At 31.1% G+C, this 72,089-nt stretch overlaps 1 protein-coding gene and 1 long non-coding RNA gene across 2 annotated transcripts; one reads left to right on the top strand and one right to left on the bottom strand.

The window, feature by feature from the left end:
• Positions 1-21,445: 21,445 nt before the first annotated feature.
• On the bottom strand, positions 21,446-60,697 carry LOC135125452 (probable ATP-dependent RNA helicase CG8611). The gene is made up of 7 exons (XM_064051089.1): positions 59,959-60,697; positions 59,707-59,877; positions 58,806-59,654; positions 51,218-51,408; positions 41,033-41,181; positions 32,084-32,282; positions 21,446-21,582 (listed from the first exon to the last, which is right to left on the bottom strand). The coding sequence occupies exons 1-7, from the start codon at positions 60,496-60,498 to the stop codon at positions 21,462-21,464; spliced, it is 2,220 nt and encodes a 739-aa protein (XP_063907159.1). The 5' UTR covers positions 60,499-60,697; the 3' UTR covers positions 21,446-21,461.
• LOC135125462 (uncharacterized) lies at positions 41,493-42,319 on the top strand. Its single transcript, XR_010279883.1, has 3 exons — positions 41,493-41,592; positions 41,643-42,058; positions 42,112-42,319. It is a non-coding gene; the product is annotated as an uncharacterized LOC135125462 (long non-coding RNA).
• Positions 60,698-72,089: the final 11,392 nt, after the last annotated feature.

Below are 72,089 nucleotides of genomic sequence, written 5' to 3'. Positions count from 1 at the left end.
TTGGCGCATCGGACGCACACATACGGGTTAATTTCGTGTGTGCAGTCAAATAACATCCGTGGGGGTTTGGTTCGATGGTTTACCTAGAAAAGCTGCGATTAGAGGTGGTTGTGGGGGGGTGTGGAACGCAAACCGGGGAAGTTTTTAGTTCGAGGAATTAGGGCGCATGTTTCTTGAGGTTGTGATGGGTTGTTGATGGTGAGAGGCGGCGATTGTGGTTTGATTTGGTTGTTATCACCGGAGATGCACTGCGACTGATGCACTGGTTATTGATTATCAAAACAGCGTTGAAAGTAATCTACAATACATGCGCGCTGTAGATGCATTTTGTTTTGGTTTTGTTGACGGGTTCAAATTTGGTTCGCTGTTTATTCCATCCAAAAATTTGTTGAAGTTAGCAAATTTGAAAGAAGTTTGGGATAAAATGATAATCCATTGGACGACTGGCTACTTTTATGTTTTTTCGACGTTTCATGTCTGGATTTTTATTACCTACGGTTTATGAATCAGTTCAGTTTTTATTCTAGACATCCACGTTTTTGGAAAAAAATCAAAATTGTATAACAACATTTTGCAATTTGATTTAGAATCATGGTAAATCGTTAATCAAAATTTATTCGGTCATCCCCTCCCAAAAAATTGACGACGTTACTTCAAAATTTTGCCGAATAAATCCTCTCTGAAATATGCAGTATATTATATTATTACTCTATAATAATTGTCGTTTATTAATGCACTCATACATTTGAGAATTACTTATACAGGGTGACTCAAAAAACTGATTGATTAAAGTCAAATCTTATAATTTTTCGAAAAATTTGAATTTATTTACCTTCGACCTATTTTTTGGTACCACGATTTTTAATTTTAATTTTTTTTTCCTCAATATTTCAAGTTTTTGATTTTTATTTTTCGTTTTCATAATTTTCCATTTATTCAATTTTTAAAATTTTTAATCTTTGATTTTTAAGTTCCTCGGTTTTCCAAATTTAAAATTTTTCAATTTTGCATTTTTTGGATTTCTTAATTATCAGATTTTCCGATTTCTTTAATTTTCGATATTTTGATTTTACAATATATCGTTTTTTAGATTTTTTACTTTTGCGATTTTTAAGTTTCTCGATTAAAATTTTTAATCATTCGATTTTTCAAGTTTTCGTTGCTTCAATTTTTCAAGTTTTCAAGTTCTTGATTTCCAATTTTTAGATTTTTCGAAGATTTCATTTCATACTTATTCGTTTTTATTTTATTTTTCAATCTTACAATTTCAGAATTTTTTATTTTATTTTTTTTATTCCAAAAGTTAATCGAAAAATCCAAAAATGAAAAATCGAAGAACTAAAAAATCGGAAAAAATTGAAAAAATTAAAAATTTCAAATTCAAAAAAGTGGAAAATTGAAAAATTGCAAATCACAGCGCTGAAATATCGAAAAATTAGAAAATCTACAAAACGAGAGGTCGAAAAATCGTCAAATCGAAAAATGGAAAAACCGAAAATTTAAAAAAATCAAAAACGTTAGGAATAAAAAAATAGAAGAGTTGCAAAAACTAAAAAAGTGAGAACTCGAGAAGTCGAAAAATTGAAAAATTCAAAAATAGAGAAATCGAAAAATAGAAAAACCGATTAATCGGGAAATAGAAGAATCGTAAATTTATAAATAACAAAAACTGAAATATCGAGAAATCGAAAAACCGAAAATCAAAAAAAAAAGAAAAATCAGGAACCGGAAAAATCGAAAAACTGAAACATTGAAGAATTGAAACTGGGACATAGATAAATAAAAAAATTGAAAAATCTATAATTTAAAAAAACGAAAAATTGAAAAATCGAAAATTGAAAAAGTCAAAAGACGAAAAATGGAAGCGAAAAACAGGAAAATCTAGAAATCGAAAAATCGTCAAATCGAAAATCGCAAAATCGAAAATTTAAAAAACTGAAAAATCAAAAATCTGAGAAATCAAAAAACTGAAGAGTTGCAAAAGCTGAAAAAATGAGAAACTGAGAAGTCGAAAATCCGAGAAATGGGAACACTAAAAAATGAAAAATATAAAAATCGACAAATCGAAAAGTAGAATAATCGATTAATGGAGAAATCGAAAAAACGAAAATTTAAAAAATTGAAAAATCAAAAAATTAAAAAAGTAAAAAAAAAATATGGAAACGAAAAATTGAAAACTTGTAGAATTGAAATATTGAAAAATCCCAAAAGTGAAATATCGAAAAATTAGAAAATCTACAAATCGAAAGGTCGAAAAATCGTCAAATCGAAAAATAGAAAAAGTAAAAACTTAAAAACTGAAGGATTAAAAACCTAGGCTATCAAAAAATTGAGGAGATGCAAAAATGAGAAATCGAGAAGTCGAAAAATTGAGAAACAAGGAAACCAAAAAAACTGAAAAATCTAAAAATCAATCGAAAAGTAGAAAAATCGAATAATCGAGAAATCGAAGATTCGTAAATTTAGAAATACCAAAAATTGAAAAATTGAAAAATCCAGAAATCGCAAAACTGAAACATTGAAGAATTGAAAACCTGAAATATCGAGAAATAGATAAATCGAAAAATTGAAAAAGTAAAGACGAAAAATTCAAAAAACGAAATATTGAAAAATTCTAAAACTGAAATATCGAAAAATTGGAAAATCTAGAAATCGAACAACCGAAAATTAAAAAAAATTAAAAATCAGAAACCGGAAAAATCTAAAAACTGAAACATTGAAGAAATGAAAAACTGAAACATTGGGACATAGATAAATAAAAAAATTGAAAAATCTAAAATTGAAAAAGTCAAAAGACGAAAAATGGAAACGAAAAAATGAAAAATTGAGAAGTGGAAAAAAACGAGAAATGGGAATACCAAAAAATTGAAAAATATAAAAAATTCACAAATCGACAAGTAGAATAATCGCTTAATCGAGAAATCGAAAAAATGAAAAATCGAAAAATTGAAAAATCGAAAAATTAAAAATCAATAAACTAAAAAATTGGAAAACATTGAAATAACGAAAAATTTCAAAATCGAAAAAGTGGAAAATCGGAAAATTGCAAATGGAAGGTTGAAACACTGAAAAACTAAAAATCGAAAAAATTGATGTCAGTCTAAAATCCGTAAAATTGCAAAATCGAAAAATAAAATATTCGAAAATTAGAAAAAAGAAAAATGGAGGAATAGAAAAATTGAGAAGTCGAAAAATCCAAAATTTAAAAAATCAAAAAATTGAAAAAGTAAAACAAAAAATGAAAACGAAAAATTGGAAACTTGAATCGAAATATTGAAAAATCTACAAATCTAAAGGTTGAAAATCGTCAAATCGAAAAGTCGAAAAACCGAAAATTTAAAAATTTGAAAAATCAAAAACCCGCCAAATAAAAAAATTGAAGAGTTGCAAAAATGAGAAATCGACATGTCGAAAAATTGAGAAATGGGAAGACCAAAAAAATGGAATAATCTAAAAATTGAGAAATCGAAAATAGAAAAATCGATTAATCGAAAAATTGAAAGATCGAAAATTTTAAAAATCGAAAAATTGAAAGATTGGAGAATTGAAAAACTGAAACATTCGAGAATTGAAAAATTGAAACATCGAAAAATAGGTAAATCGAAACATAGAAAAATCGATAAATTGAAATATCAAAAAGTGGAAAAATTGAAAAATCTAAAATTTTAAAAATCGAAATATTGAAAAAGTAAAAAGACGAAAAATGGAAAGGAAACATTGAAGAAACGAAATATTGAAAAATTCCAAAACTGAAATATCGTGGAATCGAAAAATCACAAAACCGAGAAGTAAAACAAAATATGGAAACAAAAGATTGTAAACTTGAAGAATTGAAATATTGAAAAATCCCAAAACTGAAATATCGAAAAATTAGAAAATCTACAAATCGAAAAATAGGAAAACCAAACATTTAAAAACTGAAAAATCAAAAACCTGGGAAATCAAAGAATAGAAGTCTTGCAAAAGTAAAAAATCGAGTCCAAAAATTGAGAAATGGGAAAACCAAAAAAACTGAAGAAACTAAAAATCGAAAAGTAGAAAAATCGATTAATCGAGAAATCGAAGATTCGTAAATTTAGAAATACCAAAAATTGAAAAATCGAGAAATCGAAAAACTGAAACATTGAAGAATTGGAAAACTGAAATATCGAAAAATTGGAATATCTAGAAATTGAAAAATCAGAAACCTGAAAAATCGAAAAACCGAAAATTTCAAAAACGGAAAAATCAAAAACTTCAGAAATCAAAAAATTAAAGAGTTGCAAAAACTAAAAAAAATGAGAAATTGAGAAGTGGAAAAAAACGAGAAATGGGAGCACCAAAAATAAAAATCCACAAATCGAAAAGTAGAATAGTCTATTAATCGAGAAATCGAAAAAACGAAAATTTAGAAATAATACCAAAAATTGAAAAATCGAAAATTGAAAAAATTGAACAATCAAAAACCTGATAAATCGAAAAACTGATAGATTGAAGAAATGAAAATTTGAAAAATCCAAAAATTTAAAATCGATAAACTAAAAAATTGGAAAACATTGAAATAACGAAAAATTTCAAAATCGAAAACGTGGAAAATCGGAAAATTGCAAATGGAAAATCGAAACACTGGAAAACTAAAAATCAAAAAAATTAATATGTCAATGTAAAAACCGTAAAATTGCAAAATCGATAAATACAATATTCGAAAATTAGAAAAAAGAAAAATTGAGGAACAGAAAAATCGAGAAATCGAAAAATCTAAAATTTAAAAAATCAAAACATTGAAAAAGTAAAACAAAAATTAGGAACGAAAAATTGGAAACTTGAATCGAAATATTGAAAAATCTACAAATCTAAAGATTGCAAATTGTCAAATCGAAAAACCGAAAATTTAAAAAACTGAAAAATCAAAAACCCGACAAAGAGTTGGAAAAATGAGAAATCGAGAAGTCGAAAAATTGAGAAATGGGAAAACCAAAAAAATGGAAAAATCTAAAAATCGGGAAATCTAAAATAGAAAAACCGAAAATTTAAAAAATTGAAAAATCAGAAACCTGAAAAATCGAAAAACTGAACCATTGGAGAATTGAAAAACTGAAACATCGAAAAATAGGTAAATCGAAACATGGAAAAATCGATAAATTGAAATATCAAAAAATGGAAAAATTGAAAAATCTAAAATTTAAAAAATCGAAAAATTGAAGAAGTAAAAAGACGAAAAATTGAAACGAAAAACCGAAGAAACGAAATATTGAAAAATCCTAAAACTGAAATGTCGAAAAATTGGAAAATCTAGAAATCGAAAAGTCAAAAAATCACAAAACTGACAAATCAAAAAATTGTAGAGTTGCACAAACTAAAAAAATGAGAAACTGAGAAGTGAAAAAATCGAGAAATTGGAACACCAAAAAAATTGAAAAATATAAAGACCGACAAATCGAAAAGTAGATTAATCGATTAATCGAGAAATCGAAAATTGAAAAATCGAAAAAGTGGAAAATCGGAAAATTGCAAATCAAAGCATTGAAGAACTGAAAGATTGAAACATTGAAAAACTAAAAATTGAGAAACTTAAAAATCGGAAAAATTAATGATTCGAAAAACTGGAAAGAAGAAAAAACACTATCTAGAAATTGAAATATCCAAAAGCTGGAAAATCGAAAAACTGTATATAATTTAAAAATGAACAAAAAAATTGAACTGAAAAATTGCTAAACGAAAAATGACACAAAATTGAAATTGAAAAAAAATTAGAAAATCGGAACATTGAAAAATCGCCAAATTATAAAAATAAAGAAAATAAAAAACCGAAACGAAAAAATGCAGATCGAGAATTTGAAGAAATTACAAATCAAAGAAAAATTTAAACATTGAAGAAACAATAAAGAATGAAAAATTCAACTCAAAAAAGCTGCAGAAGTGTTATGTACGCCACTGGTTTACTTTATATAGAGGTTATCAGAAAACAAAAATCGAAAATCTTTTAAATAATTTTTCAAAAAAGGGGGATTTTTTCAGAGGCGAGGGCGAATCCTATCGAAATAACCTTGGAATAATTTTTTTTCAATGGATTTAAAATCATCTTCGTATTTTGTTTTAGAACTAATTCTATTAATACATATTAGTACTATTAATTGCTACAACTGAAAGTACTGCTACCGTACCTATCCTTACGGAGCAAAATCCCACAATAGAACCATCACCAGCGAATTACTTCTTTCACAGGACCTCATTTTCCCCTCCTCTCTCAATTACGTCTTTCCTGTAATTAAAGCCTCAAAAACGAATGTTAACATCCACCGTTAACATAAATTAGAACCAACGCTTCTTCTGTAGTCCGCCTTTGTGGAAATTAAGACATCAATAACACACCCAAGACAAAGTACCCGAAATTCATCACCCGACTCACAAAAACGAACAATTAATACCCATAACACTTCTCGTGGTAGTCGGAACATTAAAACATAAACGATGATTTGACGGCTTTTCGCCTTTAACACAACACAATTACAAATGTGGGGGCGGTACTTTCATCAGAACCTGGCGAAATTGCGCCGTCTGGCCGTACTCAGATTAATTCCTGCCGTGACAATAATTCAACCGAACTATCGAACCGACTTCTTCATTATCATTACACACACAGAAATACCCACGTGTAACTAGTACGTGGGCGGCGCGATATTCCGAAATCGCAAATTTGAATCGACTGCCTCGACGTACGTAATTTAAAATCAAAGTCTTTTATAAAAAAGTAATCAGCTTTCGTTGAACCGGAAAAAAAATTCAAATTAACTTTAAATCACGTTTTTATAAAAAGTCATCCGGTACAAAGACATAAACACTTTTAATCTGTTTTTACGTAATTTGAAATTCTCTTTGTGGGGAAATAAAATAAGCTGCGCGGCCCTAAAGCGATCAAAGCGCAGAGGCGATAAAGGGCGGATTTTTAACGGGAATATTTTCTTCCTTTCGAACACACCGCAGTTCGTAATATCTAGCGTCTAAAGCAACATTTATCTCCGAAAAAATACGCTACATAATACGTACTTGTTTTATGATTTATACACGAATATTAATTCTCACCAATTAGATTTAGTTTAGAATGCGGTAACCAGCTAGTGAGAAGTTCTCCATCGTTACGCCATCCCGCTAAATCCGATTAAAATTTTCTTGTTTCCCGAGCAGCAAATGAACCTGATTATTCCGACTTAATGGATGAGCATAATAACGTGGTTAGTAGTCCACAAAGCACCCTTATGGAGCAAGGGCGGTCTTGTTTTCGTCGTAGACATGTTACCGCTTTGATGTGATATTTCGGTTAGTTAGTCCGCATCTTAGACCGCCCGGCGTGTGTGTGCCTTCCAATAATCTGATTACCAAGCCATATAGCCGACATTCTAATAGGGTAAGCACAGCGCCCCAAATTAGGTTATGCCTAACTGAGAGACAATACCTCTGCATTTATATAAGCAAAATCAAAGTGGATGGCTCTTTATTTAGTTATTGGAATGCGTACGGCGTTAGATTACTAACCGAGGGGGTCGTGATACAGTTACGTCATCACAGAGGGAATCGTTCCATTAAAAAAACTTTATATCACAAAAATTGTACCAACACAGCCCATTGAGACTGTCACAAGTGTTAATTTTTGTCAAAAATTCCAAAAACGGCGACAGAGTTGGCAGCGCAGATGACGGTCGCGCGGGTCGGGTTTGCGGAAACGCACACTACACCTTAAATTATCGATTTACTTATCGAAATTTCCAAAAATCGAATATCTTTTAAGTGAGAAGTATGTTCGCTTCATCATCACGTACGACCGCCTTCGTTTTCTCGTCCGGTCTGCGTACTATGCCACGGGTTATTGGACATTAATAGTTAATAATGTGAGTGTAATTACTTGTTCGTTCATCAATCAGGCGCTTGTCACCCGATCACAACTTGAAACTCATTACAGAGAGAAAATCGCCTGTGGGAGAAATATTAACTCTCACTAGTCCGTATATGATGTATGTGAGTCCAACAAACCACTTAATTCCGAAAAAGATCCGACCGCATACAGGGTGTTTCACGTATTTTCCGCTAACATAATTTCTGGCGAACTTAATTAACGCGAAGCAATTACGTTTTTGTCGAAATAATTAGTCAGGTGGAGGGCCACATTTGGACAATGCAGGCTGCATCTGAGTCGACGTGGGGGCCGGCCGCACCCCAATTAGAGTAATATGTTTCATTAGCGCTCCGGTTGTATGCGGCTACTACCTGTGTTCATTGTACTTCACACAATGCCACCTCTATTATGGCCTTAATTGCATATTAAAAATCTCATCCCCTGCATACACTCGCCGCCGGTAATTGACACGTTGATTATTAGCTCACGCCAGTGGAGGCCTTGAGATGACGGTCAAGTGTCATTGTGGGTGACGTCGCGGTCGTTGAAACGGAAAACATATCGTCGCCGTTTTGGAATGGCTAACAGAAGCTATAATGAAATAGCAATTTCAGACACATTTAATAATTATTTTCGATCATAAGATAGATCAATACGTATTCAGATAGATCACAAACTTAGCTTATATAATACAGGGGCGGCTTGTCCTATGAGGCAGGTGAGGCAGTGCCTCACCAATGAATTTTACGCCTTATTAGGATTTTTACTATTTTTTAACGACACATTTCGTCCAATAATTTGTGTCTTTTTTCTAAAATTTTAAAAATAAATATGGAAAATTATATTCTTATTTTTATCTCAGTGGGTACTCGTTGCTCCCTTAATTAAACAGCGCGCTGAAACACTCGACACAACATGTATTTTGTGACGCGAATGAGACAAACTCGTAGCTTGCCTCTACAGCAGATATAGAAATCATATCATTAATAGGCAAGCAACCTGCAATACACTCATAAGCGGTATGAGTTGAAAAAAGACAAAATTGAGGCTAGCCTCATTTCCGTGCTTGCAAAAGAGATGGACAACAATATTTGCGCGCGGAGAACGTGCGATTACAATGCAGTCTGCATTTGCAGAAGTATTCAAAATTAGGCCGTTGATTGTTTTGCCACAGATCTGTGTGTGTATAAATTGATTCAAAATTTCGGTAACAGAATTTTGTCTTAAAAGTGCCTACGTTTGCGTGTGTCGCGTTAGTGCTTTGTGGTTGTCATAATTTGATTTCGGTAATCGTTATTTAAGATTACGAGTAAATCGGAATATTTCTCTACTAACGTTAAATGACAATAGCAGTTCTGTTTTTTTTTACTTTCACGTATGATGATAAATTATATGTAGTTAAGGAATTAAAGCGGCCAGTTCCTGATTTGAGTAAATCGTTAATTGATCTATAAAAAAGTTTAAAATAAATCCAGAGTATTTATGTTTTATATGTTTTTCGTTTTGTTTTTTGTTATAAATCAAATTAGGTTTATTTTATGTTGTATTTGATTTTTTTCGATATGTTTTCTTTAAAGTTTATTTTAATTTTGTTTTTTTTAAGTTATATTAGTTTTTTCTGACCACGTTTCCCTTTCCTTTTGTCCTGTCATTCCCATCCTTTCCTTACAAGAGTTCCTTACACCTTCACGTTGGTTCTTGGTGGACAGTTAAATGAGTTTACAAATTTGTTTATTTGACCAAGTAGAAAATATTTAAGTAATCTTGATTTATTTATATTTTGGAGCGTATTGTGCTTTGCCTCATCAACTTTTCAAGTCATGAGCCGCCCCTGATATAATACTTTAAGACAAATGGAGTCCTTGAGATTCTTTCTTCTGCTAAACTAAGCAGAAATTCCAAAGAAACTGTATATTCCTGGAATTTATTATTATAAACATTCTCTTTAATCCTAGAAATAGTAAAAATCCTACACATCTGTCCTCATACAGATTTTTGAAATTTTAAAAATCCTTTAAATTCTCGAGATTCTAAAGTTCCCAGAAATCCTAGAATTTTAAAGGTTGCAGTGACACTAGATTCTAGAGGTTATAAATATTTTAAGTAGAGATTCTAACCACATTTGTCGTTGCGGAGATCTTTAAGGTTTCAGAGATCCTAAAAATCCTATAAATTCTCAAGATTCTAAAGATCGTACAGACTCCAGGGGCACTATATCACAGACATAATATAGATATCATAGTGAACTTAGAGATTATATACATATTTTAGAATTCTAGGTAGATATTTCAGAAAAGCTGTATTTTTCAGTGTTCCAAAGGCTCATAAATTATAGAGATTGCAGAAATTTTGATGATTTTGATGTTAAGATTTCAGATATCCTAAGAATTTTACAAATTTTTGAGGTTTTAAAGATTCCAAAAATCCTTTACATTAAATTAATTAAATTTACAATCCTAGAGACCCCCGTGACACTGTAGATAGATATATAGAAAGATAGAAACCATAGAGATCTTAGAGATTATATATTTTTGAAGATTCCAGCTAGATATAAAAAAAACTGTAGACTCCGCAGCAAATTTTACTATTCCTAAGATTCAGAGGTTCTAAATCGTAGAAATTTTTATGAGTACAGAAATCCTTTAATTTTAGACATAATATTTGATATAAATATAATATCCTATAGAAGTCTTCCACAAGGGGTCCCCGAGATTCTTTCAAATTACTGCAAAAACAAAACAACAGGTGATCATGATATTCTTTCAAACTATTTAAAAACAAGACAAGAAATCTGCTAAATTTTTTCAAACTACTTCAAAAAGAAAGGAGAAGGCGTCCCCAAGATTCTTTCAAATTACTTCAAAAACCAGGCACAAGCGGTCCCCGAGATTCTTTCTATTTACTTCAAAAACAAAATAAGGGACCCTCAAGATTCTTTCAAACTGCTGCAAAAACGAAACAAAAGGGGTCTCCGAGATTCTTTCAAATTACTTCAAAAACCAGGCACAAGAGGTTCCCGAGATCCTTTAAAATTAGTTCAAAACAAAACAAAAAGGGTCTCCGAAGTTCTTACAAACTACTTCAAAAACCAGGCACAAACGGTTCCTGAGATTCTTTAAAATTACTTCAAAAACAAAAAAAAAAGAGCCCCAAAGAATATTTCCAAATTGCTTTAAAAATAATACACAGCAAGATCCCAGAGATTCTTTCAAATTACTTCAAAAACCAGACTCAAAGGATCTCCGAAAGTCTTTCAAACTACTTTAAAAACCAGGCAATAGAGGTTCCCGAGATTCTTTAAAATTACTTGAACAAAACAAAAGGGGTCCCCAAGACTGTTTCAAACTACTTCAAAAACCACGCACAAGAAGTTCCCAAAATCCTTTATAATTACTTCAAAAATAAAACAAAAAGGGTCTACCAGACACAAGTGGTATCCGAAATTCTTCCAAGTTTGCAAAACAAAACAAAAGGTGTCCCTGATATTCTTACAAACTACTTCAAAAATCAGGCACAAAAGGTACCCGGGATTCTTTAAAATTACTTCAAAAATAAAACAAACTGGTCCCGGAAATTCTTTCAAATGACTTCCAAAACAAAATGAGGGATCCTCAAGATTCTTTCAAACTGCTGCAAAAATGAAACAAAAGGGGTCTCTGAGATTCTTTCAAACTACTCAAAAACCAGGCAGAAGATTTGAGGATTCTGGTGTTCTGAGGGTTTGAGGATTCTGGTGTTCTGAGAATTTGAGGATTATGGTGTTCTGAGGATTTGAGGATTTTGGTGTTCTGAAGATTTGAGGATTTTGATGCTCTGAGGATTTGAATATTATGATCTTCTGAGGATTTGAGGATTCTGGTGATCTGAGGATTTGAGGATTATGGTTTTCTGAGGATTTGAGGATTACGATGTTCTGAGGATTTGAGGATTCTGGTGTTCTGAGAATTTGGGGATTATGATGTTCTGAGGATTTGAGGCTCAAAGGATCCCCGAGATTCTTTAAAATTACTTCAAAAACAAAAAAAAGTCCCAAAGAATCTTTCCAATCGCTTTAAAAATAATACACAGAAAGATCCCAGAGATTCTTTCAAATTACTTCAAAAACTAGGCTCAAAGGATCCCCGAAATTCTTTCAAACTACTTTAAAAACCGAGATTTTTTAAAATTACTTGAAGAATAAAACAAAAGCGGTCCCCGAGAGTGTTTTTCAACTACTTCAAAAACCAGACACGTGGTCCCCGATATTCTTCCAAGTTTCTTCAAAAACAAGAAAAGAGATTCCCAGAAATCTTTCAAACTACTGCAAAAACAAAACAAAAGGGGTCGCTGAGATTCTTAAATTACTTCAAAAACCAGGCAGAGGATTTGACGATTCTGGTGTTCTGAGGATTTGAAGATTAGGGTGTTTTGACGATTTGAGGAATATGATGTTCTGAGGATTTGAGGATTATGGTGTTCTGAGGATTTGGGCATTATGATGTTCTGAGGATTTGAGGATTATGGTGTTCTGAGGATTTGAGACTCAAAGGATCCCCGAGATTCTTTCAAACTACTTCAAAAATCAGGCACAAGAGGTTCCCGAGATTCTTTAAAATTAGTTCAAGAACAAAACAAAAGGGGTCTCCAAGATTTTTTCAAATTACTTCAAAAACCAGGCAGAGGATTTGAGGATTCTGGTGTTCTGAGAATTTGAAGATTATGCTGTTCTGAGGATTTGAGGCTCACAGGATCCCCGAGATTCTTTCAAACTACATCAAAAATCGGGCACAAGGGGTTCCCGAGATTCTTTAAAATTACTTTAAGAACAAAACAAAAGGCGTCCCTCAGACTGTTTCAAACTACTTCAAAAACCAGACATAAGAGGTTCCCGAGATTCTTTAAAATTACTTCAAAAATAAAACAAAAGTTGTCCCACAGATTCTTTTAAATTACTTCAAAAACGAAACAAAAGAGATTTCCAAGATTCTTTCAAACTACTTCAAAAATCAGGCACAAGGGGTTCCCGAGATTCTTTAAAATTAGTTCAAGAACAAAACAAAAAGCGTCCCGCAGACTGTTTCAAACTACTTCAAAAACCAGACACAAGAGGTTCCCGAGATCCTTTAAAATTACTTCAAAAACAAAACAAAAAGGGTCCCCGAGATTCTTTAAAATTATTTTAAGAATAAAACAAAAGTGGTCCCCGAGATTCTTTCAAATACTTGAAAAACAAAAAAATAGTCCCGGAGATTCTTTCAAATTGCTTTAAAAATAATACACGAATCTAAATTTTATATACTTTAAAATGAAGTAAAATTTCGACCTTTACAGCGCCGGTTTCCCATGCTGTTTCAGGAAGTCCTTGTTAGTTACCTACAAAGACATTTCCTTATGATTTTCGCCAAAGTTTTTGAAAAAAAAAATAAATTGCGTATATGTTTTTATTAGCCTATTTAACATGTGTTCTAGTGTATGTGTCGTGTGTATTTTTTCAGTGTTGGATAGATTTAACCAATGATTTGATGACGTCATCTCAAAATTTTGCTTAGTACAGCCACATAAATTTTATAAAATAATACATAGTTTATGAATTTGCCTTGATTTTCTTTGTTATTACATATTATAATTTCTATTATTCAATATTTCTCGTAATAAAGCTGGTCTTTACATACATAATACCAACTATACGAAACACGGGCTCAGTGGCACATATCTCTACTTTAAATTATAAGGGTTATTTTAATTTTGTAATTCTTGGAGGGAGCTGAATTTGCCGGACTGTACTTCAGGGGGTGTAAATAACGTTATCAAACAAGAAAAAGCAGTGGTAAATTGTGACCACTGGCCGTCTTCACTTCCTGTTCTGAGTTTAGGTTTCTTAGAATAATGCGTTAACAATAATATAAAAATAAATAAACTTTGCTGGAACAGACTGCAATTAATTAATTCTGCACGTCAGATAAATTTGACTTTGGTTAATAGAAATTCCACTGTTTACATACAATGCGTTTTCTGCATAGATTTGCAACAACTGAAGACATTGATTAAGTATATTGTATATGTGTTTAATCAATGCTTAAGGTCAATAGAGTTAACTAGTTTCCATTTCACGTAGGTACGTAATTTTTGACGTAAAAAAATCTTGTAGTACGTGCACTCTCATTTAACAAACTAAATCCAAAAAACTACGAAAGCAGTGACCTGTTGATTCTATACAAGCATATATTTAAATAGAGAGCTTCGTTAGTTCATGCGATCGATGTGAAAGGATTGGCTACGATTATATCATTATTATAATAATTATTATTAATTAGTTATTATTCTAACGCAGAGCGCTCGTTTGGCTCTTGAACGCATTCCTTCTCCCGGGGTGCGACCCCTCCTTGCGTCTTCGACTTATGCTCGGTCTGTATCCTCTATGTCGGCGGTGCTATGACTGTTTTGTGCGTCGACATTAATTAATTACAGTTGCGGTGAGTGGCCATTGTGGCTTGATGGGGGCCTAATAGCCCGGCTGCCGTACATCGCGAAGTAGCCAACTCCGAACATCATTAGTTACCCATTGTCTCAGTTAATCTTAAAAGGACCCCGCTAACTTTCGAATCATCCGCCGAAAAAATTACAAACCTGAGTCACCAAAAATACGCACTTTTTCTGTATTGTATAGTAGAGTTCCGCATTTTTTTCCGTGGGTCTATCTCGCAGAAAAAGCGGGCCGGCCTCGCTGATCGCGCTTTTATTAAAGCGTTTCTGCCATTGGCCCATTTTTAATAAATTATAATTAAGTAAATCAAAAGTTTGTTTTTTGTTGTCGAGGATTGAATCGGCAAAATTGGTAGTTAATTAAACGCGGCAAGTCGTAATGGGGGTCAAGTCGCGACTTTTTGTTCGCCGGTTTATTGTTAAATGGATTTGAAAGAAAGAATAATCATAGAGTGCTCGTGATTTCTATCGATTGTGATGGTTAGAGTCAATTAGTCTTTATGTTTTGATTTTTTTCTCGATTTTGATTCTCCAGATTATATTTGTTAGTGTACAATCGATTTGAAATTCATTTCCTTTAACAATGCCTAATTATGTAGTATTATTTCAATTTGTTCATATTTGGCGGCGGGTTTTTGTCGGGTGGCTGCGAATGGAGTGGGCGGCGTGCCTTTCACTACGAGAAAAAATAGGCGCCAAAATAAGCCCAAATTTATTATTTAACTTATTACTAAATAAGGATGTCTTTAAAATAAATAGGTCGTTTGCTGGTTTGGTGACTGCGGGAGTTGGTCAAGGGACTTTCATAGGACTCATGATATTTCTTATTTACAGCTTTGACTTTCACAGTTTAATTATTGAATTTTTAAAGGCAACTTAAACTAGATATTTAAATTTGAAGGTATTCTATTGCAATAATTTTAGTACGTATGAGAAATAACATCCTAGTGAGTCAAGCCAGGTTTATTTTTCGTAAGAAATAAAGAATCACAAGGGTTTAAAAATTGGTCTAATGTTATTTCGACAGAACTTCCCTCGCCTTTGAACTACGGTCCAACAAATCTTGTTTCCATGAGAAATTATGAAATTTTACTTTTTTGCGATAACCTCTATGGAATGAGAGAGAGAGAAAAAAGTCTCATTTTCTTAAAAACTGTAAAAAAAAAGAAACTTGGGAACCCCGAGAAGATTTCACATTATTAAAAAAAGACAGTTGGGACCCCCGAGAAGGTTTCATTTTCTTAAAAAAAAGACAGATGGGGCCGCCGAGAAGGTTTCAACTTGTTCAAAAAAAAAACACTCGCGGGCCCAGAGAAGTTTTAACCTTCTTAAAAAAAAGCAACTTGGGAACCCTGAGAAGGTTTCACATTAATAAAAAGGACAGTTGGGACCCAGATGGGAATTTTTGGATTCTCTGGAAGATCTAGAATTTAGATTTCTAAGGATCTGAACAAATTCGTACATTTTGAATCTCTTAAAATATCTTTCCTATTTTTGGAGTTTCTAAAATCTGTTAATTCTGCGAAATCTTTGCAACTGTTGAAAATCTTAGAATTTCTATAACCCATAGAATCTCGCAGCGAATATTTAGAGGCTTTAAAATATATTTAACTTTGCTGAAAACATGGAAATCTATGAAATTTGCAGTTTCTGTGAAATCTCTAGCTCGAATTGCAAAAGATGGATTATCTCTAGAATCTATATGACATAATATTCTAGAGCCTCTAGGATTTCTAGAAACTCTAAAATTTCTGAAGATAAGAATCTCTGGAATCCTGAGTTTTCGAGTTTCTAAAATCTCAATCTGTGAAAGCTTTGACGAATTGGAAATTCTTGAAATCTCTATAATTCTTAGAACCTCAAAGTTGATATTGATCTCTGGAATTTCTGTTATCTCGTAAATTCTAGCAGCCTTGAAAGCTTTGCACATTCTGATCCCCAGAGAATATTAGATCCTTTAAAATAGATTTGACTGTCCTGAAAACATTGAAATCTCTGTCTCAAATCGCAAAACATTGATAATAATCTCTAGAATTTCCATGATATAGTATTCTAGAGCCTCTAGGATTTCTAGAGACTCGATTATTTGTTGATATATCTAGGACCTCTAACATTTCTGAACATAAGAATCTGTGAGTTTCTAGAATCTCTTATGACGTGAAAGCTTTGACAACTCGAAATTCTTGGAATCTCTATAATCCTTGGAATCAAAAGTTGATATTGATCTCTAGAATCTCAGTCATTTCCTAAATTCTAGCAGCCTGGAATGTTTTGGACTTTCTGATTTTCAGAGTACATTTAGAGTCTTTAAAAGATATTGGATCTGTGACTTTGTTGAAAACATAGATATCTGTGAAATCGCTGGCTAGAATTGCAAAATATTGAAAATTTCTAGGATCCCTGGATCTGGAATTTTTGGATTCTCTGGAAGATCTAGAATCTAGATTTCTAAGGAACTGAAGAAAATCGTACCTTTTGAATCTCTAAAATATCTTTCCTATTTTTGGAGTTTCTAAAATCTCTTAATTCTGCGAAATCTTTGCAATTGTTGAAAATCTTAGAATTTCTATAACCCATAGAATCTCGTAGCGAATATTTAAAGGCTTTAAAATATATGTAACTTTACTGAAAACATGGAAATCTATGAAATTTACAGTTTCTGTGAAATCTCTGGCTCGAATTGCAAAACACGGATTATCTCTAGAATCTATATAACATAATATTCTAGAGCCTCTAGGATTTCTAGAAAATAACATTTCTGAACATAAGAATCTCTGGAATCCGAAGTTTTCCAGTTTCTAGAATCTCATCCTGTGAAAGCTTTGACGAATTGGAAATTCTTGAAATCTCTATAATTCTTAGAACCTCAAAGTTGATATTGATCTCTGGAATTTCTGTTATCTCGTAAATTCTAGAAAAAATTGAAAGCTTTGCACATTCTGATCCCCAGAGAATATTAGATCCTTTAAAATAGATTTGACTGTCCTGAAAACATTGAAATCTCTGTCTCAAATCGCAAAACATTGATAATAATCTCTAGAATTTCCATGACATAATATTCTAGAACCTCGATTCTTTGTTGATATATCTAGGACCTCTAACATTTCTGAACATAAGAATCTCTGAGTTTCTAGAATCTCTTATTACGTGAAAGCTTTGACAACTTGAAATTCTTGGAATATCTATAATCCTTGGAATCAAAAGTTGACATTGATCTCTACAATCTCAGTCATTTTCTAAATTCTAGCAGCCTTGAAAGTTTTGGACTTTCTGATTTCCAGAGTACATTTAGAGTCTTTAAAAGATGTTGGATCTGTGACTTTGTTGAAAACATAGATATCTGTGAAATCGCTGGCTAGAATTGCAAAATATTGATAATTTCTAGGATCCCTGGATCTGGAATTTTTGGATTCTCTGGAAGATCTAGAATCCAGATTTCTAAGGATCTGAAGAAATTCGTACCTTTTGAATCTCTAAAATGTATTTCCTATTTTTGGAGTTTCTAAAATCTCTTAATCTGCGAAATCTTTGCAATTGTTGAAAATCTTAGAATTTATATAACCCATAGAATCTCGCAGCGAATATTTAGAGGCTTTAAAATATATTTAACTTTGCTGAAAACATGGAAATCTATGAAATTTACAGTTTCTGTGAAATCTCTGGCTCGAATTGCAAAAGACGGATTATCTCTAGAATCTATATAACATAATATTCTAGAGCCTCTAGGATTTCTAGAAACTAACATTTCTGAAGATAAGAATCTCTGGAATCCTGAGTTTTCGAGTTTCTAAAATCTCAATCTGTGAAAGCTTTGACGAATTGGAAATTCTTGAAATCTCTATAATTCTTAGAACCTCAAAGTTGATATTGATCTCTGGAATTTCTGTTATCTCGTAAATTCTAGCAGCCTTGAAAGCTTTGCACATTCTGATCCCCAGAGAATATTAGATCCTTTAAAATAGATTTGACTGTCCTGAAAACATTGAAATCTCTGTCTCAAATCGCAAAACATTGATAATAATCTCTAGAATTTCCATGACATAATATTCTAGAACCTCGATTCTTTGTTGATATATCTAGGACCTCTAACATTTCTGAACATAAGAATCTCTGAGTTTCTAGAATCTCTTATTACGTGAAAGCTTTGACAACTTGAAATTCTTGGAATCTCTATAATCCTTGGAATCAAAAGTTGACATTGATCTCTACAATCTCAGTCATTTTCTAAATTCTAGCAGCCTTGAAAGTTTTGGACTTTCTGATTTCCAGAGTACATTTAGAGTCTTTAAAAGATGTTGGATCTGTGACTTTGTCGAAAACATAGATATCTGTGAAATCGCTGGCTAGAATTGCAAAATATTGATAATTTCTAGGATCCCTGGATCTGGAATTTTTGGATTCTCTGGAAGATCTAGAATCCAGATTTCGAAGGATCTGAAGAAATTCGTACCTTTTGAATCTCTAAAATGTATTTCCTATTTTTGGAGTTTCTAAAATCTCTTAATCTGCGAAATCTTTGCAATTGTTGAAAATCTTAGAATTTATATAACCCATAAAATCTCGCAGCGAATATTTAGAGGCTTTAAAATATATTTAACTTTGCTGAAAACATGGAAATCTATGAAATTTACAGTTTCTGTGAAATCTCTGGCTCGAATTGCAAAAGACGGATTATCTCTAGAATCTATATAACATAATATGCTAGAGCCTCTAGGATTTCTAGAAACTAAAACATTTCTGAACATAAGAATCTCTGGAATCCTAAGTTTTCGAGTTTCTAGAATCTCATTCTGTGAAAGCTTTGACGAATTGGAACTTCTTGAAATCTCTATAATTCTCAGAACCTCAAAGTTGATATTGATCTCTGGAATTTCTGTTATCTCGTAAATTCTAGCAGCCTTGAAAGATTTGGACATTCTGATCCCCAGAGAATATTAGATCCTTTAAAATAGATTTGACTGTCCTGAAAACATTGAAATCTCTGTCTCAAATCGCAAAACATTGATAATAATCTCTAGAATTTCCATGATATAGTATTCTAGAGCCTCTAGGATTTCTAGAAACTCGATTATTTCTTGATATACCTAGGACCTCTAACATTTCTGAACATAAGAATCTCTGAGTTTTGAAGTTTCTAGAATTTCTTATGACGTGAAAGCTTTGACAACTTGAAATTCTTGGAATCTCTATAATCCTTGGAATCAAAAGTTGATATTGATCTCTAGAATCTCACTCATTTCCTAAATTCTAGATATTGGATCTGTGACTTTGCTGAAAACAAAGATATCTCTGAAATTACAGTTTCTGTGAAATCGCTGGCTAGAATCGCAAAATATTGATAATCTATAGGATCTTTATGGCAAATTACTTCTAGAGTCTCTAGAATTTTTAGAAACTCGAGAATTTACAAAAATGTCTACAATCTTTAATAATTTCGAACACAAAAATCTCTGGAATCCCTTAATCTTTACAATTTTTGGATTCTATGGATGTTCTACATCTACACCTGAAAATAATTCTTCACAATTTTTTTGCCAAACATCTGTATATGAAGAGTAAAACTCAACCCGGATTCCTTATCCACAAGTGCAAGGGTATGTTATTTATTAAATTTTAATTATAATATTTGCCACTGTAAATATACTTTAGTGGGCAATTATTATCTTAATCGTCTGCAATTCAGTTTTAAATTCGGGATTACTTATTTAAAAAAAAAATGTTACGGTCAAAGAAAAAAGTACCTATGATTTTGAAAATTCTGAAATTAAGTGGATTATTATTGAAAAAAAGACAAGAATCAGTGAATTCATTCATAACTTTTATATTTCGAGAATATTTTTATTTGTGATAACCTTTATACGTTAAAACAAATATAGATAAGTAATACCAATAACAGTGTAAGAAGCTAAATGACATCCTAGAAGTGTGTTTTGACGTTCTATATTTTTTTTTGTTTGTCTACGACATCCCACTTTTTTTAACGACACCGTATACATTTTTTTAGAGAAAATAGAAACGGATTAACAAATGGCAAGTAATAACCTTGTACGAACTCTGCATATACTTATAGTATAAATGGTTGCTGTACAATTTCGATTTTTTTGCGAAAAATTTAAAGACGGATTCATAAACAACAAGTACAGAAGAAAACATAAAAGTGGTCCTAGACTTTATTCAACGGAATTTTATAATTTTTTAATGATTAACTTTTCGAAAAGTCATCTTGGTTATCGAAAATTGACAGCCAACCCTCAAAAAAAAATTATAAATCACTTTGTACTCAAATAAAACTCCCAAGATAATGACCACAAAGTTCCATCGATTTCTCGAAGCGCGTGATTAATAGAGAAAAATAACAGGCATTCAAATGCATACGCGTTCATTTTCCATACTTACCACAAATCATAAAAGCAATTGTTCGCCGTATAGATTTTCACATTGTTATAGTCGTTTTAATTTTACATTTCATTCGTTAATTAGTTCTAATGAAGAAATAGCGTGCTTCCACAACCCGAACCCATTTGTTCCACCAACCCTCTACCTGCGAATACGCCAGATTTTTTCCAATTAAACCATCAATTTCCCCGAAACAGGTGCCCGTATTTATTTTCCGTGATTAGTACGATGATCCTCGAAATTTCTACGCCGTCACTAATCACCCAGATTTCTCCGATTTCTCAACCCGCATCAAAAACACACAAATCCGTGATTAAACATCGCAAAAAGTCCGGTTATTAATTACCTCTCGAGCGACCTTCGCATGATCGGTTCGATTTAAGTTCGACTAAAAAAATAAATAAACAGCCATCTGGGTTTATAAGAGAAATCGCTCCAGCACTTTGTCGGTTATTAATTGAACCTTTCATAAAAAGTAACAAATTAATATTTTGAGGAACAAAACCGCGCCCCGAAAAAACCGCTAATGATTGCATGTAATCATTAAAAAAATTCCGAAGACTTCGGGCGGTTCACAAAAGCTCGGGCTTTGCCTCTATTGTATCGACGATGGATTACCGCTATTGTGATGGCAATCGCCTTTAATTAGTTTAGTCGGGAAACGACTGCTGAGCTCGACGAAATGCCACAGGAAAAGTCGGGGAAATCACGCACCACTTAAAAATATATATCTTTATTTTTTTACGGTCTTCTTTTTCTTCTTCTTGGAGGGCTGCAGGCCGCTGGCGTACTCCGACGTGGTCAAACTCACCGAATTAATTTTCCTCTTCACGGGTTTTGCCTCCTTTTGCTCTCTGTAACAAAGTAATAATAATAATAATAATGTTTGAAGCTGCTATGTGACTTAAGTCTGCTTAAATTCGGCGCGAATCCACGTTCACCGCTAATTACTTTCCTAATGACCATCTCCTATCGCTCTTCTCCGTCGCGCCGGCTCCATTATTTCCACCATTAATATCAGAATTACTTGAAAGCGGAAAAACAAAAACCACCTGCCATTAAGCGCAGCGCGAAAAAAGCCCGCCTCGGTAATTTATAATTCATTGTTTTCAAACCTAAATTGGACGCGAACGCAATAACGTATAAAAATGTAAAAAGTAATAAATCTAATAAAGCCGGTGGTGCGTTTTTTACCTAACAACTTAACGATTAATCACGCGGATTCATTAATTACATTTATACATGATTATGAGTCGGCTGAGAGTAAAGCAGTGCCGACAACCTACCGGATGAAAAACACCGACGGTAAGTGGGAAGGACTGCCGTTTATGGCAGCGACGCTACCGACGTAAAAATAATTAATATCTAATCTGGACCGTAATTAGCGGCTACATCCATCAAGCCGCTGCGGCTTCTAGGCCGAAGATGTGTGCCAAAGTCGAGAATTTGAATGCCGGTGGCGGGGAAAAACGTGGAAGGATTGTTTGTTGGGGAATTTATGTGCGCCCCAGGGGATTTTGTCGAATTAAGTGTTGGCAGGATGGTAGGCCTGGAGGAGGCGATCGTAACAGATGTTTAATAAATAAGATCCGTTTTGGGTATTGACAGTGATATTATTAGGTAATAACTCTATTTGAGAGGCGTTGGGTAATCGCGGGCTGCGGACAGGAAAGAGGTTTCTGAACTGAATGCACATAGAACGTTTTAGAATGAAAAATTTCAAGAACGGTACTGCTGACTCAGCAAAATTCCAAATACTTCATTTTTCGCAAGTTCTAGACCACTTTTATACAATAGTAAATTTATTTTTATTTTTATACAATAAGATATAGTGGTTCCGGTGACAGATTGGGATTTCTTGACAGTTGACATGTAAGTTGGCAGCAACCTAACACTGTCTCTGTTACAAATGTAAAACTACTGAAAGTTCCATTACTAAGGTTAGGCCACATTTCTAACTCTCATCTCCAGTGCTTCTTTTAAAGATGAATGTTCTAGTAGATATTTCAAACAATTTTCAGGAGAATACAGAGGTATAATGATAATAGTCATTGTTTTTTGTTATTAAGAGACAGGAATTCATTTTCGTATCGTAAAGTTATGGCTCCCAAACGAAACTCACCACAAAAATTCTCGAGTAATGTAAAACTTATGTTTCGTAGCGCTTAAGATTAGAATGATTTTGAAATTTCAAATTTCACACTTTTCTTCCCGTAGATTTAGTGACTTTTCTGTCACTCAATCTCTCGCTCCATAATTTCAAAATCCATATTTCCTTTGAACAATGTACCATTTTAATCATGTTTCAAGTTTCTTGTTGTGAAAAGATGGCTATGTATAATAAGAAAAAAAAGCAAAAATATAAGCCCCGTCCACCCGCCCCATCTCCATTCTGATGATTTTTTTATTCGCCGTGAACCAAGGGGGCGGAGTTTAACCGCAAAATTATTAATAACTTTGGTTTTCTTTGTATAACACGATTACTTAAGCACACATTTCACATGTAATTTCTCGTAGAAAAATAAGGATTTTACAATTAAGCTCCGCCCCTCGGCTTACGACGAATATAAAAAATGATCAGAAGTGAGATAGGGTGGGTGGGCGGGGCTTATATTTTGCTTCTGTTTTGCTTAGTCTATGTAGTCTTGTTTTCACGAGAAGAAATTTAAAACAGTAAATTTTTGTGGGGAAATATCGATTTTGCAGTTATGCTCCGCCTCTCGGTCTGACAACGAATGAGAAATTCTAAATTCATCACAACTGAGCTTGGGATGGATATGGGGGTTTGGCTTAATTTTTGGCTTGTTTTTTTCTTGATATACATAGGATTCTTTGAACAACACGATACTCAAAAACATGTTTTTAATTTCTTTTACATTTTCTCTTAATATGTGTGATCATCTTTTCCGAATAAGAAACTTAAAACATGTTTAAAATGGTAAATTTGTGTAGGGAAATATCCATTTTGCAATTAGGCTCCGCCCCTCGGTTTGACAACGAATGAAAAATACATCACAATTGAGGAAAAAGGCAAAATATAAACCCCGCGCACCCACCCTATCTCAATTGTGATGACTTTTTTTAATCATTGAGAGCCAAAGGGACAGAATTTAATTGCAAAATCCTTAATATTTCTCTAGAAGAAATTAGCATGTAAGACATGTTTTTGCATAAAAAAATCATCACAATTGAGATGGGGTGGGTGGGCGGGCTTTATACTTTGCCTTTTTTTCTTAGTATACATAGTATTCTTTGAACAACACGATACTCAAAAACGTGTTTTTAATTTCTTGTAAATAAGAATTTTGCAGTTAAGCTCCACCCTCTTGGCTCACGGCGAACAAAAAATTCTTTACAATCGAGATAGGGTGGGTGGGCGGGCTTACATTTTGCTTTTTTGTTTTAATATGTGTAGACTTCTTTTCACAACATGAAACTTGAGATATATTTAAAATGGTAAATTTGTATAAGGAAAAATCGATTTTGCAATTACAAGTTCGACAATCTTTCAAATATTTGGAGCAGAATTTTAAATATCTTTTCAACGTTTGAGTCTTTAAGAGTATCTTTAGAGTTTTTAGACTCCCTAGAACTCTTAGAGTTCTCAGAGTCCTTAGAGTCTTTCCAGTCTTTAGAAACTTTGGACACTTTTGAATTACTACAAATTTTACAAAGTTTAATATTTTTAGAAGTTCTAGGATCATTAGTGCCTCCAAGATCTTTATGATTTTTTAGATTTTCTTGGATTTTTTTTACTTAGAATCTTCAGTGTATTCACAATTTACAATTTTTGGTGTTTGAAATCTTTGAAACCTTTTAAATCTTTCAAATATGTTAATATATTTTGCTTTTTTTTCTTAGTCTACACATATTACAATAAAAAGGCAAAATGGAAACACGCCCACCCGCCATATCTCAATTGTGACGATTTTTTTTATTCGCCGTGAACCTAAGGGGCGGAGTTTAAGTGGAAAATACTTATTTCTTTACAAGGAATTAAAAACATGGTTTTGAGTATTGTATTGTTCAAAGAATACTATGCATATTAAGAAAAAAAAGCAAAATATAAGCCCCGCCCACCCACCCGATCTCAATTCTGATGATTTTTTTTATTAGTCGTAAGGCGGAGCTTAATTGTAAAATCCATATTTTTGTACGAGAAATTACTATGTGAAATTTGTTCTTAAGTTATCGTGGTATACAAAGAAAACCAAAAAAGAAGCCAAAAAAGATTTCAATGGTGATGAATTTTTCATTCGTTGTCAGACCGAGGGGCGGAGCGTAATTGCAAAATCTATATTTCCCTAAGTTTGTTGTGAAAAGGAAACTACATATATTAAGAAAAAAAAAGGCAAAATATAAGCCCCGCCCACCCACCCGATCTCAATTCTGATGATTTTTTTTATTCGCCGTGAACCAAGGGGGCAGAGCTTAACTGCAAAATACTTATTTCCTTACAAGGAATTAAAAACATGTGGTGTATGAATCCGCGTCGACTTTTCAACATAGACATCCAGATTTTGAAAAAAAAAATCAAAATTTGAAACTACAAAACTACATTTACTTTAACATTATTTTTATTTTTATTTACAAGGGTTATCATCCAGAATAAAATTCGCAAAATCAAACCTTTTAATTTTTTGAAAAATCTGGATTTATACCCACCACCAATTTTTTGATATCATAATTTTTCGATTTTTCAGTTTCTCAATTTTTATTTTTTTGATTTTTCAATTTTCGTTTCCTCAATTTTTCAAGTACTTGATTTTTATTTTTTATTTTCTAATTTTATATCATAATTTTTCGTTTTTTCATTTCCATTGTATTTTCGATGTTTCTTCAATTTTATAATTTTTGGTTTATTAGAACACTCGAAATATTGCAGATCGAAAAATTTAAAAATTCAAAACTTAAAAGATCAAAAAATTGAAAAATTAAAAACGACAAACTAAAAAATCGATCAGTTTCTTGTTGTTTTTCGTGTTTTATTTTAGTCGTATTTTAATTGTTTTTTTTTTGTCATTTTTACTCTCCATTTGATGTACTGTTTTTTTGTAATCTAAGATAACATAACTTTAAGTTGAAAATTCGGAAAATCGTGAATCGAAAAATTGAGAAAATAAAAAATGTCTTTATACGTTCGATATTGATGTTTACAGTCAGCTTAGACGCTCATTTTGTAGGCACGTGATCACTCCATCTGTTCAGTAAACGGACTACAGTTTCTTCTCGTTTTCATTATTTCTTCCTGTTTGAACTCCCCCATTTTTGTTTTCGCGGCTATTTTTCTTATGTATTTTATCTGCAGCTGTATATTTGATATTTTGTTCGTGTTAAACAGATTTGTAATGTTACTTTTTCGTTAATTTTTATGAACCTTATGACCGATTATTAAAGGGGTTGGCCGGCACAATAGTAGCGTTAGCGGCTACCGTAAAGTGAGTGAACCAGGTCCCGATACGAATCTTGTTTCGTAATTATTTCGCAGCTAGAAGTCGTTTGAGTGCGATTTGATTAATGCGGGGGTCATTATCGCGTTAAACCGGATCGGGCATGAATCGGTTCGGTTAATGCGTTCAGCCGCCACATGGCGCGAACACAAAGCGCTACTTTAAACACATAAATAACACCGTCGTTTTTTGCCCGTATCAAACTTTTGTTAAGCTCATTTTTCACGGGCAATTTGCGATAGCTGTTCGATGTTTTTGTTGCGCTGGATAAGCCAGGAAAGTCTATTGTCTATGCCAACGCACAATGCCCGAGAAACGCATTGTTTGTCGCGCCTTTTATTTATTAAGAGGAGAGGAATTGCAGTAAGACGTCGACGGAAGGGGGCGAAGGACGATTGCGGACCTAATGGTGGCGGTGGCGGTGGTGGGTGTGGCGCGAGGGTTGAATGGATGGAGTAATGAATGGTGATGCGGGGCGAAAGACAGTGGATGCCGCTCCGGGGCTGGTCGAGAGGAAAAGTCGGATGGATAAACCTATCGAGTTTAAAAAAAAAATCGGTCAAAGATTATTATATTCCTGAGAAGGTTTTTCATTAAAAAAAAGACAATTAGAGCCCCCGAGAAGGTTTCCCATTTTTTATAAAAAGACAATTGGGGCCTCCGTGAAACTTAAAAAACGAAAAATCAAAAATCAAGACATTGAAAAAGAGAAGAATAGAAAAATTGGGCAATCGAAAAATTCAAAAATTGAAATATCGAAAAATTGAAAAAACAAAAAAATTTAAGTAATGAAAAATTCAAAAGTTCGAAGACTTCAAAAACTGCAAATCTTATGATTGAAAAATGGAAAAATTAAAGATGAGAAATTAAAAAAACCGATAATTGAAGAAGTGAAAAATTGAAGGTTCAAAAGTTTAAAAACCAAAAATTGCAAACTGTAAAACTGAACATTTTAAAAATTAAAAGTCTGGAAACTAAAAAACGAATAGGTAAAATCTCCGAAAATACAAAAATTGAAAATCCTAAAAATTAAGTTCGAGAATTGATAAATCGGATAACTGAAAAACCGAAAACTGAACAAATGAAAAACTGATAATCAACACTTGAAAAATTCCTAATCGAATGATTGAAAAATAAAAAAATTAAAATTGAGACATTAAAAAATTGGATAATGGAAATTTCATTACTGAAGTTTTTGAATTTTCAACTTTCGAATTTTTCGATTTTCCGTTTCTTCAATTTTTCGATTATTCAATATTTCGATTTTTTAGTTTCCCGATTTTTCAGTTAAAATCTATCTGCAATTTTCAAATGTTCAGTTTTTAATTTTTTCAATTATTTTTCGATTCTGCAATTTTTCGACTTGTCAATTTCTCGTTTCTAATTTTTCGATTTTTCATTATTTCTTCAGTTTCTCGACTTTTCTAGATTTGTAATTTTTCGATTGTTTAATTTTCTATTTTTAAATTTTTAGATGTTTTACCTTTTACATTTTTCAACTCTTCATTTCTTCAATGATTCGATTTACAATTTGTCCAATTTTCTGTTTTTCATTTTTTGGTTTTTTCAATGTTTCGATTTTCAGTTTCTCGATTTTTGAACTTTTGCATTTTTCAAATTTCTAATTTTGGAGAATTTTTTATTTTACAATACAATTTTTCGACTTTTGAATTTTAGAGATTTTAATTATTTGTTTCTTCAATTTTTTGATTTTTCATTTTTAGATTTGCAATTTTGCGAGTGTTCAATTTTAACGTTTTCAGTTCTTCTAAACTTTTGAATCTCTCAATTTTTCATTTTTTCAATTTTCCGATTTTTCTCGTATTTAATTTTTACATTTTTTAATCATTCGATTTTCAGCTTTGGAAGTGTTTAATTCAAAATTTTTCAATTTTTCTATTTTTCGATTCCTTAATTTTTAATTTTTCGTTTTTCCACGTTTTTAATTTTTAGTTTTTTCAGTCTTTGGATTTTTCGATTTATCAATTTTACAAAGCAGTTTTTCAATGTTTTGTTTCTTTAATTCAAAGATTTTACAATTTTTTTGATTTTTTTTCTTGCGTTTTTCGATTTTAGAGGTTTTGAATTTTTTAATTTTTCCATTTTTCTGTCATTCGATTTTCAATTTTTCAAGTGTTCAATTTAAACTTTTTAAATATTTCGATTTTTGTTTCCAATTTCCAGATTTTTTATTTTTAGTTTTTCGGTTTCCCAATTTTAAAGTTTCGAAATTTTAAAACCTATAATTTTTTTATTTATCAATTTTACAACGCAATTTTTCGATTTTTCAGTTACTCGCTTTTTCTATTTTTCAAGTTCTCGATTTTAAAATTTTTGAATATTTAAAATTTCTGAATTATCGATTTTTATCTCTTTGGATGTTTCAATTTTTCGATTTATCAATTTGGCAATCAATTTTTCAGTTTTCAGTGTTCAGTTTTAAACTTTTCAGTTTCGCATTTTTAAAGTTCCGAATTTTTTAACTTTTTGTTTTAATTTTAATATTTTACGATGCAATTTTTAGATTTTTCGATGGTTTTATTTTTCCATTTTCCAGTTTTTGAAATTTACAGTTTTTCGTTTCCTCCATTATTTTTTATTTCTCCATTTTTCAATCATTCGATTTACAATTTTTCAAATGTTCAATTTTAACTGTTCCAATTTTTCCATCGTACAATTTTTGAATTTTTCAATGTTTCGATTTTTCAGTCACTCGAATGTTTCAAATTTTGAATTTTTCGGTTTTTCCTTCTTAGAATTTTCCAATTTTTTTATTTAACCATTATACTACACAATTTTTCGATGTTTAAGTTTCTAGATTTTTTATTTTGAGATTTGTATTTTTTGATTTTTAAACTTTTGAATTTTTGATATTTTATTATTTCGTTTCTATAATTTTTCGATTTTTCTAAACCTTTTTTTTAATTTTTGACTTTTCAGTTACTCGAAATTTAAAGTTACAAATTTTCCAAATTTTAAATTTTTAGATTTTTCAATATTCGGATTTTTGAATTCTTTGATTATAAATTGTACGATTCACTTTTTCGACTTTTCAATTTTAGAGATTTTAGTTAGGTATTCGTTTGTTTAAATTTTCGATTTTTAATTTTTAGAATTTTAATTTTTCAAGTGTTCAGTTTTAAAGTTTCGAATTTTTCAATTTTTCAATGCTCTAATTTTATGACTTCACGATGCAATTTTTAGACTTTTCAATGTTTTTATTGTTCAATTTTTTTGATATATTAATTTTTTATTTCTTCCATTTTTCGATTTTCCAACTTTTGAATTTTTCAGTTTTTCGATTCTACCACTATTCGATTTTTAATTTCTCGTTTTTAATTTTTTAATCATTCGATTTACAATTTTTCAAGTGTTCAATTTAAATTTTTTCAATTTTTCCATACAACTTTTGAATTTTACGATTTTTTCCATTTTTCAGTTACTTTGAATTTTTAAAATTTCCGAATTTTCATTAAACTTACGAATTTTTAAAATCTGATTTTTCGATTTTTGTATCTTTGGATGTTTCAATTTTCCAACACAAATTTTCGATTTTTCATTTTCTAGATTTTTTATTTTTCGAGTGTTAAACTTTTCCGTTTCTGATTTTTAAAGTTTTCGTTGTTTTAATTTTACGATTTTACGATGAAATTTTTAGACTTTTCAATGTGTTTATATTTTAATTTTCCAGCTTTTCAATTTTAGAGGTTTAATTATTTTTCTGCAATTTTTTATTTTGGAGTTTCTCGACTTTTAATTTTGAGATTTGCAGTTTTTCCAGTGTTCAGTTTTAAAGACTTTAGTTTGTAATTTTTAAAGTTTTGGATTTTTCAATTTTTCGTTGCTTTAATTTTACGATGCAATTAATTTTTAGACTTTTCAATGCGTTTATTTTTCAATTTTCCTGCTTTTAAAATTTCCGAATTTTCATTAAACTTACGAATTGTTAAAATCTTTGATTTTTCGATTGTTCAATTTTCCAACGCTAATTTTCGATTTTTCATTTTTCGAGTGTTAAACTTTTCCGTTTCTGATTTTTAAAGTTTTCGCTGTTTTAATTTTACGATTTTACGATGCACTTTTTAGACTTTTCAATGCGTTTATATTTCAATTTCCAGCTTTTAAAATTTCCAGTTTTTCGATTCCTCCATTATTTTTAAGTTTTAATAATAATAATAATAATAATGTTTATTAACGGATATATACCTTTACATAGAATTATAAATATACAATTACCTTTACATAGATTTATAAACTTACAATTACTTATAAATAAGCAAATATTAAAAAGAAGAGAAAGCAACAAAAACAAAAAACTAACATTCTAAAATACGCTTTAAAGATGCCTTAAAAGAGTTTGCAGACCTAGATTTGAAAAAGTTTTAGTTTTCAGTTTTTCAATTTTTCGTTTTTTTAAATTTTACGATTTTTCACGATTTTTCTGTTTCTCGATTTTTTAACTTAGGAATGTTTCAAGTTTTAAATTTTTCGATTTTTAAGTTTCTAGACTTAATTTTCAGATTTGCAATTTTTCGAGTGTCTAATTTTGAAGTTTTTGATTTTTAAACTTTTGAATTTTTCAATTTTTCGATTCTTTAATTTTACAATTTTTATATTTCATTTTACAATGCAATTTTTTCGATTTTCCGAATTTTAAATTTTTCAATTTTTCATTTTAATTAATCCATGTGTAATTTTTCGGTTACTTCGATTTTTCTATTTTTAAGCTTTTGAGTTTTTCTAATTTTCAATGTTTCGACGTTCAATTTTTCGTTTTTTCACTTTTTCGACTTTACATATTCTTTAGATTTGCAGTTTTTCGAGTGTTCAGTTTTAAAGATTTTAGTTTGTAATTTTTAAAGCTTTGAATTTTTCACTTTTTCGTTGCTTTAATTTTACGATTTTACGATGCAATTAATTTTTAGACTTTTCAATGCGTTTATTTTTCAATTTTCCAGCTTTTAAAATTTGTTTCGTTTATTCCATTAATTTTAATTTCTGGTTTTTAATTTTGCCATTTTTCAAACAAAAATGTTTCGATTTTCTAGCTTTTGAATTTTTCAGTTTTTCGTTGCTTCCGTTATTCCATATTTAATTTCCTGTTTTTAATGTTTCCATTTTTTCAATTTTTCTATTTTTCACGATTTTACAGTTTCTCGATTTTTAAACTTGCGAATTTTTCAATTTTACGATGCAAAGTTTAATCTTCCCGATTTTTAGATATTTTAATTTTAAAAGATTACAACTCCATCTGTTCGGTAGACGGCGTATAGTAATGAGGAAAAATGCCAGCAAATCGAGATGTTGAAGACAAGATCTTTCACAAGACCAGAAAGATTGGAAGAAATAAATTAAGAGTAAAAAAATATTTCTCCGACACAGAAGACATGAGGCAATATGAAGAAAAAGCAGACAAAAATAACGTTCTGAGTATAACATAATCGGAAAGATGTGAATACCCATCGCGGTGTGCTATTACGCACCTGTTCCATCTCCCCAAACCAATAAAGTGTACAAAGGCCCATTTCGCGATTTCCTTTGTACATTTCGATATGTGCAGTTCGCGGCTCCTCGATTCGAATACGGTGCAGGTGTAACAGGTCTATAATGAATCTTTTATGTGCGATAATGGGAAACATTTCAAACCGTATTTCAAATTAACGTTAATAATGGGACATTTGTTAGAAAATGAGGAGACAATTTTCTCTATTGAAACGTATACAACTGTCCGCGTTAGTTTCGGTTTATTATAGATTTGTTAAAGTGGCATAAAAATAATGATAATGATTGTAATCGCACAATTACGTCGACTAAAATGGCAGGAGAATGGACTTTTCACACGTGATGAGAGAACGGCGAACTTGTTTGCTACTGTTACGAGAATTATCCCATCAAAGATACTCACTCGTGGAGGGCCAACTTCTTGTTGAGTCTCCGCGGTCGGACCGACTCCATCTGCCCCCTCACCACTTTAGCGACGCCGCTCGGGGTCTCCTTGAGCCCGAAACTCGTCACGTAGTGCCCCAGATTGAGGTTCTTGAAGCTGAAAATGTCCCGCATTTTCCCTGGGTAGGTGTTGTAGAACCTCGACCACGACGAGTACGCTACAAAAAAATAAAATACGTCAGTCATAGTTGGAAAAATCGAACGACCATCAATAACCCGTCGACGCCCACCCCCTCCCGCCCATAAAACGATACATTTAAGTCATACAAAACTGAGTTTAGATGCACAATAAGAACGAAAGAGGCTGTGGATGTGTTATAGAACCGGAACCGGCTGACCGTGACTGACGAGCGTCCATTTTACGTTGATCCGTTGACAAGTAAAAGTGCGTTTCTGTGTACGCACCACCGCCTCACCACCACGCCACCACGGTAATCAGTCAAACGGACGTCCATTTGATAAAATGCGGACACTAATCAGTGGCGGAAATGATAGATTATCGAGACAATTAAAATCGTGTATTAATCATGGGGTTATGTAAGGGTTAGGGTTAAGTGGTGAGAATGAAAGCGTTTTCTCTCAAAACTAAGTGTGTCATTATCAATTTGTACTAGTTTTTCTTTTTTTTTTTAAATGCAATAAAAAAGTAAAAAAATGGATTTAATTTTTTTGACACTTGATGACGTCATTTTAAAATTTTGCGAAGTTCTAATTTAATCAAAACGTGTATAAAAAGAAAAAATATCACCTAAAACACACAGTATATGTGCTTCTTTACCTCTACGTCAACAACAAAATCGGTATATTATTAAAAAGTAAAATGTTTGTCAGTTAAGAATGCGAAAAGATAAAAAGAATTCAAAAGGAAAGTGTTAAACGAAAACGAATACTGAAAGAAAAATTAGTTAAAGAAATACACAGGAAAGTAATATAAAATTAAAAAAAAAATTGCACAAAAGAGTACTTTTTATTTCTTATACTAAAAATTTAATGAAAGCCGATGCTCAAACATATTTTTACAAGAATTAATTAAGTAATATTAATGCAATTTTTATTTTTTCGATGATTTTATTTTTCAATTTTCTAGCTTTTGAAATTTTCAGTTTTTCGTTTCCTCCATTAATTTTTATTTCTCGTTTTTAATTTGTCCATTTTTCAATCATTGGATACACATTTTTTCAAAAGTTCAATTTTAACTGTTCGAATTTTTCCATATCACAATTTTTTAATTTCTCGATTTTTTACTTTGGAATTTTTCAAATGTTCAATGTCAACTGTTCCTATTTTTCCATATTACAGTTTTTGAATTTTTCGATTTTTCATTCCTAGAATTTTTCAATTTTTTGATTTATAAATTATCTTACGTAATTTTTCGATGTTTAAGTGTCTAGATTTATAATTTTCAGATTTACATTTTTTCGAATGTCCAGTTTTCAGTTTTTGATTTTTAAACTTTCGAATTTTTCAATTTTGAAACTTTTTCAGGTGCACAAAGCAATTTTTCGACTTTTCGATTATTTTATTTTTAAATTTTTTAATATTTTATTCTTTCAATTCTTTTTTCATTTCTCCAATTTTTCGATTTTTCTATTTTTTTAAACCTTTGGGTTTTTCGAATTTTCGATGTCGCGATTTTTAAATTTTCGTTTTTTTAAATTTCCTGACTTTTCCATTTTAGAAATTTCAATTAGGTATTCGTTTCTCCAATTTTTGGATTTTTAGTTTTTGATTTTTAAAGTTTCGAATTTTTCTATTTTCCGTTGCTCTAATTTTAAAGTTTTAAGATGCAATTTTTGGACTCTCCGATGTTTTTATTTTTTTTTTTTTTGATATTTTAATCTTTTATTTCTATCATTATTCGATTTTTAATTTTTCGTTTTTAATTTTTTAATCATTGAATTTACAATTTTTCAAGTGATCAATTTAAATTTTTCAATTTTTTTACTTTGGAATGTTTCAAATTTTGAATTTTTCATTCTTAGAATTATCCTGTTATAAAGGCGAAACAATTCCTGTTTTTCAAAAAAGATAAATAAAATGTTCCACCTTAATTTTTTTCAAAATAGGTATTTATGGATTTTAATTAAGTACTTTTAATTTTTTTTTATTTTTCAGCTTCCGAATTTTGCAATTCATCATTTACTCGATTATTAGTTTCTCGTTTTTAATCTTGCCATTTTTCAATCATTCGATTTGAAATTTTCAAGTGTTCCATTTTCACTTATTAAATTTTTGGAATTTTCAACTTTTGAATTCTTTAATTTTCCATTTTTTTTAGTTTTTCGAATTTTCAAATTTTCAATTTTACAATTTTTCATTTACTGAATTTTTTGAATTGGAATTTTCAAATTTCTCAGTTACTCGATTTTTCTATTTTTTCAAGTTTTTAATTTTTTAATTTCTCGATTTTCTACTTAGGAATTTTTCAAATGTTCAATTTCAACTGTTCCTATATTTCCATATTACAGCTTTTTCATTCTTCGAATTTTTCAATTTTTCGATGTTTAAGTTTTTAGATTTTTAATTTTCAGATTTACATTTTTTCGAATGTCCAGTTTTCAGTTTTTAATTTTTAAACTTTTGAACTTTTCAATTTTGAAATTTTTTCAGGTGCACAAAGCAATTTTTCGACTTTTCGATTATTTTATTCGTTTTTAATTTTTTTAATCATTGGATTTACAATTTTTCAAGTGATCAATTTAAAAAATGTTTCAATTTTTTTTTACTTAAGAATGTTTCAAGTTTTGAATTTTTCATTCTTAGAATTATCCCGTTATAAAGGCGAAACAATTCAAGTTTTTCAAAAAAGAAAAATAAAATGTTCCACCTTAATTTTTTTCAAAATAGGTATTTATGGATTTTAATTAAGTACTTTTAATTTTTTTTTTTATTTTTCAGCTTCTGAATTTTGCAATTCTTCTTCATTTACTCGATTATTAATTTCTCGTTCTTAATCTTTCTATTTTTCATTCATTCGATTTGAAATTCTCAAGTGTTCCATTTTCAGTTATTAAATTTTTCGAATTTTCAACTTTTGAATTCTTTAATTTTCCATTTTTTTTTAGTTTTTCGAATTTTCAAATTTTCAATTTTACAATTTTTCATTTACTGAATTTTTTGAATTGGAATTTTCAGACTTCTCAGTTTCTCGATTTTTGATTTTTCGCGTTTTCGAATTTTCAGGTTCGTAATTTTCAATTCATCAATATTTCAGTTTTCGATTTCTAATTTTTCGATTTGACGATATTTTGATTTGCAATATTTCAAGTGTTCTATTTTCGATCATTAATTTTTTCGAATTTTCGACTTACGAATTTTTCAATTTTTTATTTCTCGTTTTTAATCTTTTCATTTTTCAATCACGCGCTTTGCGATTTTTCAAGTGTTCTATTTTAAATTTTTCGAATTTTCACATCATCAATTTTCTAATTTTTCATTTACTGAATTTTTTGAATTGGAATTTTCAGGCTTCTCAGTTCCTCGATTTTGGATTTTTCGCGTTTTCGATTTTTCAGGTTCTTGATTTCTAATTTTTCGATTTGTCGATATTTTGATTTGCAATATTTTTCGAATTTTCAATTTTTGAATTTTTCGCCTTTTCATTTTTTTCTTTTTCAAATCACACTCTCAAAAAAAAATATACTCGTATTCGCTCAATTTTAAATTTTTCAGCTTTTGAATTTTTTAATTTTTCGTTTGTTCAGTTATTCGATTTTAATCTTTCCACTTTTCAATCATTTAATTTTCAATTTTTCAAAAATTCCATTTTCAATCATTAAATTTTTCGAAATTTTCGACTTTTCGGTTTCTCAATTTTTAGTTCTTCAATATTTTAGTTTCCCGATTTCTAATTTTTGGATTTGTCGGTATTTCGCTTGTAATATTTTTCAAGTTTTCTATTTTCAACTTGAAATTTTTTTGGATTTTCAACATTTGAATTTTTAAATTTTCATTTCATTGAAAACGTTTTAAAATCGAATACGTAATTGGATTTTTTTTTTAATTATTATCATTATTACATATTTAAAATAAAAACTACAAAAGTTACCAAATCAAAAATTGAAGAACTGAAAAATTGAAAACCAAAAAATCGCAAATAAAATAATAAAATCACGAGATTGTAAAACGAAAAATTGAAAAAATGAAGAATATAAACGAAATGAAAAGTTGCAAAATCTGAAAATTGAAACATCTAACATTTAGAAAATGTGAAAACTTAAATAGTTGCATATCGTCATAATGAAGAAACAAAAAAAAATAAAAACTGATAAATCGCTAATCGAAAAATTATAATTATAACATTAGAACATTGAAAAACCGAAAAATTGAAAAATCGAAAGACTGAAAAATTAAAAATTGAAAACTCGTGAAACTTGGAATCGAAACATTGCAAAATCGAAAGACATCCAAAAGTTGGAAAAAACTCGAAATTTACATGTCGTAAAATTGAAGAAACGAAAAAAAATGAAAATATAAAAATTTACAAATCGAAAAATTGAAGAAATGGGAAGTTGAAAAAATTGAAATTGAAAGAACAAGAAATTATAAAATTAGGACACTAATCGACAAATTATAAAAATTATCACACCAAAAAACCAAAACGAATAATTGCAAATCGAAAATTTGAAGAAATAATAAACTGACGAACTAAAAAATTGAAAAATTAGAAACGAAAGTTTTTTGATTTCTCAGTTTCTCGACTAAATGCAATTTTTCATTTGTTTAATTTTCTATTTTTAAATTTTTAGATATTTTACCTTTTACATTTTTCAACTCTTCATTTCTTCAATGATTCGATTTGCAATTTTCAAGTGTCCAATTTTCAGTTTTTTATTTTTTGGTTTTTTCAATGTTTCGATTTTCAGTTTCTCGAGTTTTGAACTTTTGCATTTTTCTAATTTTGGAGATTTAGAATTTTGAATTTTTTGATGTATCAATTATTTTACAATGCAATTTTTCGACTTTTTAATTTTAGAGATTTTAATTATTCGTTTCTTCAATTTTGGGATTTTTCATTTTTGGATTTGCAATTTTTCGAGTGTTCAATTTTAACGTTTTCAGTTCTTCTAAACTTTTGAATCTCTCAATTTTTCATTTTTTCAATTTTCCGATTTTTCTCGTATTTAATTTTTATATTTTTTAATCATTCGATTTTCAACTTTTGAAGTGTTTAATTTAAAATTTTGCAATTTTTCGAAATTTCAATTTTTCAATTTTTCTCGATTTCTTAATTTTTAATTTTTCGTTTTTTCACGTTTTAAATTTTTAGTTTTTTCAATCTTAGGATTTTTCGATTTATCAATTTTACAAAGCAATTTTTTAATGTTTTGTTTCTTTAATTCAAAGATTTTACAATTTTTCGATTTTTTTTCTTGCGTTTTTCGATTTTTGAGGTTTTGAATTTTTTAATTTTTCCATTTTTCTATCATTCGATTTTCAATTTTTCAAGTGTTCAATTATAAATTTTTCAATTTTTCGTTTTTTCTGTTTCCAATTTCCAGATTTTTAGTTTTTCGTTTTTTCGGTTTTCCAATTTTAAAGTTTTGAATTTTTAAAACCTATTATTTTTCGATTTATCAATTTTACAACGCAATTTTTCGATTTTTAAATTTTTGAATTTTTAAAATTTCTGAATTTTCGATTTTTGTCTCTTTGGATGTTTCAATTTTTCGATTTATCAATTTGGCAATGCAATTTTTCAGTTTTCAGTGTTCAGTTTTAAACTTTTCAGTTTCGCATTTTTAAAGTTCCGAAAATTTGAAGAAATAATAAACCGACGAACTAAAAAATTGAAAAATTGAAGTCGAATGAACGAAAAAGTTTTTAAAATCGAATGCTTCAATTTTTTTTTTAAATATCATTATAACATATTTAAAATGAAAACTAGAACATTGCAAATCAAAAATTAAGAACCGAAAAATTGAAAATCGCAAATAAAACAATAAATTCGGAACATTGAAAAACTGAAAAATTGCAACAGATGAAAGTTTGAAGAAACAAAAAAAATTAAAAAGCGAAAAATTGCGAAACGGAAAATTGAAAAACAAAAAAAAATTAAATCTAAACAATGAAAAATCGAATTATTGAAAAAATAAAGAAAATAAAAAACCGAAACGAAAAATTGCAAATCGAAAAATGATAAAATCAACTGAAAACCGAAAAATTAAAAAAATAAGGAAGAATAAAGACTAAAATGACAGATTGCAAATCGAAAAAATGAAGACATGAAAATTTGAAAAATCGAAAATTAAAATTCGAAAACTCGTAAAATTGATAATCGAAAAATTGAAAAATTTAAAAATGAAAACTCAAAATTTACATGGCCTAAAATTGAAGAAACGAAAAAAAAATGAAAATAGGAAAATTTGCAGAGCGAAAAATTGAAAAAATGGAAAGTTGAAAAAATTGAAATTGACAAAACAGGAAATTATAAAATTATACATTGAAAAATCGAGAAATTATAAAAATTATGAAAATAAAAAACCAAAATGAATAATTACGAAACGAAAATTTGAAGAAACGAAAAACTGACGAATCAGAAAAGTGAAGTTTTAGTTTCTCGTTTTTAATCTTTACATTTTTCAATCATTCGATTTGCAAATTTTCAAGAATCCCCTTTTCAATTATCAATTTTTTTAAATTTTCAACTGTTGAATTTTTCAATTTTTCATTTCTTCAAGTTTTCAAATTGGAATTTTTCATCTTTTCGGGTCCTTGATTTTTTATTTTTCGTGTTTACGATTTTTAATTTTTCTTTTCCCGATTTGTAATTTTTAGATTTTTCATTCTTTCGACGACCTGAGAACGTGACGTGACCTGATATAACGTGACGTGACGTGACGTGACGTGACGTGACGAGACTTGACATATCGTGACGTGACTTGACACGACGTGACTTGACATGACGTGACATGACATGACGTGATCTAAAAATCGAACAATCTAAAAGTCGAAAAATCAAGAAATCGAAAAATCCAGAAATCAAAAAATTGAAAATTTTGGAAACGCCAAAAATTGAATTGAAAAATCGAGAAATCGAAAGATCTAAAATTTAAAAAACCGAAAAATTGAAAAAATCTAAGATTTAAAAAATTGAGAAGTCAAGATTCCAGAAATGGGAAAAATAAAAAATCGAACAAGATAAGAGTTCAAAAATCAAGAAATAGAAAAATTGAAAAAGTAAAAAACAGAAAATCGAAACGAAATATCGAAAAATAGAAGAATCGAAAAGCAAAAAATTTTAAAAACTGAAAGATTGAAAAATCAAAGTATTAAAACATTGAAAAATCTAAAATTTAAAAATTCTAAAAAATTAGACAAAAGAAAAATCGAGAAATCGAAAAAGCTGAAATTTAAAAAACCGAAAAATTGAAAAATCGACAAATAAAACATTAAAAATCGAAAAATTTAAAATTCAAAACACCGAAACGAAAATTTGAAAAATCAAAATACTGAAAATCCCCAAAATTGAAACATCGAAAAATTGCAAAAACTGAAAAAAAGATAAATCGAGAAATGGGAAAATCAATCAATCGAAATTTACATGGCCTAAAATTGAAGAAACGGAAAATAATGAAAATAGGAAAATTTGCACAGCGAAAAATTGAAAAAATGGAAAGTTGAAAAAATTTAAATTGAAAAAACAAGAAATTATAAAATTAGAACATCGAAAAATCGACGAATTATAAAAATTATGAAAATAAAACCAAAATGAATAATTACGAATCGAAAATTTGAAGAAGTGAAAAACTGACGAATCAAAAATTGAAAAATAAAAGAAAAAAACTGAAGGCCAATATTTAAAATGAAAACTAGAAAAATTAAAAGTTAAAAATTTAAGAAACGAAAAATTGAAAAATCGAGAAGTGAGAGTTTCCCTTTCAATTATCAAATTTTTTTAATTTTCAACTATTGAATTTTTCAATTTTTCACATTGGAATTTTCCGTCTTTTCAGCTCCTCGATTTTTTATTTTTCGCGTTTTTATTTTTTAATTTTTCATTTCCAGATTTGTGATTTTTCAATGTTTCATTCTTTCAAGGAGCTCACATAACGTGACGTGATCTGATATGACCTGACGTGCCCTGACTTAACATTACGTGAGGCGACCTAACATGACGTCACCGGACATGACGTGACAGGCGTGACTTGACATGACGCGACTTGACATCACGTGACCTTACATGACCTGACATGACGCGACCTTACATGACGTGACCTGACATGTAGGGACAGGACCTTTTTCTCTTTGAAATAACCTTTTTTCTTTTTCAAATAATTACTTCAAAAAAATTAAATTCGTACGTTTAACGCTCGGCTCGACACATTTTTACGGGTTCAATTTTAAATTTTTAATTTTTTTTATTTTTCAATTTTGAACTTTCCAATTTTTCCTTTCTTCAATTATCCGATTTTTAGTTTCTCGTTATTAATCTTTACATTTTTCAATCATTCGATTTGCAAATTTTTCAAATTAGAATTTTCCATCTTTTCAGGTCCTCAATTTTTTATTTTTCGCGTTTTCGATTTTTAATTTTTCATTCCCCGATTTGTAATTTTTAGATTTTTCACCCTTTGGACGACCTGCCATAACGTGATGTGACGTGACGTGACGTGACATGTCGTGACGTGACATGTCGTGACGTGACATGTCGTGACGTGACTTTGGTGATTTATCTTCTTTGTCAAATAATAATAATAAAAAAATTAATTCTCGGCTGCGCCTCGAGCGAGAAACTACGTACAGGTGAACCTAAACACCCAGAAGCAATCGAAAAAGCGACATTTGTATTCTACAAGCTACGCAATGTCGAAAAATTCGTCAAAGTGACAATATAATGCGGTAAAAGCTAAGTTTAACAAAAAATTCAATAGATATAATGACCTCGATCAGGTCTTTTTTTGCTTACCGAAACAAGCCAAACGGTGGAGGTCCTTATTTTTGGAGAGGGCGGTTTCATAGTGCCGCTGTAGCGCGGTGGCGGCCTTCTCCTCTTCCGGTTCCTCCATTACAACGCAAAGATGACGTAGGAAGTCAGCAGGATCGTGTTCTTTTAAACTAGAAATTAAAATAATCGGTGACAGAATATGAATAACCTTTCGCTCTTGATTGTTGTAACAATATTGTGTCACGACACGTTTTTACATATTTCGAATTTTTTCTAAATTAAAAATAGCGACGAGGTATTGTTAGTTGCAATTGACGTCTACTTAAGTAAACATGCCGTCATTAGCCCAAGGTAATAGCCCTTCTATAATACTTGCATTTGTAATAGTTTTTTTTTTAGAGTATAATTACCCTTTAACAAGCTCGCCCACACAATTCGTAACAATCTTGGCTCTGTATCTTCTATTTTCTCTTAAATGGGGACCAAATATTATGAAAAATCGAGACGCTTTCAGTTTAAGGACGCTGATGGCAGTATACAATTTGACGCAAGTGGTGCTAAATGCATTACTTTGTGCAAGGGTAATTTATATACACACTTTTAGTTAATTTAGTTGTTGTTTACGTTCAAGACTGTCAAAGTGGTTGCGAATGTTGGCATCGTCTGCAGCCCCCTAAACTCATCCGACAGTGCTACAGACATCGAAATCCGTAACATACACTACTACTACTTCCTTACAAAAATGTTAGACATTTTGGATACTGCAAGTATAATCAAACAAATTTACAAAAAATAACCCCCTTTTTCCAGATTTTTCTTGTTTTGCGAAAGAAAAATAGTCAAGTTTCGTTATTACATATGCACCACCATGTCATCATGATTGTAACTCCGTGGGCTACTTTTACGTACGCACCAGGTGGTGTTCTAATGTGGCTTGTTCTGTTTAACACTGTTGTTCATGTCGTTATGTACTTTTATTACTTTTTAAGTTTATTTGATGCCGCTAAAGCCCCTTGGTGGAAAAAGTACCTAACACAATTACAAATCGTAAGTATCAGTGTTGGAATTTTTGATAAAATTTATTAACTATATACTTGTAGTATCAACAGGTCACTATGTTCGTCGTTTTTTGCATTCAGTTTATTAATTGGGAATGTACGTATCCTAAGATTTTGTTGGTTTATTGCTTGTCGAATACGGGGCTCATGATTTATCTTTTCTGTGCGTTTTACGTAAAAAATTACGTACGTAAAGCAGATTCACGAACAAAGTAGTACCAAGGTTACAGAGTATTGTATGCTTGATTAAATAAATATTATTACACAAGGTATTTGTAGTTTTTTCGCTAAAAATTAATTTCATGCCAGAACTCTTTGTTCTATCCAATTAAATGGAAACTAAAACCATAAGTTGCCACTAAAACCAGTCATTTCCGGTGGAAGCTAGTTAACAGTAATGATATTAAATTTCTGACTTTTGCATTATTAAACGTAGACTGTTATATAAATAAAAACAACAAATATTATTTTCAGGGTGACCTTAGCACTCAACAGACAGACAGACGGAAAGGGAAAACGCATTTTTGGATTGAGTTTAATGAATCCAGATTTTTCGAAAAATTATAAGATTTGATTTTGTAACCCTTATAAGTTTGTTTTAAGTGAGATTTTCCAGTACGAAATACGGACCGACAGACAGACGGAAACGGGAGACCAGTTTTTTTGTACTTTGGGGGTCATGAAACGTCGAGGAAACATGAAAGTGGCAAGTCGCCCGATGGACTCGCTTACGCTCAGGAAGTGGAAAAAAGTAAGTATTTCGAATGTGCAGAAAATTTGGCTACTCTTAAAAAATAAATAATATGTGTAACGCTAAAAAAGTTTCCAAAATGTTCCTCATCTATCATATTTTTGAAAAATTTTCTTCTTTCAACAAATTTATTTTTATGCATCATATTAAATTTGAAAAGTTTCGTTCTGTGGACAGTTCAGCACTAAAATCTGTTAGGTTTAATATTAAATAAAATCAGAAGTCTCATCTTCTAATGAAAAAACTGAAAAATCGAAAAATTTAAAAACCGAAAAATTGAAATATCGAAAAAAGAATAATTTTAAAAACTTACAGATTGAGAATTTAAAATTCAAAAAATCGTAACGCAAAATTGAAAAATCTAGAAAGTTGAAAAATGAAAATCCTGAAAAATCGAAAAATTGCAAAAACTGAAAAAAGAGGAATCGAGAAGTCCAAAAAACGAGAAACGGGAAAATCAAAAATTGAAAATTCGATTGATTGTGAAATCAAAAACACGAAAATTTAGAAACGCCAAAAATTGAAAACTTGAAAAATAGAAAAATCGAGAAGTCAAAAGTCGAGAAATGGGAAAAATAAAAAAATCGAATAATCTAAAAGTCGAAAAATCAAGAAATTGAAAAACTAAATATTTGAATTGAAAAATCTAGAAATCAAAAGATACAAAATTTAAAACAGCAAAAAACCAAAAAAGTAAAAAACTGAAAAATCGATAAATAGAAACATAAAAATCGAAAAATTTAAAATTAAAAAAATCGAAACGAACAATTTAAAAATCAAAATACTGAAAAATCCCAAACCTAAAACATCGAGGAATTGGAAAATCGAGAATTCGAAAAGTCGAAAAATCGTTACGTAGAAAAATCGAAGAACAGAAAATTAAAAAAAAAGTTGAAAAATGAAAATCCTGAAAAATCGAAAAATTGCAAAAACTGAAAAAGAAGAGAAATCGAGAAGTACAAAAATCGAAAAATGACAAAAATTGAAAAATAGGAAAATCGAAGAATAGAAAAATCGAAAAATTGTCAAGTTGAAAATTTAAAAATTGAAAAAAGAAAAACCTGAAAAACCGAAAAATTGAAAAACTGAAAAATCGAACAACCTAAAAGTCGAAAAATCAGGAAATCGAAAAATTGAAAATTTTAGAAACGCCACAAATTGAATTGAAAAATCGAGAAATCGAAAGATCTAAAATTTAAAAAACCGAAAAATAAAATACCAAAAAACTGAATCATCGAGAAATCCAAACAGCAAAAAATTGAAAAAAATCTAAAATTAGTTTTGACAACTGATGAAGTCTCAGCTGAAGTGACAAATAACAATTTCCCATTAGTTCGTGAAGATGCTCACCACCCTTGCTTGGACATCAATTTATTTATCAAAGACCAATCAAGTAATCCATTTCCAAGAACATCGAACACAGTAAAATTTAATTTTCGTAAAGCAGATTTAGTAAGATTGTATAATGCCTTTATTGAAACTGACTGGTCAGAAGTTTTAGACACAGTGGATGTTGAGACAGCATGTTCTACTTTTTATGATATCAATCTTAAATTATTAAATGTTTATGTTCCGAAGTGTTCGTCATCAGCGAAGACATATTACCCTCCCTGGTTCACAAAAACGATTATATCCAGCATTAAAGAAAAACACAGGCTATGGAATCTCTATAGGAAAAGTAAATTGTTAACTTACTTGGATAGAATAAGAATTCTAAAATGCGACATACGACGTAATATTCGGCAAGCTTATAAAGTCTTCATCAGTGAGGCTGAAAATTCACTTCATAATGACCCAAAGAAGTTTTGGTCATTCGTAAATAAAAGGAGGAAAACTACTTGTGTTCCCAGTTGCATGACAGCTGGTGATGGTGTTATAATATCTAATCCGCAAGACATAGTGAACGCATTTGCATCACAATTCGCAAGTGTTTACACCAATGACAACCATAAACCCTGTGTTGCATCAAGTTGTAATAAAATTAACTGTGAATACTGCGGAAGCTGCCGATGCTCTTTAGTAAGTGATAATCCTATTTGTGATAATTCCATCTGTGATAATTCTGTCTGTGATAACAATCTCATATTCAACCTGCCTGTGATTAATGACTGTGATATTTTAAAAGCTGCGAAAAAAATTAAACCAAATTTCGTTTGTGGTCCAGATGATATACCGGCATTTTTAGTGATTGATTGTCTTCAGTATTTGTTAAAACCTTTATGTCATATATACAACTTAATTTTAAAGTCGTCTATTTATCCACAAATGTGGAAAGTCTCTCGTGTATTTCCTGTGTTTAAAGCTGGGGACAAAGCTAACATTGTAAATTACAGACCGATAGCACTTATATCGAACTATGCTAAATTATTTGAATGTATTATGTCAGACTTCCTGTATACCCACTGTATTTCAACAATTGCCTTAGAACAGCATGGATTTATAAAAGGAAGATCCACTCTCACCAATTTATGTGAATTCACCGAATACGTATCCTTGGCTTTAGATAATCGCTTTCAAGTTGATGCCATATACACTGATTTATCCAAAGCTTTTGATAGAGTAGATCATTGCATATTATTAAAAAAACTTGATACATTAGGAATATGTCATCAGCTAGTAATGATTTTTAGAAATCTCCTGTTTGGTAGGGAACAATTTGTTGAAATTCATGGAGTCCAGTCAACATTATTTCCTGTTAACAGCGGAGTTACTCAAGGTTCAAACCTAGGCCCGCTGTTATTTACTGTTTTCTTCAATGATGTCCTAAATGTTATTAGTTGTAGAGCGTTTATATATGCCGATGATTTAAAAATAGCTAAAGTAATAAAAACGAACAGAGATTGTTTAGTTTTACAAGATAATGTAGATAAATTAGCGCTGTGGTGTGAACAGAATAAGTTAAGCCTTAATAAAAAAAAATGTAGAAAAATTACATTCTCCAGGAAAGACACTAATTTTAATTTTTATTACAATATTAATGGAACTTTGCTAGAAAACTGTAATCAAATACGCGATTTAGGCATAATTGTAGACTCTGCATTGTCATTTGTTCCTCATATCATTGATATAACAAATTCAGCTATCAAAACACTTGGCTTCATCTGTAGAAATACTAAAGAATTTAATAATATTTTATGTATTAAACAGCTTTATTATAGTCTAGTTAGGTCAAAATTAGAATACTGTTCTATAATTTGGAGACCTCATCACCAAATTTATATTAATATTATAGAAAACGTTAACAGGAAATTTGCTAAGTATCTGTATTTTAAAATGTTCAACTGTTATCCTGTTAGTCATTGTAACCAAAGAGCTCTTCTTAATATAGTGAATGAAAATTTTCTCGAGTATAGACGAAATATTGCTTGTTTTGTATTTTTGCAGAAATTGGTGCGTGGTGATATATTCTGTCCAGCGTTACTAAATAATATTAACTTTTGTGTTCCTCGTTTATTGTGCAGAAATCCATCCACTTTTTACTATCAAATTCCAAATTCTTATCATCACTTTAATAGCCCCTTAATTACATGTTTTAGACTTTATAATAACTATACTTTAGACGATAGCATTGATATTTTTCACGCTAATTTTAATAAAGCATCTTTCAAAAAAAAGTTATTAGCACGATATGCACAATAATATATGTACATAATATTTGTTCTGATGTTAGATTTATTTTTTTTTTTTAGATTTTTTTTAAATTGTAAGTTTAGTTTAAGCTGAATTTAATGTCTTTTTGTGTATACATGTCCACCATAGACTAACGTCTGTTGGAATGAATAAACGTATTATTATTATTATTATTAAAATTTAAAAAATCGAAAAATTGAAAAAGTAAAAGAAAATCGAAACGAAATACGAAAAATTGAAGAATCGAAAGGCAAAAAATTTTAAAAACTGAGAGATTGAGAAATCAAAACATCAAAACATTGAAAAATCTAAAATTTAAAAATTCGAAAAATTACACAAAAGAAAAATCGAGAAATCGAAAAAACGGAAATTTAAAAAACCGAAAAATTGGAAAATCGACAAATAGAAACATAAGAATCGAAAAATTTAAAATTCAGAACACCGAAACGAAAATTTGAAAAATCAAAATACTGAAAAACCCCAAAATTGAAACATCGAAAAACTGGAAAATCTAGAAATCGAAAATTCGAAAAATCGGAGAGCCGAAAATTTAGAAAGTTGAAAAATCAAAAACCCGAAAAATCGAAAAATAGCAAAAACTGAAAAAAAAGAGAAATCGAAAACTCGAAAATTTAGAAATGCCAAAAATTGAAAAATGGGAAAATCGAAAAATTGAAAAATCGAGAAATCGAAACATCGTCAAGCCGAAAATTTAAAAAATGAAAAATTGAAAACCTGAAAAACCGAAAAATCGATAAGTCAAAGTTCCAGAAATGGGAAAAACCAAAAAATCGAACAATCTAAAAATCGAAAAATCAAGAAATCGAAAGATCTAAAATTTAGAAAAACGAAAAATAAAATACCAAAAAAATTGAAAAATCTAAAATTTAAAAAATCGAAAAATTGAAACAGTAAAAAACCGAAAATCGAAACGAAATGTCGAAAAATTGAAGAATCGAAAAGCAAAAACTTTTAAAACCTGAAAAATCAAAATATTAAAACACTGAAAAATCAAAAATTTAAAAATTTGAAAAACTGGACAAAAGAAAAATCGAGAAATCAAAAACGCTGAAATTTAAAAAATCGAAAAATTGAGAAATCGACAAAAAGAAACAAAAAATCGAAACGAAAAACTGAAAAATCGAAATTCTGAAAAACCCCAAAACTGAAACATCGAAAAATTGGAAAATCTAGAAATTGAAAAGTCGAAAAATCGTCACGTAGGAAAATCGAAGAACCGAAAATTTAGAAACTTGAAAAATCAACAACCTGAAAATTCGAAAAATTGCAAAAACTGAAAAAAAGCGAAATCGGAGAAGTTCAAAAATCGAGAAATGGGAAAATCAAAAATCGAAAAATTGAGAAACAGAAAACTCGACAATCTAGAAATGCCAAAAATCGAAAAATAGACAAATCGAAGAACTGAAAAATCGAGAAAATGAAAAACTGGAAAAATCGAGAAGTCAAAATTCCAGAAATAGGAAAAACCAAAAAATCGAACAATCTAAAAGTCGAAAAATCAAGAAATCGAAAGATCTAGAATTTAGAAAACCGAAAAATAAAATACAAAAAAACTGAAAAATCTAAAATTTAAAAAATTGAAAAAGTAAAAAACAGAAAATCGAAACGAAATACGAAAAATTGAAGAATCGAAAGGCAAAACATTTTAAAAACTGAGAGATGGAGAAATCAAAACATCAAAACATTGAAAAATCTAAAATTTAAAAATTCGAAAAATTAGACAAAAGAAAAATCGAGAAATCGAAAAAACGGAAATTTAAAAAACCGAAAAATTTTAAATTCAGAACACCGAAACGAAAATTTGAAAAATCAAAATACTGAAAAACCCCGAAATTGAAACATCGAAAAATAGGAAAATCTAGAAATCGAAAATTCGAGAAAGGTGAAAAATCAAAAACCTGAAAAATCGAAAAATTGCAAAAACTGAAAAAAAGATAAATCGAGAAATGGGAAAATAAAAAATCGAAAAATCAATTAATTGAGAAATCGAAAACTCGAAAATTTAGAAATGCCAAAAATTGAAAAATAAGCAAATCGAGAAATTAAAAAATCGTCAAGTCGAAAATTTCAAAATTTCAAAATCAAACACCTGAAAAACCGAAAAATTGAAAAACTGTAAAATCGATAAGTCAAAATTCCAGAAATAGGAAAAACCAAAAAATCGACCGATCTAAAATTCGAAAAATCAAGAAATCGAAAAATCTAAGATTTAAAAAACCGAAAAATAAAATACCAAAAAATTGAAAAAAATCTAAAATTTAAAAAATCGAGAAATTAGACAAAAGAAAAATCGAGAAATCGAAAAAGCTAAAATTTAAAAAACTGAAAAATGGAAAAATTGATGAATAGAAACATAAAAAACCGAAAAATTTAAAATTCGAAAAACCGAAACGAAAATTTGAAAAATCAAAATCCTGAAAAATCGAAAAATTGCAAAAACTGAAAAAGAAAAATCGATAAATACAAAAATCAAGAAATCGGAAATTAAAAAATTTAGAAATGCCAAAAATTGAAAAATAGGAAAATCGAAGAATTGAAAAATCGAAAAGTTATCAAGTCGAAAATTGAAAAATTAAAAACCTGAAAAACCGAAAAATTGAAACATCGAGAAGTCAAAATTCCAGAAATGGGAAAAACCAAAATATCGAAGAATCTAAAAGTCGAAAAATCAAGAATCCGAAAGATCTAAAATTTAGAAAATCGAAAGGCAAAAAATTTTAAAAACTGAAAAATTGATAAATCAAAATATTAAAACATTAAAAAATCTAAAATTTAAAAATTCGAAAAATTAGACAAAAGAAAAATCCAGAAATCAAAAAAGCTGAAATTTAAAAAATCGAAAAATCGACAAATAGAAACAAAAAATCGAAACGAAAAATTGAAAAATCGAAATTCTGAAAAATCCCAAAATTGAAACATCGAAAAATTGGAAAATCTCAAAATCGAAAAATCGTCAAGCCGAAAATTTAAAAAAGGAAAAATCAAAAACCTGAAAAACTGAAAAATCGATAAGTCAAAATTACAGAAATGGGGAAAACCAAAAAATCGAACAATCTAAAAGTCGAAAAATCAAGAAATCGAAAAATCTAAAATTTAGAAAACCGAAAAATTGAAAAAGTAAAAAAACCGAAAATCGAAACGAAATATCGAAAAATTGAAGAATCGAAAGGCAAAAAATTTTAAAAATTGAAAGATTGAAAAATCAAAATATTAAAACATTGAAAAATTTTAAATTTAAAAATTCGAAAAATTAGACAAAAGAAAAATCGGAAAATCAAAAACGCTGAAATTTAAAAAATCGAAAAATTGAGAAATCGACAAAAAGAAACAAAAAATCGAAACGAAAAACTCAAAAATCGAAAAATTGGAAAATCTCGAAATGGAAAAGTCAAAATCGTCAAGTAAAAAAATCAAAGAACCGAAAATTTAGAAACTTGAAAAATCAAAAACCTGAAAATTCTAAAAATTGCAAAAACTGAAAAAAAGAGGAAGTTCAAAAATTGAGAAACCGAAAACTCGACAATTTAGAAATGCCAAAAATCGAAAAACCGAAAAATCGAAGAAGTGAAAAATCGAGAAACTGAAAAACTGAAAAATCGAGAAGTCAAAATTCCAGATATGAGAAAAATAAAAAAATCGGACAATCTAAAAAATCAAGAAAAAACGCCAAAACTTGAAATGAAAAATCGAGAAATCTAAAGATCTAAAATTTAATTAAAAACGGAAAAATAAAATACAAAAAAGAAATCGAAACACCAAAAAATCGAAAAATCTAAAATTTAAAAATTCGAAAAATCAAAAAGAAAAATCGAAAAAGCTAAAATTTAAGACCGGAAAAATTTTAAATTAAAAAAATCGAAACCAAACGGGAAAATCAAAAATCGCAAAATCCATTAAATGAGAAATCGAAAACCTCTGAATTTAAAAATGCCAAAAATTAGAAACTTGAAAAATAAAAAATCTAAAATTCGAAAACGCCAAAAATTGAATTGAAAAATCGACCAATCGAAAGATCTAGAATTTAAAAAAAACGAAAAATAAAATACCAACAATTTAAAAAAATCGAAAAATTGAAGAATCGAAAAACTGGACAATCGAGAAGTCGAAAAGTCGAAAAATCGTCAACTTGAAAAATCGAAAATTAAAGATTAAAAACCTGAAAAATTGAAGAACTGACAAACGGAAAAATCGGTAAGTGGAAAATGGAAAAGTCGGAAAATCAAAAATTCAAAAAATCTAAAAGACGAAAAATCGAGAATTTTGAAATGCCAAAAATTGTAAAAGCGTAAAACTGAAATATCGAAAAACTGAGAAGCTGAAAAAATGTTAAATCAAAAATCTGAAAAATCGCATAAACGGGCAAATTTTAATTAACGATTTACCATGCTTTCAACAACCTTAAAAATTTTGCAAGATTTCTTTTCAAACTTAAACTGCAAAATGTTGCAATACAATTTTGAATTTTTTTTCAAAAATCTGAATGGTAAAAGTTCAACGCGAATTCATTATTTTATAAAATTTAATTTATTAATGTATATTTTGGGGAAGACGTCATCCTATTTTTGGTAGGGATGATTAGCCAAATTTGACAACAATTGGTCCAGAGATTATCTTTTTAATAAAAATCTGGACAGACGGAAATGATAGACCAATTTTTTCGTACTCTAGGGGTCATGAAACGTCAAGAAAATCCTAAATCGATTACAATACTTCCGTCGCTTAAACTCACGAAGTAAAAATACTTACAACACTTTGTGATTTTGCAACTTTTCGATGTATTCTTGCTCTTCGTGAGTGAGGAAGATCAAAGCCGACCCCGATTTGCCCGCTCTTCCAGTCCTGCCGACTCTGTGAAGGTAATCTTCGTCTGTTTGGGGTCCAGTGTACTGGATTATGCAGTCGGCTTCTGGAACGTCGACTCCGCGGGCAGCAACGTCCTGTAAAAGTGTGTGTGTGTGTTTTTTAATTTTCGTGGTTTGAACGAACAGAGGTAGATCAGAGTAGTATGTATAGGTTACATTTTTTAATGATAACAATAATAATAATTATAATAATAATAATATAATTTTATTTTTATAGGTACACTTCTCGTGTCCGAGTCGAGGCATGACTGTTGTTTCCTCATCGAATTAGATTCTTTTATTGCCGCTACCGGCCGTCGACAACAATGCTTCACTCGAGCCCGTCGCCCGCAGAGCCAAGAATGTGTACGTTTTGTGGGCATCTGAAAAAATGTTAAGTGCGTTCTTTTACTCCCGAATGATATACATTTCGTTGAACAATTTGTGTCTGGAATTAAATTCGGCCGTTGAATGGATAAACGAGTGTGATTGTAAACCGGCAGGAGATCTAGCCGTCTTTTAACAGCACGCCACTTAAGAAATCCAATAACATTAATCGGCACAGATAATTAACTATCCGATACGAATAATGGCGAGTGATTTGGTTCGGCCACAAAAGATATTAGTTCATTTTGGACGAAAATGTCGTCTCATCGGCCGCCTCGAGGAGCATTCCGGGTTAAAAATGCAGCTATTTAGTGTCTGAGCAAAAATTAAAAGATGCCACTTTGTGCATCCGACAGTAGCGGACAATGGTATTCATAATAAATTACCTAACGCCTCGATAGTATTGGGTGTCAGCCCAGCGGGAGCCAACGTTCGATGGGTGCTATTACATTTTTCTACACCAATAAATTACATCAATTCCGGGCATTGTAGCTGGTGGTTATCAAATCTACCATATTCGACTTGATGTAGGTTTTTTTCAAGACGAAAGTATGGTAATCACAATACTTTATATAAATAACTCTATCAAAAGTTATCAAGGTGTCATTCAAATTCGATCATGGGAATTGATGGAAAATGTTCATGCGTTTTATTCTTTTGTGTGGATGGATGGGTTTACCAACTGTTGGGAGCGATTGTACAGTTCTTGTGCTCTGGGTGAAACGTTAGATGACCTCAGCGAGTTCTGAACGAATTGTTGTAGGCAATACATATATTAAATTTGTCGTTAAACTTAGCTTTTACGTCATCAGATCAGGTCAAGTCAGCTCTATCATTGCTTAATTGATTGCTGGAAAACCAGGTTGTAATGCAAGCAAGAATTTCTGGATTTTCTGCTTAAACGGACCACAAAAAGCAACAGTTATCAGCGACATAATTAGAGTTATTTCAGCATATACAGGCTGATGAAAAAATTACGTATAAGTTCGATGGTACGTTGTTAAGAAGTCTGCGAAGAACACGAAAAAAATGGTTAAAAAAATTCCTGCATCGAACTTTTGAAAATATTAAACTTAAAAGTTGAAGAATTAATTTCGTAATTTCTGTCTTTTTTATTGTTAAAAAATGCTATTTTTGTCAATTTTTATCGAAATTTTAGACTATCAATTAAATTCACATTAAAACATATCAAAATTCAAAGTTAATTCTTCAAATTTGAAGTTTAATATTTTCAGGATTTTTTTTACCATTTTTACTTCCCGAGCGTAAGCTAAGGAAGTATAGTCGTCTGTCCGTCCGTCCGTCTGTCTGTCTGTCTGTCTGTCCGTCTGTATGTCTGTTTGTCGTCCCCGGATTTTTTTTTAATTTTATAAAAACGAAATGCAAATGCTCTGAAATTTTGCAAACGTAATTTTTTCGAAAAGTATGGATTTATTTACCTTAAGACGAATTCTTTTGATATCACAATTTTTTATTCTTTCACTTTTTCAACTTTAATTTTTTCAGTTTGTCAATTTCTCGACTTCCAAATTTTTCAGTCTTTCGTTTCTTCAATTTTCTGAAATTACGATTTTTTACAATTTTTCATTTTGCGATTTTTCAGTTTCTCAATTTTTATTTTTCATTTTCCCGATTTTTTTTCACTTCCATTTTCTCGGATTTATATCACAGTTTTCATTTTTAAATGTTTCTTTCGATTTTATGATTTTTCGATTTTTCACATTTTTAATCTGACTCTTCAGTTTATCGATTTTCCAATTTTAAAATTTTTCAATACTGCAATTTTGGGATTTTCAATTATCCAAAGAAAGTTAAAATTGAAAAATCGAGAAATCTAAAATGGAAAAGACGAAAAATTAAAAATCAAAAATTTGAAAATACGAAAAATTGAAATCCGAACAATTCAAAATCAAAAAATTCAAAAATTTCGCATTGAAAGAAAGAAAAATTATAAAATCAGAACATTGAAATGCCGAAAAGTTGAAAAAAAAAAAACGAAAAACGGAAGACATGAAAAATTGATAAATCGAAAAATTGCAAAATCTAAGAAGTGAAACGTCCAGAATTTGGAAAATCGGAAAATTGAAAAATGTTTAAATGAAAACTCGAAGAGCTGCATATCGTAAAATTGAAGAAACTAAAAAAATAAAAATTGCAAATCGAAAAACTGAAGAAACAAAAAGTTGAAAAACTTGAAATTCAACAAAGAAAAAATTATAAAATCGGAATATCGAAATATTGAAAAAAAATTAAAATGAAATAAAATTCTAAAATTCTCAATTAACAAAACTGAATGTTTAAAAAATTCTTACATATTTAAAATGTTTCGGTTTTTCATTTTCCTTATTTTTTCAATTTTTCGCTTTTTTTCAACCTAAAATTTTTCAATTTTTAGTTTCTTCAATTTTTGATTTGCAATTTTACTAGTTTTAATTTTAAATATGTAACAATAATTGTAATTTTTAAAATTATTCACTTTTTCAATTTCACGGTTTCAGAATTTTTCCATTTTTCAAACATTGGATTTTAAAACTTCGATTTTTAATTTTTGAGACGAAGGACCCAGTATCAAAGATGAATAATCAAGGATGAAAGATCAAGGATGAAGGATCAAAGATTAAGGATGAAGGATCAAGAAGGAAGCGTCAAGGATAAAGGATCAAGGATAAAGGATCAAAGATAAAGGATCAAGGATAAAGGATCAAGGATAAAGGATCAAGGATAAAGGATCAAGGATAAAGGATCAAGGATAAAGGATCAAGGATAAAGGATCAAAGATAAAGGATCAAGGATAAAGGATCAAGGATAAAGGATCAAGGATAAAGGATCAAGGATAAAGGATCAAGGATAAAGGATCAAGGATAAAGGATCGAGGATAAAGGATCGAGGATAAAGGATCGAGGATAAAGGATCGAGGATAAAGGATCGAGGATAAAGGATCGAGGATAAAGGATCGAGGATAAAGGATCGAGGATAAAGGATCGAGGATAAAGGATCGAGGATAAAGGATCGAGGATAAAGGATCGAGGATAAAGGATCGAGGATAAAGGATCGAGGATAAAGGATCGAGGATAAAGGATCGAGGATAAAGGATCGAGGATCGAGGATAAAGGATCGAGGATAAAGGATCGAGGATAAAGGATCGAGGATAAAGGATGAAGGATAAAGGATGAAGGATAAAGGATCAAGGATAAAGGATCAAGGATAAAGGATCAAGGATAAAGGATCAAGGATAAAGGATCAAGGATAAAGGATCAAGGATAAAGGATAAAAAATTTGCGATTTTTATTTTTAATTTTAGTTTTAGAATTTTTCCATTTTTCAAATATGTATTGGGTTTTAAAACTTTTTCATTTTTTCAATTTTTAATCAATCATGAAGGATCAAGGATGAAGGATCAAGGAGGAAGGCTAAAGGATGAAAGATCAAGGAGGAAGGCTAAAGGATCAAGGGACATAGATCAAGAATCAAGGAGTCCAGAACTCGGGATTCGAGTCTTGGGCCCCAAATTAAGTTTTAGGAACTCGGTATTAGGAGTCAAAATTCAGAGTTTATGATTTCGAACTCGATTTTCAAATTTGGAATTGGGAATTTAGAATCTGGGGTTCGGGATTTCGAGACTCGTGTTCAAGATTCAGATCCAAAAGTCAGGCATTAAGAAGTGGGCATTAACGATTAAGGATCAAGGATGAAGGATTAAGAATCAAGGATAACGAATCAAGGCTAAAGGATCAAGGATGAAGGATCAAGGATGAAGGATCAAGGATGAAGGATCAAGGATGAAGGATCAAGGATGAAGGATCAAGGATGAAGGATCAAGGATGAAGGATCAAGGATGAAGGATCAAGGATGAAGGATCAAGGATGAAGGATCAAGGATGAAGGATGAAGGATCAAGGATGAAGGATCAAGGATGAAGGATCAAGGATGAAGGATCAAGGATGAAGGATCAAGGATGAAGGATCAAGGATGAAGGATCAAGGATTAAGGATGAAGGATCAAGGAAGAAGGATCAAGAATCATGTATGAGATATCAGCCAAAAATCAAATCAGAGTTTATGATTTCGAACTGGATTTTCAAATCCAGGATTGGTAATTTAGAATTTTGGGGTTCGGAATTTCGAATTAGTGTTTTGGAATTCGAGACTCGCATTCAAGATTCGGATCCAAGAGTCAGGACTTGGCATTAAGAAGTGGGCATTAACAATTAAGGATCAAGGATGAAAGAACAAGGATGAAGCATGAAAGATCAAGGATGAAGGATCAATAATGAAGCGTCAAGGATAAAAGATCAAGGATCAAGGATAAAGGATCAAGGATCAAGGATCAAGGATAAAGGATCAAGGATCAAGGATAAAGGATCAAGGATAAAGGATCAAGGATAAAGGATCAAGGATAAGGATCAAGGATAAAGGATCAAGGATAAAGGATCAAGGATAAACGATCAAGGATAAACAATCAAGGATAAAGGATCAAGGATAAAGGATCAAGGATAAAGAATAAAAAATTTTCGATTTTTAAGCTTCTCGATTTTTATTTTTAATTTTACAGTTTTAGAATTTTTCCATTTTTCAAATATGTATTGGATTTTAAAACTTTTTCATTTTTTCAATTTTTAATCAATGATCAAGGGTCAAGGATGAAGGATCAAGGAGGAAGCCTAAAGGATCAAGGATGAAGGGTCAGGATTAAGGATCAAGTATGAAGGATCAAAGGTGAACGATCAAGGAAGAAGGTTCAAAGATGAAGGTTCAAGGATGAAGGTTCAAGGATCAAGGATCGAGGATCAAGGCTGAAGGATGAAGGATCATATATGACATATAAGTCAAAAATCAGATCAGAGTTTGATTTCGAACTGGATTTTCGAATTTGGGATTGGGAATTTAGAATTTGGAATTCGAGACTCGCATTCAAAATTCGGATCCAAGAGTCAGGCATTAAAAAGTGGGCATTAACGATCAAGGATCAAGTATCAAAGATGAAGGATGAAAGATTAAAGATATGAAAGATGAAGGATCAAGGATGAAGGATGAAAGATGAAGGATCAAGGTTCAAGGATCAAGGATCAAGGCTAAAGGATCAAGGTTGAAGGATCCAGGATCAAGGATTTTAATTTTACCATTTTAGAATTTTAAACTTTCGCATTTTTTCGATTTTTAATCAAAGATAAAGGATCAAGGATGAAGGATCAAGAATGAAGGTTCAAGGATTTTAATTTTACCGTTTTAGAATTTTTCCATTTTTCAAATATTGGATTTAAAAATTTTTTCATTTTTTCGATTTTTAATCAAGGATCAAGGATGAAGGATGAAGGTTAAAGCATGAAAGATTGAGGATCAAGAATGAAGGATCAAGGATGAAGGATCAAGTATCAAAGATGAAGGATGAAATATTAAAGATGAAAGATGAAGGATCAATGATGAAGGATGAAAGTTGAAGGATCAAGGAGTTTAATTTTACCATTTTAGAATTTTAAAACTTTCTCATTTTTTCGTTTTTTAATCAAAGATAAAGGATCAAGGATGAAGGATCAAAAATGAAGCTTCAAGGATTTTAATTTTACCGCTTTAGAATTTTTCCATTTTTCAAATATTGGATTTAAAAAATTTTTCTTTTTTTCGATTTTTAATCAAGGATCAAAGATGAAGTATCGAGGATGAAGGGTTAAGGATAAAGGATCAAGGATCAAGGATGAAAGACTGAGGATCAAGAATGAAGGATCAAGGATGAAGTATGAAGGATCAAGGATGAAGAATCAAGGATCAAAGATGAAGGATCAAGGATGCAGGATCAAGGATGAAAGATAAAGGATGAAAGATCGAGGATCAAGAATGAAGGATCAAGGATGAAGGATCAAGGATGAAGGACCAAGTATGAAGGATCAAGGATGAAGGTTCAAGGATCAAAGATGAAGGATCATGTATGAGATATCAGTCAAAATTCTGAGTTCATGATTTTGAACAGGATTTTTTGGAATTTCGAATCTATGTTTCGGAATTCGAGACTTGCATTCAAGATTTGGATCCAAGAGCGAGGACTTGGCATTAAGAAGTGGGCAATAACCATAAGGATCAAGGATGAAAGATGAAAGATCAAGGATGAAGGATGAAAGTTCAAGGATGAAGCATAAAGGATGAAGGATCAAGGATGGAAGATAAAAGATGAAGGTTCAAGGATGAAGGATCAAGAATCAAGGATGAAGAAGCAAGGATGAAGAAGCAAGGATGAAGAAGGAAGGATGAAGAAGCAATGAAAGATCAAAGATGAAAGATGAAGTATCATATATGAGATATCAAAATGAATCAGATACCAGAAAACAATTATCAAGGACCAATTACTGAGGACCAACAATTAAGTGCCAGGACCAAGGACCACAGATCGATCAAGAAGGAAAGATTAAGGATCCTGATGCAACCTCCAGGACTAGGGACTCGAGCATGTTTGATGTTCTAACACTCAGGACTTGCGATTTTGAATTGGATATTCGAAAATTTGTAAAAAAAAGTTAGAAAACCGAAAAACTGAAAAACAAAAAAATGAGAAATTGAAAAAAATGGAAATCGAAAACTGAAAATAAAAAAACAAAAAATTATAAAATCGAAAGGAAAAGTTGCAAAATTGAAAAATGCAAAAGCTGGGAAATTGAAAAACTGAAAAATTTAAAATCGAACTCCCAAAAAAATGCAAATCGAAAAAATGAAAAAACAAAAAATGAAACATTGAACAACTGAGTTCAACTCAAAAAAGCTGCCGAAATAACTTTGGATCAATTTTTCTCAAGTCCTTTAGAGCATTCTTGACAACGTACCAACGAGCTCATACGTCATTTTTTCATTATCTTGTATTTTTATTTTTTATAACTATGTATTTATTATACAGGGTGTCTCGGAAATTTATTGAACAACTTTTATTTTACGACAGATGTTCAAAAATATTTACTCCACGCTACTGCTTTATCGAAATGGAGAAAAATTTATTCTATATTCCACACACGCAAACATTCGTGCGCGAGGCGTAGCCGAGCGTTAGCCATATAATTTTTAACAAACTATGTAGTTATAAAAAAAAAACAAAATTAAATAAATAAACAAAAAACAAACCACTTACCGTACACAGAAGCACCCCCCTCTTCGCCCCCCTGAACCGCATAAACACCTCCTTCCGCATACTCTGCTCCATCGACCCGTGCAACTTAAAAAACTCCGTCTCCAACACCACTTCTTCTTCATCATCACTATCCTCAAACTCCACATCTTCCAAAATCGCCACATCCCCGATCTTCAACTTCCCCCTATTCTTCGGCATACGTGCCAAACACCTCGTGAACAACTCGTAATGGTAATCGACCATTTGACTCGTCGCCATGAACACAAACACCTTATGTTTAGCTTTAGCCAATAAAACCGCCGACAACGTAAACAGTCTGTGCTTGGCGTAAGTCACTATGAACTCTTGCGTGACGGTGTTGGGAATCACCAAGTGTTCTGGATTAACGTTAGGGGAGTCGTCCAAACTGTCAACATACACGTGCTCCTTCATGGTGAAGTCGGCCAATTCGGCGATCCCTTTGTTCAAAGTAGCCGACAATAAAACCGTCTGGCGATTTCTGCTAGAAACGTCTCGCAAAGGAGCCCCAGAAGCTTCCTGACGCTCTGGAAGTTTCCTGTCGCCTCTTAGCATCGCCAGAGGGTTGTACTCCGAGTTCGTTTTCGCGCTGTCTAACTCCTCCACGATTTTGACTATATCTTTTTTGAAACCCATGTCTAGGAGACGGTCGGCTTCGTCTAGAACTAGACATCTGACTTGGTCGGTTTTGAGGGCTGATGTGTGTAGGATGTGGTCTAGTAATCTACCGGGTGTTCCGATAAGAACGTGGACGCCTTTTCGTAGCCTGTCTTTCTCGGTTTTGCGATTTTCACCCCCACACAGGTGTCCCACAACTAGCCACTGGAAAGTCTGGAAGTGGTTGGGTTAGGGTTGTGGATGGTCTGTGTAAGGCGTTACTTACGTTGATTTTTCCGAAAAGCTCGTGCGTCTGGAGGGCCAGTTCTCGCGTTGGTACAACCACGATGGCTTGCACGCCGTCTTGGCGCTGAAGGCGGGGGATGATACTTTGGAGGGCGTCGATTATGGGGACGGCGTAGGCGAGGGTTTTGCCGGAACCGGTCTGAGAACGTATCTAATAAAAGAATCGGGAATAAAAATTCAGACAGACGGCAGACAGACAGACAGACGGAAACCAATTTACGATTTTACTTACGAGCACATTTTTCCCCGCCACCACCTCCGGAATCGACTTTTCCTGCACTTTCGTTAAACTAGTAAAACCATTTTTTACCAAATTGGCCACCACGTGTCTATGAATCTCCAAATCACTGAACTTCTTTTCGGCACTGAACACTTTCTCCACCACAGACTTCCCCGAAATTTTCGTATTCACATACACATCCTTCTTTCTCACAGAAAATAGCGAATGTGTAGTCTCCGAAGCCTTATTATCCACAGCTTTAGGTAAGCTCACACTCTCCCCAGACTCACTCTCTTTCAAAGCCTTCGCTGCCAATTTATCCTTCTTGTGCTTGCGTTTCACCAACTGGCCTGAACTGTCCGAAATTGAAGACTGTGGCTTTTGGGTAGTTTGACGTGTACGTGTGACACCTTTTGGGGCTGCATTTGGCTTCGGAGATGTGGTTTCCTGTTGTTTTGGTTTCGGTGACTTCTTGGTGGATGTTTTTTTACGAGCGAAAGCCGTCCCTGTGGGCTTGGAAGCTTTGTTCCACGAAAAGTCGAACGAGGTCATGGTTAAAATTTATAAACAATCCAGTGAATTATTTGTTGTATGGTTGCAACAAAAAGTGTGGTTATATTAAATAACACGTGTTAAATGTCTCATTTGGGGCACGGGTGAAGGTTATATTGCACTTTCACTACAATTTATTTAACTTTTATTAACGTTTGTTTGGCCACGAAGAAACTTAGGTTAGAAAATCTCACGTGTTGTAAATGTCAAACTCCAGTTTGTGTTCCCATTAGTTCGAAAGCTCATTACCCATTATGACAAACAACACGAAAATAATAATAATTAATATGTATTGTTATTATTATTAGTATTAGTAGTAGTGATTATGTGGTTTCAAACACGAAAACGACTTCAACTCTTCTTTAAGCTTTTTACCATTATCACCATTAAAGGGCGACTTAACTATATCAATCACCCCGAGTGCCAACTTGACAAGGAACCGTTCCAATTCAACCCAGCAAAATCTACCACGATTGCCCCTAATGGACCGCTAATGCTCCGCTAATTCCCGCAATCCTATTCACCCGAAACACACAAACGTGGCCGATGAATTTTCCCTTAGAGTAGATGAAAATGACCATCGATTTGAAGATATTTAACAGGGCACGTGCGGCCACTCTTGCGGATTATCGAGACATTTAATGGAAAAGAACATCCAGAAGCGTGGATAATTTTACTTGATATGGGGCGATTCTATAATGCTGATAGATTGCCGGGATAAATGGACTGGAAATTGTGGAGTATTTAATTTATGATTTAACTTAGTTTGACCATGAAGTCATGTATAATGCAAAGAATAAAGTTTCAATGGTAGTGGGTTATTTTCGGTAAATCCTGTAACTGATCATAGGGTGGTGGTATTGTAATTTCATGTTTTTTCGACGTTCCGTAAGTCTTGGAATATGAATTGATCTTTTTATTGCTCTAAAAGTACTGATTTAACACTTCTGAAATTTTAGATACGTTTTAATGGTAGGTATTATGCACATGTAAAATCCCAACCATAATTTGTCTGATCGTTACCACCAAAAAATTCATGACGTCATTTTATTTTTCAACTACCTTTGAAAATTAGCCAAAGACATTTTTTTGTAGAATTCAAATTCTAGAAGTTATTTTAAGCTGCATTTATTCGAAAATTCCTACCATTTTTCCAGAATCGCCAATTGAAATATGTCAATTTTTAGGATTATTAATTTTTTTTTCAAGCTGCATATTTCAAAAAGTTTGCTCTGGAACAACAAAATCTTTATATTTTTCGAATTACGTTGAAAATTACATCTCAGGATTTTTTCTTTATTTTTTAGCAACTTTTCCAACAACTCAATTTTTCAATGCAAATTTTTGAGTTTTTTCAAGCACCCTCCGAAATTGGCTAAAAATAACAATCACAGATTGTAATATTTGTACATTTCAAACACCAGAAGTTATTTTCCACTAAATGTCTTTGAAAATTATTGCCATTTTTCCAGAATCGCCCATTGAAATGTTGGAAATTGCTAAGATAAAACTGATCTTGCCAAGTGGCATACCCTCGAAGAATAGAGGATCGGTGGGCGGGGCCAATATTTGCCAAGATAAGATTTTTATAAAAAAGTTCTACCCTTCATTTTCTTATAAGATAAGGTATGTCATTTGCCAAAACCAGTTTTATCCTGGTAGGTACTAGCCCCGCCCACCCACCCCCTCTTTTCTTAGAGGGTATATCATTTGCCAAAATCAGCCTTACCTTAGCAAGTACTAACCCCGCCCACCCACCCTCTCTTTTCTTAGAAGGTATCGTATTAGGCAAAATCAGTCTTATCTTAGAAGTAAGCAATTGAAATGTTGGAAATTTTGGAACTTTTTAAAAAATTGGACGTTCCAGCCGGATATTTTAAACATTGTGGTCCAGGACCCTAAAAACGCTAATATTTTTTAAATCAAGACGTTGGGATCTACATCCCAGAAACTTTTGTGGATTTTTCCACCATTTTTCCAAAAGCTCAATTTTTCAATACCAATTTTTGACCATTTTTGTAGAATTCAAATGCTAAAAGTTATCTTAAGCTGCATTTCTTCCAAAATTTTGGTTCATCAATTTTTCAATTTGATGAATTTTCAATTTTTAATTTTTCAATTTTTCTTTCATTTCTTCAGTTTTCGATTTGGAATTTTTCGTTTCGATTTTTATTTCCTTTATTTTTTAATTTTTCATTTTTCCGATCCTCTAATTTTATAATTTTTGTTTTTTCATTTTCACTATTTTCAATTTTTCGATTTCCGATTTTGTAAATTTTCATTTTTTATGTTTCTCCAATTTTTAAATTTGCACTTTTTCCATTTAAAATTTCTCAAATTTTTTATTTTCAATTTTTCAAATTTGTCAGTTTTTCATTCCTTCAAATTTTCGATTTGCAATTTTCGCTTCGATTTTTTATTTTCTTTAATTTTTTTCATTTGCAATATTCTTCGTTTTTTTGTTTCTTCAAATTTACCTACGATAACCAACTCCTCAAGTTTTTGTTTTTTAAATCTTCAGTTTTTCAATTTTTCAATGTTTCATTTATTCATTTTCGGATTTGCAAGTTTTTGTTTAATTTTTTTACTGTTTCTTTATTTTAGAAACTTTTCAATTTTCCAATGTTCTGATTTTGTTCTTGTTTCCAATGTGAAATTTTTCAATCTTTAGACTTTATAATTTTTCGTTTTTTCAATTTTAGATTTTTCAGTTTCTGGATTTTTGAATTTTTCGTTTCTTTAAATTTTAATTTGCAATTAATCTAGTTTTCATTCTAAATATGTATGTAATAAGAATACGAATTTTTAAGATTTTTCACTTTTTCAATTTTACGGTTTTAGAATTTTTCATTTTTTCGTTTCTTCAATTTTTCGATTTACAATTTTTCAATTTTTCATTTTTTTGTTTATTCAAATTTACGATAATCAACTCCTCGAGTTTCCATTTTTTAATTTTTCAGCTTTTCAATTTTCCAATTTTTGGATTTACATTTTCACGAGTTTAAAATGTTTCTTTCATTTCTTCAGTTTTCAATTTGGAATTTTTCGTTTCGATTTTTATTTCTTTATTTTTTTAATTTTTCATTTTTCAGATTCTCTAATTTTATAATTTTTGTTTTTTCATGTTCACTATTTTCAATTTTTCGATTTCCGATTTTTAAAATTTTCAATTTTATGTTTCTCCAATTTTTAAATTTGCACTTTTTCTATTTAAAATTTCTCAAGTTTTCATTCCTTCAAATTTTCGATTTGCAATTATCGTTTCGATTTTTTATTTTCATTATTTTTACAATGTTTCGATTTTTCAATATTCTGATTTTATAATTTTTAATTTTTTTCATTTTTAATATTCTTCGTTTTTTTTTGTTTCTTCAAATTTATCTACGATAATCAATTCAAGTTTTTATTTTTTAATTTTTCAGTTTTTCGATGTTCCAATTTTTTTTAATTGCATTTTCACGAGTTTTCAGTTTTCCGATTTTTCAATTATTCATTTGTTCATTTTTGGATTTGCAAGTTTTTGTTTGAGTTTTTTATTTTTTCTTTATTTTAGAAATTTTTCAATTTTCCAATGTTCTGATTCTTTATTTTTTCCTGTTTCCAATGTGAAATTTTTCAATCTTTAGATTTTTTGATTTTTCGTTTTTTCAATTTTGGATTTTCAGTTTCTGGATTTTTGAATTTTTCGTTTCTTTAAATTTTGATTTACAATTTCATTAGTTTTCATTGTAAATATGTATGTAATAAGAACACGAATTTTAAAAATTTTTCACTTTTTCGATTTTACGGTTTTAGAATTTTTCATTTTTTTGTTTCTTAAAATTTACGATAATCAACTCCCCGAGTTTCCATTTTTTAAAATCTAAAAATCTAAAAGTTAAAAAATCAAGAAATCGGAAAGTTGAAATATCGAAAAATCGAGAAATCGAAGAATTGAATAATCGAGAATCGAAAAATCTAAAGTTAAAAAGACTGACAAAATACCAAAAAATTGAATAAGTAAAAAACCAAAAACTCGCAACGAAATAACAAAAAATTAGAGAATGAAATATTAGATAATTTCAAACCTGAAATATCGAAAAATCGAAAAGTCAAGAAACGGAGAATTCGGAAAATCAAAACATCGATAATCTAAAAGTCGAAAACCCACAAATCGAAAATTGATAATTTAGAGACCCCAAAAATTGAAAAATCGTAAAACTGAAATATCGGAAAATTGAGAAATCGGAAAATAAAAATCGACAAATCGAAAATTTCTAAACTGAAATATCGAAAACTTGATGAACCAAAAAAATTTACAAATAAAAGAAAAACTGAAAAATGGAAAAATTGGAAAATCCTAAAACTGAAACATTTAAGAACGCCAAAAATTGAAAAATAGGAAAATCAAAGAACTAAAAAATCGAGAATCGAAAAATTTAAAGTACCAAAAAATTGGAAAATCGAAAAGTCTAAAATTTTAAAAATCTAAGAATTGAAGAATGAAATATTAAACAATCCCAAGATAATCTGTAAGTCGAAAAATTGATATATCGAAAAGTTGAAAATTTAGAGACCCCTAAAATTGAAAAATTAAAAAATCCTAAAACAGAAATATCGGAAATTAGTGAAATCGAGAAATAAAAATAATCAACACGTCGAAAATTTGAAAAGTGCAGAAATTGAAGAAGCGAAAAATAGAAACAGCGAAGAAATGGAATCGGAAAATTGAAAAATTCGACAAATCAAAAAATTAAAAAATCACATGAATGGGCAAATTTTGATTAACGATTTACTTTGCTTACGATAACCTTAACTTTTGCAGTTTCAAGTTAAATTGAAAAATGTTATACAATCTTGATTTTTTTGCCAAAAAAGGGTAAAAACTCAAAACGGATTAATAAACCACAAGTGCAAGAGCATTTTATTTTATAAAATTTAAATAATATTTAGTAGTGTAGATTTTGGGGACGACATTGCTGATAGCCAAATTTTACTTGGCGTTTTACCATCTACACATATGTATAAGATTTGATAACAATCGGTCTAGTAGTTTCAGAGATTATTTCTCCAACAGACAGACATACGTACCAATTTTTGTGTACTCTAAAGTTCACGAAACGTCGGAAAAACATTAAAGCAACCAGTCACCTTAAACTCAGGAAGTAAAAACGCCACTAAGACATTTATTTCAATATTATATGTACGAATGAAGCAGTTCCCTGCAGCAAATTCTCCTTTTCTGATTTTTTTCTCCAACTGGCTATCCTAATTTGTGAAATCGTCAATAAACCCGCGACTCGCTAAATTATGTTGGCAAAGTAATTTCCCTTCAAAAAAGAATCGCAAAAGCTAATACACTTTATCGAATTAGGTTTTAAAAAGCTTTAAACTTTCCCGAGTGCGGTGTAGAAGGCCTTTAATGTATCTACTTGAACGCGCTTTTAAAAAGAAATGAAAAGAAACGAAAGCGTAATTTGTTAAAACGTCGGCCGCTAACTTTTAAAACACTAGTTAGAGAGTTTTTAAATTTGTCGTCGGCCAACCCCAAGCCAAAACGTAATCTAATTACGTGACATTTGTAGAAAAAAGTTTGCGCCACTCGATACATACAATTTTTGTGCTAGACCCTTCCCAGCGAACCCTATAAAATTCTGTTATTTTAGACGCAACAAAAGCGCGATGACGCTGGAACTTTTCAATGCAAAACATTTACAATATAAAAGTGGGTTTTTGAAGCACAATTAATTATTTTTCATGGTGCTTGAGTATCATAAATGCAGTGATGGGACATTTCCTTTTGGATGAGTACAGCAGCCGGTTACGCTGCCCTGATGGGGGTATTATGAACTTCCCGAACGCCGAATAATGAACTTTGACGCGACGTGGTGATGGGACGGTGAGTTGCACTTTTTGGCTACTGTTACGTAAGCGTGAAGTCGGTTGGGGTGAAAATAAACACAAAACAACGTCCTAGAATTTAGTAAGCCACTTTCGCACATCTCACCTCAATCGGACAATAAATTATTGTTGTTATTGCTTATAATCGCTGCGACTAAACCCAAATTTTATATAGATGTCATAAAAAACGGCCCAATATAAAAGCCTGACAAAGCTAAAACTTGTATCCTTTATTGTGGCTCATGTTCGTTCGACGCATAAGTTGCCTTTTAAACATGGCAGGACGGCAGCTATCGGGCCATTGTTTGAGAATGATAAGCACAAATCTAAAAACGGTTCTCTTTAAACTTTAAATAGACGTGTAAACACGTATAAATCAATCTTCTATTCAAACTTTCCGTCGTCGGGACGAAAATATAAGGGGAACAAGCCGAATACACTTCAATTAATTTATGAATTTAAATTTCACGAAATGATAAATTACTCGCGGCCATTTGAAATTCAAATAAATGTTTAAGCTCAAAGGAATAACAATGGATTTAATGGAGTTCTAAAGCTCGCTTCGAGGGGTTGGGGGACGCAAAACGGGCGTTTATTTGCAATAAAATGGAGATCGGATTGTCTGAAACACAACAAAAAATCGAAGGGTTTGCCAGAATTTGGTACGCGACTCTCACAAAGAGCGGCAGGTGTTTTTTGTGCAGTTTTCAAATTCGTGCTTGTAAAGAAGTACCATTAGGTACAGGCGCCCCCTGGGCTGTGTTTATAGCAACCAGCGCGTTGCACGGTCCGTTGGCATTCTATTGTGGTTTATAACGTATTTGTCATGATTTCCATTTAATATTTAATAATGTGTACTAATAATGACATGTTTACTCTGCAGTAATCACCGGAAGTACCGATCACGGAGTATGATTAAATTACCTAAATATCTACACCGCAGAACGGTACTCGCTTTTAAAGTCTTTTGTGGTGGTGCCATAGCGACTGTTATTGCGTGCATGTAAATGAGCACCTGTCGTACTTTTCCGAAAGCATATGTAAGGGTTTCGATGGGTACGATAAGTACGAGTGAGTACTGGACTTAAATAAAGCGAGGATAACGACAGAATGTTGTTTTTTATATCAGCTATAGTATCTACATAATTGACAAGTAGGTAATACGTTTAAAATGTTCCGGTCAATTGAACCAAACACAATTTGTCCCTATCTTTTATCTTGTCTTACAGGTGGGGGCGAATTTTCCAGAGGGGCCAAATTTTATAGTTTTCAATTAAGTAAAATTTAGGCCTTTCAAAATTTTTCCCACGCTGGTTGAGCAAGTCTCATCTACCCCTTATCACAGGATTCCCAGATTCTTTCAACTTATTTCAAAAACCAAAGGGGTTGTTTAAAACTGTTTCAAAAACCAAGCGCAAAAGGTCTCCGAGATCATTTCAAACTATTAAAAACAAAATTAATCAATCTTCGAATTTCACCGGATATTTCTGGAATCGGCACGTCAAGATTTACAACCCTGACCCTAAGCACCCTATATTTTTGGCATCAACACGTCAAGATTTTTTGAAAATTTTTAGACAACTTATTTAAAAGTGAAATTTTTTCAATATTGCTTGCTTATTAAAAACTCTGTAAGAAAAAGCTAAACTTAGCCCCGCCCAGCCACCCGTTTTCTAATTTCTAATAACTAAAATTTGCTAAGATAGAACTGAACAATATTAAGAGCAGGAAGTGGAATGAAGAAGGGGTGGGTGGGCGGGGCTAAAACATGCTATGATAGAACTGAACAATATTAAGAGTTGTAACTGGAATGAAGAAGGGGTGGGTGGACTTTTTACTTCTCATTTTCTTGTAGATTTCGGGCCTTAGAAGTCACATTCGGCCTCATTTCTTTGATAATTTCAACCGTTTTTCCAGAATCGCCCATTGAAATATAGTAATTTTTGAAAATTTAAAGAAATTCTCATTTCATTCCGAATATTCCGGGTATATTGCTCCTTGACCCTAAACACCCTATATTTTTGGAATCAGCACGTCAAGATCTATCACCCTGAATTTTTTGAGAATTTTTAGACAACTTTTTTAAAAGTGAAATGTTTCCAAAATTCTTCAAATTTCAACCCATTTTTGACCATTTTCGAAACTACTAAATAGATTTTCTTGTAGATTTCGGTCCGTAGAAGTCAGTTCCGGCCTCATCTCTTCGATAACTCCAACCGTTTTTCCAGAATCGCCCATTGAAATTTCGTGATTTTTAAAAATTTCAAAAAATCCTCATTTCATTCCGAATATTTCGAAAACATTGCTTCGTGACCCTCAACATGCTATATTTTTGCAATCAGCACGTCAAGATGTATAACCCTGAATTTTTGAGACTTTTTAGACAACTTTTTTAAAAGTGATATTTTTCCATTACTTTTAAAACTTTCTTCAAATTTCGACCCATTTTTGACCATTTTCGAAACTTAACTAAATACATTTTCTTGTAGATTTCGGGCAGCAGAAGTTACTTCCGGCCACATTTCTTTGATAACTCCAACCGTTTTTCCAGAATCGCCCATTGAAATATCGTGATTTTTAAAAATTTCAAAAAATCCTCATTTCACTCCGAATATTTCGAAAATATTACTCCGTGACCCTAAATATGCTATATATATTTTTTGGGAATCAGCACATCAATAACTATAACCCTGAATTTTTTGAGAATTTTTAGACAACTTATTTAAAAGTGAATTTTTTTCAATATTGCTTGCTTATGAAAGACTCTGTAGGAAAAAGTTAAACTTAGCCCCGCCCACCCACCCGTTTTCTCTTCTTTTTCTTCTGAAATAAAAAATAAAGTTTATTGAAAATACTATAACAAAAAATAATACGATTAGAGCTTTTTTAACAGTCTGCGTTCTATTAGTTCCCATTCGCACTATACCAACGAAAATACAGTTAACCCCGCCCACCCACCCCACCTCCATTTCAGTGATTCATTCTATCTAGTCCGAATGAAAGGTGGATCTCAACTGAACACAGATAAAATCGTAAGAATTGGAGCAGAGTGTGTGGGCGGGGCTAGTACCTGTTAAGATCAAACTGATTTTGGTAAATGACATCCTCTAAGAAAATAAAGGGTGGGTGGGCGGGGTAAATCTTGCTAAGATACTATAGAATAATATCAAGAATAATAGCTGAAATGAAGAAAGGGTGGGTGGGCGGGGCTAAAACTTGTTAAGATAGAACTGAACAATATTATGAGGATTAATTGAAATGAAGAAGGGGCGGGTGGGCGGGGCTAAAACATGCTATGATAGAACTGAACAATATTAAGAGTTGTAACTGGAATGAAGAAGGGGTGGGTGGACTTTTTACTTCTCTTCGATTTCGACACATTTTCGGCGATTTTCGAAATTTAGCTAAATCCATTTTCTTGTGTATTTCGGGCCTCAGAAGTCACTTTCGGCCTCATTTCTTCGATAATTCCAACCATTTTTTCAGAATCGCCCATTGAAATATCGTAATTTTTGAAAATTAAAAAAAAATCTCATTTCATTCTGAATATACCGGGTATATTGCTCCTTGACCCTAAACACCCTATATTTTTGGAATCAGCAAGTCAAGATCTATAACCCTGAATTTTTCGAGAATTTTTAGACAACTTTTTTAAAAGTGAAATGTTTCCAAAACTCTTCAAATTTCGACCCATTTTTGACGATTTTCGTAATTTAATTAAATACATTTTCTTTAGATTTCAATGGCAAAAGTCACTTTCGGCCTCATCTCTTCGATAATCCAACCGTTTTCCCAAAATTGTCCATAATTTTTAAAAATTTCAAAAACTTAATAATATTAAGAGTAATCACTGGAATGAATAGGGGGTGGATGGGCGGGGATGCCTTACTTATAAAAGACTCTGTAAGAGGGAGTTAAACTTAGTTCCCATTTCCACTCTACAAAAGAACATATAATTAATCCCGCCCACCCACCCTGCCTTTATTTCAGTGATTCATTTTATCTAGCCAGAATCATATATGGACTTGATATGAACAAAAATAAATTGTTAGAATGAGAACAGCGCGAGTGAGGGGAGCTAGTACCTGCTAAGATGAGACTGATTTTCGTACATTACTTACCCTGTAAGAAAATAAAGGGTGGGTGGGCGGTAGTAGTACTTGTTAAGATGGAACTGATTAAAACTTGCTAAGATAAGACTGAACAATATTAAGAATAGTCACTGGAATCAAGACAGGATGGGAAACATAACTAAATACATTTTCTTGTGGATTTCGGGTCACATTTCTTTTATGACTCCAACGGTTTTTTCATAATCTCCTATTGAAAAATCGTAATTTTTAAAAATTTCAAAAAATTTACATTTCATTCCTAATATTTCGAAAAAATTGCTCCCTGACCCTAAACACCTAAACACCCTATATTTTTGAAATCAACACGTCAAGATCTATAGCCCTGAATTTTTTGACAACTTTTTTAAAAGTGATTTTTTTTCCAAAATTGCTTGCTTATGAAAAACTCCGTGCTCTGACTTTTTTGTTCTGAAATAAGAAATCTTATAGCAAATAGTGTAACAAAAAATTACGATTAGCGCTTTTTTTAATAGTTTAATAGCCTACATTTTATTTAGTTCCCGTTCCCACTTTACAAAACAACATATAATTAACCCTACCCACCCACCCTGCCTTCATTTCAGTGATTCATATTCATTCATTCTTCTTATGGACAAAAATAATCGTAATATTGGAATGAGGACAGAGCGGGTGAGCGGGGCTACTACCTGCTAAGATAAGGCTGATTTTGGTACATGACTTACCTCGTAAGAAAATAAAGGGTGGGTGGGAGGGGCTGGTTCTTCTTAAGATGGGACTAATTTTGGAAAATGACATATTCTCAATGAAAATAAAAGAGTGGGTAGGCGGGGTTAAAACCTGCTAAGATAAGACTGAACAATATTAAGAATAGTCACTGGAATCAAGACAGAGTGGGTGGGCGGGGCTACTGCTTGTTCATAAAACTAAAACAAGCTAAACTTAGGGTGGGTGGGCGGGGCTAGTACTTGATAAGATAAGACTGATTTTGACACTTTTGACATTATTTGAAGACATTTTCTTGTAGATTTCGATATCCAAAAGTCGTTTTCGGCCTCGTTTCTTCGGAAATACAACCATTTTTTCAAAATCGCTAAATGAAATATCGTGATTTTTAAAAATTTCAAAAAATTCTCATTTCACTCTGAATATTTCTAAAATATTGCTCCCTGACCCTAAACACGCTACATTTTTGGAATCAGCACGGCAAGATCTATAACCCTGAATTTTTTGAGAATTTTTAAGCGACTTTTCAGAAATGAAATTTTCCACCTTAGTTACAATTTTGACTAGGTACCGTTAAATTTTCGTCAAACTTACGAATAATAATAATAATAATAATTTAATAGATCCAACGGCCAGAGGCCTTTACAGGAAAATATAGTACACATCAATTATTACAATACAAAAAACACTTACTAATCAATAGACGAAATTACTTAACACTAATGAATAATTGCAAAGTGAAATTATAACTGAGAGTAACTGAATAAGTTAACTAAAATATATACTTTTGCATTTACTTTGAAATTTTCTAAAATTCATCCCAAATAAATCTAAACCAAATTTGTGCTTGTTATATTCTCTTAACATACGTATTATAGGAGAGTTAAAATACTG

Source organism: Zophobas morio, unplaced genomic scaffold, assembly GCF_036711695.1.
Source record: "Zophobas morio isolate AGI-343-1 ecotype UQ-CSIRO unplaced genomic scaffold, CSIRO_AGI_Zmor_V1 ptg000008l, whole genome shotgun sequence".
Taxonomy (NCBI): domain Eukaryota; kingdom Metazoa; phylum Arthropoda; class Insecta; order Coleoptera; family Tenebrionidae; genus Zophobas; species Zophobas morio.
The sequence above is the reverse complement of the archived record's forward strand: the minus strand, read 5'-3'. Positions and strand labels throughout refer to the sequence as shown.

Excerpts from the sequence above, each read along its gene's own strand:
- LOC135125452 (XM_064051089.1), bottom strand. The coding sequence starts at position 60,498 with ATGACCTCGTTCGACTTTTCGTGGAACAAAGCTTCCAAGCCCACAGGG. Across the intron at positions 51,409-58,805 it reads GGGGGGTGCTTCTGTGTACG|GACGTTGCTGCCCGCGGAGT; the intron begins GTAAGTGGTTTG and ends ACACTTTTACAG. Across the intron at positions 32,283-41,032 it reads CCACCGTTTGGCTTGTTTCG|CGTACTCGTCGTGGTCGAGG; the intron begins GTAAGCAAAAAA and ends ATTTTTTTGTAG.